The sequence below is a fragment of the Capsicum annuum genome, unplaced genomic scaffold, assembly GCF_002878395.1.
Source record: "Capsicum annuum cultivar UCD-10X-F1 unplaced genomic scaffold, UCD10Xv1.1 ctg4748, whole genome shotgun sequence".
NCBI classification, from domain to species: Eukaryota; Viridiplantae; Streptophyta; class Magnoliopsida; order Solanales; family Solanaceae; genus Capsicum; species Capsicum annuum.
The window spans coordinates 817368-889456 of NW_025855126.1; the positions used below are offsets into that span (position 1 = coordinate 817368).

Consider the following 72089-nt stretch of genomic DNA (forward strand, 5'->3'; position numbering starts at 1 on the left):
TCGAATAGTTCATTTGAGTTTTAGATTCAATTCCCTATTTTGAAGACTTTGGTAGTTCAAATTACCTACCAGGCAAAAACTTCAGTCAAATAACCTCGTATGCCAATTCTGACTCTTCAAACAACTCCAGAATGTCAATTTTAGTCTAGGATGACTCCTGGTTTGGGTCCGGGGCACCCGAGCTCATTTTGACCTATTGGTCGGAAAGTTAAAAAATGGCAAGTTGGGTGTGGGATCCACCATATGTCGCGATTGCGACAGCGACTCCCAAGCACCTGGGAAGGGTACAAATACCCCTTTTTAGCCCCTTTTTCCGTTCTTCATACATTTTAGAGAGTTAAACCCTATATATTGGGAAAACTTCAAATTAGACCTGGTGGGAGATTTGGGGAGCTTGAATAACGATTATTATGTAATTTTCCTTTGAATATGTGGTAGGATTCCTTTGATTCTATGGTTGATTTTCCCTTTTCTTCCCTAAAATCTCTAAATCTTGGTGACTTGATTTTAGCACCAATATATCTTGGATTTCACCCATTTTTTAGGGTAATTACTCCTTGAGCATGAAGGAATGTTGGGTTGGCTTCAAAAATGCGATTTCCATAAATGAGACCCACATGAAATTTTTGAGTATTTTTGGATCCAAAGAACAATGATGCAATGGAGGTATTGTTGTTCTTGTGTTGATGAGTAGATTGTGATTTTGATAACTTGACATCTTGCAGAAGCTTCTCCAAAGGGAAAATCTATGATTTAGCGAATTCTTCGAGCGTTCTTCGGCGTACAGGTAGGCTAGGTTTTACTCTCTCTTTAGATTGATTTAATTCATAGTATGTTTATGATTATGTTAGATTTGGGATGGTTTTTAGGTGTTGATGTGATGAATTACAACACTTAGGTTAGTGGACCATTTAAGCTATCTAGAAATCGTAGTTATAACGACCTACAAATTTGATGAAATATGTAAGTTTTACCTCTCCCAGTAGTCGCATTATTTTATCTCTGGGTATGGGAATGATTGGCATGGTTCCTAATGCATTTTGATGCCTTGTGTGCGATGTTATAGTTTTTGATGACTTCGAGAGCCTTATTATAGACTTATATTGTTATCTTGTGATTCGTGTGACGGATGACTGAACGGACTGTGCTAACATATTAGGAACATTGATTTTAGGGTTGTAACATATTTAGTCTGGTTTTACGGCTTTTAAATCTCATTTTGACCTCGATTTGGAATTTATGATTTTGGGTAACAACTTTGTGAAAACAATGTCTTTTTGGAAATTTGACTTTGCCAACTCGTCCAGAACACTGGATTTAGTGGGGTTACATAGTTTATTTGTGTAACTCAGATTCTAAATGAATCCCGGGGCCTTAGCAGAAACTTAGAAAATTTTCCAAGTTTTAGCTAATATCAGGTGCCGGAGAGGATAGTGCAATCGCACAAGGGGTGATTACGATTGCAATATCTGCTCCTGAGGTCATATAGTGCGATTGTACACCTGGGAGTGCGATAACACTACCCGAATACCTGAAGGGTCTATAAATAAGCCCCTTAGGTCGCATTTTTGCCCATTTTTTACCTTGCCACTTGAGAGATAAACCCTAAAATAGTGTGAGAGCTTAAAAGTAAAGCTTGTGGGTGCTTGGAAAGCTAGATTAACATCTATTTCTTGATTCTTTTACGGATTTAAGGTGAGATTTCATCCTTTTCTTACTCTAATTCTTGATTTGTTGTTCAAAACCCCAAAAACCTTATTACTTGATTTATCCCTAAATTTCACTCCTTTTCACTTGAATAATATTTGAAATCCTACAATTACTAGATTTTTCTCAGTTTAACCTTTGAAACAACTTTGATTCTTGGATTTAAAACGGATTTTAAAGGTTTTACCCAGTAAAGGTTAAAATAGTTTTTCTTTGATTTAAACCTCATTTTTAACTTGATTTGACTGGGGTTTTAAACTATAGATTTCTAAAGGTATGGGAAACTCATTTTTGAAGTAAAGTTCCAATTTTACCCTTCCTTTCTGAAAACCCATTTTGGGGGTCCGTTTTGATCTTGAACCAAAAGTAGGCAATATGGGTATCATTGACTTTATTTTGATGTGTAGATTCTATATTTCTTGGTTTCTAACAATTTCAAGATCATTCGTGAGAAGTATAGCTTTATGGTTGAAGTGTTTCAAACCCTTTTTGGCTTTTGAGGTAGGTTATTACTTAACTCTTCAGAATGGGTTGGGTAGTTAATTTGTATACCAAAATGCATGTTAAGGGTAGGAACTAATCACGAAATATGTATATCTATATGTTGTGCCCGTTATGGGGACCTAAATATGATGTAATTGTTGAATCTGAGATATCATATGATATGTGTGACCATTCAGGGTCTTATGTGATGTTGATAGCTTGGAATACATATGAATAATTGTATTCTATTGATTATAAATGCATATTGTGTTGCCTTTGGCGTATTGTGATATATTCTTACTTTATGGGCATATGAATTATATGGAGAATTCATGGGTAGTGAAAGTAATGAGTAGATATTGACTCATGTGGTTGTGGAATTATAATATTATGCTTGGTTGTGGAAATATATCATATGGATTGGTTGTGGAAATAGTCACTTTGAATGGTTATGAACATTTCATCATTATTCTCATATCATCATTTATATTATTTATTTTTTTGTTTTATTGCTTTATACATATTTGTTGTCATGTATGTGCACTTGATTTGTGTCTTATGTTATGTATGTGCTTGGAAAACACTAGAAATACTGGAAACTCTGGATATTGGTATCGGATATTGGATATTATGGACCTTCTCTAAAGGATTATGTTAGAGAAGAGTCATGGATATTGGTGGTATATGGGTTGACGAATCCTACACGGGTCCCAGTTTAGAGGTTTGCCTCCATGGGTGTATACAGAGATTGTGTCTCAACATCCAGGTTATGTGCCAACCACGTACATCATTATCACTATCAACATCAGCATCTTATACATTGCATTTTCTTTATTGTGTTGAGGTTGTGATTGAATTTCCATATTGAATTGTTATATGTCTACTTGCTCTATATCCTGTTATTTATACTTGACCATCCTCTATATATTGTTCTTCTCTGTTTATACTTGCATATGATATAATGTATACGTTTGTTATACTTGTTATGTTGTTGTTGTATTTATGATATATTAGAACTGTTAGTGCAACCGGTGTGGGCTACCGTTGTGGGATATTTTTTTATTGCAGGTGAAGTGCCTTTAGTGTGTATTTGTGTACTTTATTTTCTACTTTGCTCGATCGACCTATGATGCCTACTGAGTACAAGTGGACCATACTCACTCCTAGTGTACCCTTTCAGTGCAGATTTAGATTCGGATGTGCCCCACGTGGCGATTGTTGGAGCATTCAAGGTAGTTGATAATTTTCAGGCGTCTGGATGTCTTCTACTACCTTTCCATATAGACTATGTCTTTACTTTCAGTTTAGAGACAAAGTTTCTCTTGTATTTGGATAACTTACGTATTTCTTTGGGATTCGAGTTGTTCTAGTCTATTTTTATACTATTAACACACAGTTTTAGGTGTTATAGCTGCATTGTTATGTTTCTTTTAGCATTTATTATAGTTGTATGGTTTGGCTTTGTTCTAGAAGCCTTAACTTGGGGTTATTATTGTCTTTTCCTCTTTTTGTATTGGTTAGGGTGATAGGCTTAATTATCAAGGTTCGTCATGTCAAGTATCATCATGACCCTTTGAATTTTAGGTCGTGATAGTAATTTAGGCATATTTGATCTAGTTGCCCATGTTTTTAGGTAAATTCCTAACTAAGGATTAATTAAGGCATTTTTAACATCTAAAAGTGGATTTAGATACCTTAGTCTAGTTCGGAGTAGAATATGCTTTATAATGAATTTCAGGGATTAGAAGTAGGCTTTGACCCACTTTAGGCCAAGACTTGAACTAGTTTTGGTAGACTCTTATACTCTCATCATATGTCTTGAAATGCTTATTATGAAGCTTGATGAAGCTAATTACTTAATGGTCATGATGGTTGGGTATTGGGAGTTAATGCTAAATACGAAAGGATTCAGTGGTTATGATGTTGATTACTATTATGATATTGACTATGAATTGATGATATATACACATATACCAGTTCAATTTCGGCTATTGATTATAATATGATGATATATGATTATCAGTTTGAGTCCGAATATTGAATGATGATATTGATAATACATATATCCAGTTTGAGTTTGGAAAATTATTATGATATTGATTATATAATTACCATTTTGAGTCTGGGAAATTGCATTAGCAGCAGGTGGGAGCCTCCACTTGGATAATCTTCAATCTTAAAAATGTTAGAAACTTCATTTTTAAGATTGAAAGTGGTGATTATAACATTAGCAGCAGGTGGAAACTTCCACCCATAAGCACTTATTAGATTAATGTGGATGGTTTTGTTAAAAATAACCATGGACCTGGTGGTATGAGAGGCATCATTTGAGATCGTACAGGCAAATAGATTATGGGATTCATAGAGAAAACCCCCCATATTAAGACTGGTTTGGCAGAGTTGCTTGCTCTGAGAAGAGGACTCTTTATTGCTAATGAACATAACCTAACTTCATTGTTATTAACACTGACTCACTAGATGTTATTCACTTGCTTAGAAATGATCATATGCTCTACACTAACATCATTACTGACTACATGTTCTTAATGCAGGAATTGAAAATCTCAACATTGACTCATGTGTTTAGGGAGCAAAAAAAATTGTTGATACCTTAGCAAATGAAGAAGCAGGGGTCCCCACTATTTTATTAGTTCCTCTAGCATTTGTGGAAAGACTGTTAGAGCAGATGCTAGGGGAACTTATTTTGTTAGAACATTGCTAGCTCAGACAATACTTTTTAGGGCCATAATATGGTCCAAACTATTTTTATTTTTTGTAATACTAGGCCACTATACATGGACAAAGATGTGAACAATAACTAGTTATCTAGTTAATATATCTGATTTACCAAAAAAAACTACAAGATTTTGTTGTGCATTTCATTGCGAATTTATTTTCATCTTTCCTAAAATAGAGAAGAAAAAGAAAAAAAAAAAAAAGGTCAAGTCCAAATCAATAATTTAATCATAAAAAATCTTCTTAACAAAAGAATACACAAAAGGAAAGATGTTTGACAATGACAGATTTAAAAAGAGACATTAATGACAAAACACATTGTAAAACAACCGTTCACAAGGTACACGCCTTGAAATTCTTTTAAGTTAACCATAATAATAGATTAATATTTTCTCTAAATATTTTATTCACATAATATTTAAGTCTTAACTTATTAATACTTATTTTATTATTGTCATATTAAAATAAATTATAAAATTAAATTCAAATAACAGTAATAGCACACTTCATGTATTTTTACAAAGTGTGGTCTGAAGAGGTTAGAGAGTACACAGTGTTGTCCCCTCTACCTTATAGAGAGGATATTTTTGAAAGATCCTCAGATCAAGATAAGAAATGGTGAAAAAGATGTAATAAAGGTATAAAAAATCAATTGATGGTAACAAACAATAAATAGGAACAGAAGAATACTCAATTTTAAAATAGATGTAAGAAAATAGACTAATAATTAATATTCGCGCTCAAACATCTTACTCATAACAAAGGCATTTTAAATCAGACTAAAGTGGAGTAATAATATGCTTTTGGACTAGAGAAACTCCCCCTTCTCTCTAGAAATTACCACATACTCCCAGTAACCAGTGGCTTCCATAGAGGTTAATCCATACTATCCTAAACCACCGGACAAGGATAACAATTCCATAACCAATGATTACCTAAGAAACACCCCCACCCATAACTACTAATCAACTATAACCAAACCAATCTTTATGAAGTTTAAGAACACACTAATAACTCCATTCCTGACTTCCACTACGCAGACTGAACAAAAGAAGCAGGATGTACGCATGGAAATGGATGAGCCTAGTGAGCAAAATAAGAACATTCATCCGAAATCCATAACAATATCTCAGGAGGATAGAATATAAATCTATAAACCATAGGCATGTTCAGTCATAATCAACTGATGGGGAAAAAAATGAGCCACCAATACCTAAAGAAACTTCTATCCCTTCTTTGGAAACCATCTGAGGAACTTATCCTAATAGAATTAGGCTTTGACTACTTTATAGTAAAAATTTTCAAAGAAGAGAACATAAAAAATGCCTTGCAAAATGGATCCTGGTTTATTAATGGATTTTTTTTCATAGTTAAGAAATGACAACCAAATTTTGCGGTATAACAGGCTAAAGAAACCTCCACAACAGATTTGATTATTAGAACTTCGAAGAAATACTACAACCATACTATTCTAGAAAAAGTGGGGGAAAAGCTAGGCAGACTACTAAAAACAGATATATGAACATCTACAATACTTAGGGGAAGATATGCTTGTATCTGTGTTGAGGTATCAATGGATATACCAGTTAAGAAATAGGTATTTATAGGCCATCGTTGTCAAATATAATTTATAAGGGAGCTAATATACTATGTATAAAGTGTGGACATTTAGGACATACCTCCTGGTACTGTAAAAATAAGTAGGACCCAAGATTATTAGACAGAAAAAACTTTCAATGCCCACATGAGGACCCACAATGGACATCCTCACCAACTCAACAAATAATCAACAATAGGAGTGGAAAAACATTCAATTTTTCATGAAGGACAAAACAAGGGAAGAAAAGAGTAGCAAAGAAGATAGACTCAAATCCCCACACTCAAGGTATAAGTGTTAATATTTTTAACGCAACGACAGATAAGAACCTAGACTCTAAAATACTCAATTACAAAGCAAAGAAAAACACTAAGCCACAAATTAATAACTCTTACAATTATAATTATTTGAATAAAGTAACCAACAACACTGAAAATAACCCAAAAGAAGGTAATCCGCACAACTCAACTGAGGATATCTGTAAGTTGCCTCATATCCAACATCAAATAATACGCAAGATTATTCAAAAATTGACAATTCAAAGGAAAAATTATAAGTTGTATCGATATGAAGGTTGCGCAAAACTTTCCCTAGGTTACATACAAAGGATCATTATCAATAGCCGGAGAAGTTATCATTCCACATAAAACAAGCATTATAGGTGATCAAAATGGTTGTTGCATCAGCATAAGATTACACGGTTGTAGGGACTGTTCTACATAACGTGTCGTTGGTATCCAAGAGGGCCACCCCACTTTGAAGACATATTCAATCAACAAAAGAGCTATTTTATTCAACAACCAAGAGGGTTGTTGTGTTTGTTATTACAAGTTATTGCCCTTTAAACAAGTACATGAAGGAACAACTTCACTTTTTGAATAACAACTTACGTGCAGATATGGTGCGGATGACTCCAAAATGGACGCAGCATAATGTGAAACTTTTTTCGTACAGGCATAACGGGACATAGGCTAGACAGGGACGTCAAACTCTTTGGACGCTAGCTAAAGGATCGTTGCCACCACCATCAAACCACACCTCTATTAGAAAACATATAGGTATTTTGGGATATTCTAATTTTTATTTTCACTTTTGGGATATTTCTAAACTCATACAGAGGGTCACTCATCCCCAGCAAAATATCGTCTAAAATAAAAGACTATCTTTTCTATCGATCGAGTCAAACTCAAGTAATCTGATTCTCTGAGTCTTGGGGATATGGAGGTTGGTCTCTATGTTAAAAACTCGACTGCATTCCAACCTCTCCCCAATCCGCTTGTTCTCCAACTTTTTGATTTCACCAAAATCTTAAAACTGGGATAGCTTGTGAATTCTCTTAAAGTCGTGTGTAAAATCAAGCTTTATGAACTACAAGTGACCTGAATTCTCATGTAACCTAATATATGTACGAAACCTGATACCCAGGTCCAGCTATAACTCCATGAAACTCATGTAAAAATTAATATTTTTTAAGAGAAAATTGTCTATTACCCCCCAACCTTTAGTCGAAATCCCAACTACACACTCAACATTTAAAAGTGACCTATTACCCTCCTAAACTTATTTTTACCGAATTTATTACCCCCTCCCCTCAGTTGCTGACCTATCACTGGACGTGACTACACTCGCCCATGGGTGCGTCAGTTGACTACATTTCACTTTAAATTCTTTATTTTCTGATTGCCACATCATTATTTTTAATAATATAATAAATATTTTAATTATTACTTTTTATTAATGAATTTTAATTGCCACATCATGTCTTCTTCTTCCCTTTTTCAAAACAAAAATTCAAGAACTTATTAATAGAGTTCCTCATCTTCGTCATTAATGGATTTTTTCGAAACCAAGAAATTCTTTTTGCTCCGAAACCAAGAAAAACTTGAACTAAGGAACCACTAAGATTTCTCCGATTAATGAATTCTTGAATGAAGAAGTTGGGGAACTTCAATTCAAAAAACTTGAAAAAATTCAACAACTTCGATTTCCTTTCTTTTTGCTCAAGATCGTCATTAATGGCGAGCTTAAAGCTTTGAATTTTCACAATGCCATATATAATTTTCAACATAACCCACGTATAATTTTCAACTCATTTTTTCAATTTTCTCTATTTTTGCTCAAGATCCACCATTAATGGCGAGCTCAAAGCTTTGAATTTTCGCAATGGGGAAGAATTGGCCATTAATGGCGATCTTGAGCAAAAAGAGATGAAATTGGGTTCAAGAACTTCATTAAAACGTCATTCAAGAACTTCATTAACCCGCCATTCAAGAACTTCATTAATCCGCTATTTTTTCCCAAGAATTCTATTTTGACCCAAGAATATGAAATTGGTTGAAGAAAAAAATGGAGCAAAATGGAAAATGGGGAAGAAAAAAGAAAATAATAAAGTTACATAATTAATTTTTTAGAGTAAAAAAATGGCGTGGCAATGACGTGGCATGACGTGGTAGCGTGTGCATCACACCACATTTCAAATGACTGGTTGTCAGTTTTCGAAGGGTAATAATTTCACTTTAAAATAGTTCAGGAGGATAATAATTCTACTTTAAAATAGTTCAGGGGGGTAATACATCACCTTTAAAGGTTGAGTGTGTAGTTGAGATTTGGGGTAAAGGTTGGGGGGCTTTTGACCATTTCTTCTTTTTTTAAAGCAAATTTGTAATCGGACAAAAATTTGGAATGTCAAGCTCCCTTTTCCCAGGGTTACTTGAATCCATCCTACCCAAAGAGAGGAAGAAGTTGCTGACAACTAATTTTTTCCCTCCACGACTAAGTTTAATTTCAAGTTTCTTCGATTTTAAATTAAATTATAAATTTATTTTATCTGGATAAAAGTTTTTCCAAGCATTTATCTAGGTAATTTTCTCATTTTAAGTCGCGATTATATATTTTCGTATACACATATATGAGATCTTATAATTTCTTTACTTAAATAATCTTTTTACAGAAAATCAGATTTTAATCGAGAGTTATCTTAAAAATTAATTCAAATAGATAAAATCTTGATTTGAATATAACTTGTTCTCAAAAATGATTAATTTGGAGAAATATTTATTTATTTTTTTATTAAATCAAAAAGTTCAAAATTAAATGAAGTATTAATTCATATCAAATTTTAATTTAATTTAGTCAATCTATTAAATTTATCCATAATTGAAATCATATTCGCCACAATTACAATGTAATTGGCTAAATGATTTTTCAGTCTGACCAAAAATTAAATGAATTTAGCTAACTCCCAATCTAATTGGGGTTATTTTTTAAATAACCCCTAAAGTAACCTAATCCACTCATTCCCTTCCCTTTTAACCTAATAACAATATTAAAACACCTAGGCCGAACTCCAATATACAACCAACCTGGCCCAATCACTTTCTTCCCCCTTAACCTAATTCTAGTGAAGTAAAACATGAGCAGTATGCGTAAAATAACAAACAACAGCTCCCACAAAACACCATCATATAACAACCCGATAAACAACAACGTTCAACAATAATTTCAACCAAACGACAACAACAATATGCAATACAGTACGACAAAACCCAAGTGCGTCTATCAACCCGACGTTGCTCTCAATCCATTTGAACTTTTCAAATTTAAAACTCAAATTCGTATGGAAAAGTATGATTCCAGTTCAGCCTGTCCTTAACTCTATCCTCTTTTCAAAAATCCCCAAAATTCCCTTAGGAGTTTCTATCCCATATCACTAAATTGTCCAAAACTCAATCCTGAACCCCTTCTATAAAAATCTCGCTATGGAGAAAATTTAAGCAAAGTCTTAGAGGTGAAAATCTTTAAGCAAAAAGTCTTGAAATATCTTTTCAAATTTTGTTGAGAAAAGTTTCTTTGGTCGAATAAAATTTTGATCAGAATTCTTATAAGACTCTTTCGAGCTTAGAATTCCCATTAGTAGTAAAATTTTTTGGTGGTGGTAGATTTCGACGAAGCTCGAGTCCCATTTTGCTTCCCCAAACAAGGTAAACACACCTTTCTTTTCTAGTTTGTTATCATTTTTCTTCTTTATCCCTTTCTTCATAGTTTTATAATCGTAATTTTAGTTGGTGGGATTATTTGTTGTAGATGGACTTGAAGGCCATAGGTTTATGTGATGAAGATTATGGCTTTTAATGTATTGACGTGCTGATGTGTTAGCTTTATTTTACTAGTTTCAGATTTTTTGCCGAAACTCACTGTTCTAATTTTTTTAGTGATAATCCATAGCTTTCTTTTAAGTTTGATTATTGTCGTTGAAAAGTCATTTCTAGATTAGTAATTCAATATGGTGTTTTGATTAATATGATGATCACAGTCTCTAGCCTACTCTTTAGTCTGAGTATGTATTTGTCGAGTTCAGTATTAGCTTGATTTCTTAAATGGGGACTGTCTCTTGAGTTTCTTTAGCCCTCAATGCTAAAAGAGATGATAGGAACCAGCCCCTGGCAAGATCACCAGTTCTATAACTCTTCAAAACCATTTCGATTCTTGTAAATCCATGCCGAGAGTGTCAAAGAGGACAAGGACTAAATGGCATGATCTTACACCTTCCTTCTCTAGGTGATTATATAATATATGAAAGATGTTTGAATTATGCTTATGTTTGCTTTATTTTTTTTCATTCAAATAGAAGTTGGAAATAGATGATAGGGTGTGTGCATGAGTTTGACTATTAATGTTCAAATGCTGTTGGGTATGAAGCATTGTGATTGAGATATAATCAAATCAAAATTGTCATTTTGATCTGTTGAAGTTTAGTTCATTTGGTTTTATGAACGTCTACGATTTTATGTGCATTGTCTTAAATGTGAAGAACTTGTGATATCTAGTGCATAGTTGTTAGTTGATTTTAATTGGATATGAACAAAATTTTGGAATTTTGAACTACTAATAAATATAGGATTTTTATTTCTCTTAAATAGTTCTCTTAAATTTTGAACGAGACTCGGGGTGGAGTTAATGATAAGTTGGAGATTTGGAGACAGACTCTTGAGTCGAAAGGATTTCAGTTAAGTAGAACCAAGATGGAGTACTTGGAGTGTAAGTTCAGTGATGTGTCACAGGAGGCTGGAGTGGTTGTGAAGCTAGACTCTCAAGCCATTTAAAAGAGAAAGAGTTTCAAGTAGTTGGGGTCTATGATTCAGGGCAATAGTGAGATTGACGAGGATGTCACACATCGTATTGGGCTTCAGGAGTTCTATGTGATAAGAAGGTGCCCCCGGAGCTTAAAGGTAAGTTCTATAGAGTGGTAGTCCGGCCGGCTATATTGTATGGAGTGAAGTGTTAACCAGTTAAGAACTCCCATATCCAAAAGTTGAAGGTGGCAAAGATGAGAATGTTGTGTTAGATATGTGGACATACCAGGAAATATAAGGTGAGGAATGAGATTATTCATGATAAGGTGGGAATTGCCTCTGTGGAGAATAAGATGCGAGAAGTGAAGTTACATTGGTTCAAGCACGTGATGAGGAGGGGCTCTGATGCTCTAGTGCGGAGTGTGAGACACTGTTTATGGATGGTTTTAGGAAAGGTAGAGGCAGACCGAAGAAATATTGGAGGGAGGTAATTAGGCGTGATATGAAGCAGTTACAGCTTACGGAGGATATGAACCTTAATAGAAAGGTATGGAGGATGCAAATTAGGGTAGAGAGTTAGGGGGTAAGAGTGTGTCGGTAATAGCCGGGGAGCGCTCCTCTGTGTCTGGAGTTTCTTGTTCATGGCTAGCGGTGGTAGATTTTTTTGCATACCGTACTAGTTTATATGCACTTATCTTTTGTGTTATTTATACTGTTATCGATCTTAAGTCGGGGGTCCATCGAAAACAGCCTCTCTACTTCTCCTGAGATAGTGGTATAGACTGTGTATACTCTACCCTCCCCAGACCCCACTAGGTGGGAATACACTGGGTATGTTGTTGTTGTTTCTGTTTTGCATTACAATCATCGCTCTTTCTCCTTCTAGATTCTTCCTCCCCAGCTTGTTGGAAATACTTATAAAACTATGAAATATTACAAATAAGCATTGTGAATAAATAAGGGACCATTTTGAGTGGTTACTTTCTGTTTAGGTAAAGTGTAAGATTATTGAAAATGTTGGATACTTGTTCTCCTTTGGTTGAATCTTGTTCTATGGATTTCCTTTCATCAGCTTGTCGATTATGTTTGGAAATTGTAGTTATTCTTATACCTTTCTTCTATGTAACGTTAAATCCAAGTCACCTTTGCATTTATATACTTATGGGTTTAGACGCTTGCTAGTGTTGTTCCCATGTCTTTAAAACTAAAGTTCCATGAAGTATGCTATTGAATATGAAGGTATATTTATACCTATTGGGCAAAAATGTGAAATGGTGCAAAAATATCCCTCGTCTATCTATTGAGCCTAAAATGCCCTTCATGTCTACCTAGTGGGCCTAAAATGCCCTTTCCATCTACCTATTAGGATTATTTTGCCCTCTTTTTAGGTTAATTACATGGAAAGACATTTTTATATATTATATCAAAATTTTATGTTTTTCATTTTTATTGCTTGCTTTCGCCTCCATAAAAATATATGGTATATTTATACAATAAAAATTTATGATAAATTTATATATTATAAAAACTATATTCATAGCATAAAATACATGGTATATTTATACCATACAAATTATATTTAAATCATATAAATTATATTTATAGCATAAACATACATGGTATATTTTAGATATAAAAAGTTTATGCCATGTAATACTAGAAATATATATTTATATTTAATAAATAAATTTTTAACAAGAAAAATACTTCCGGCATAATGAGATATATCATGAATATTTATCCCATAAATTATATCAAAAATATAATAATAATCTGACTTTGACATAAATTATATTTATACAACAAAAATACATGGGATATATGTACTTCCAACATAATGATTTTTATTCCATAAATATTTATCCATAAAAAATTAAGGTTAACCCATTACATTAAAATTAAAAATACACGATAATGAAATAATACTAGATGATTAACATACATGAAAACAAAACGCAACATACACGAGGAAATAATGGAATACTTAGTTTATTTTAAAATATTTGAATTTTGAATATAAGAGAGAAAGATTTGAAAGCAGGGATTATCTTTTCCACTTTTAATTTGAATATCTCTTAAATTGAGGTGAATTGATAATTAGTTATAGCATTAAATTAGGAATTATAATTATTTTTTTAATTTTTTTAAAGGGTTATATATAAAAAAAAAATTACTTTTGTAATATTGAAAAAGTACTATTATTTGTGTAATTAAGTTTTAAGGATGGTCTTTCCATGTAATTTGCCTAAATAAAAGGGCAAAATAAGCCTAATAGGTAGACGAGAAGGGTATTTTAGGTCCAATAAGTATGTGAGAAGGGCATTTTTGGCCCAATAAATAGACAGAAAGGGCATTTTAGGCCCAATAGGTAGAGGGGAGGCATTTGTGCACCATTTTATATAGTTGAAGGGCATTTTAGTCCCTTTTTCATATTATCTATTGTTAAGTAAGATGCATGATATTTTAGCATTCTTTTTGAATACTAACGTTAGGATATAAATTAATTTCCTTTACTTTTCTTTTTGCTTGTGGATATGTTCGAGTCCTATATAGACTTTTCTCTCTTTGCTTGTCCATTACGGGCCATTGAGGCCCATTTAGTCCTAAGTCGGTTCCAAAAGAAAATCCAAAAAATCAGTTACATGGCGTATGGGTGCAAGAAGATGGAAGAAAAAAAAATGGGTCGAAACCTCATTGTTGAAGCGGCTAAGAGACTTGAAAAGTCTTGATTTTTATTATTGGTTTATTTTTATTTATTCATTCATTCATTTAGGCCTCGAAGCCAAAGTTGTAATTTGATATAGGTGAAACAGATTTTGGGTCTCAATGATTCAAAAATTAGTTTAGGATAGGTTTTGGTCCTTAAAAGCCCAAATGATTAGTTTAGGACAGGTGCAGGTGGGTCAAAAGCCCAAATTAGTTTAGGACAGGGTTTATAGATTTGAACCTAATGGTTTAAGTTTTTTAGTTTCTCCTATCCCCTTTATATGCTAGTTGTTATTAATTTCCTTAGACTTAGTTAAAACTTCTGTTTCCTTAGACTTAGTTAAAATTTCTGCTAAGTCGTCAAAACTTGCTTTGCGCAAATCTTGAAACAACTCTTTTCCTTAGTCGATTTCTTTTCAAAAACCAATTTTCCTTTTTTAAGTTCGTCAAAAAGTTGTTTTCAAATAGTCCGGATAACTGAAAGTTAGCGGATACTCTTGGTTCCATAACAACCTTCCAAGAGTATTAATATGAACCACTTACTCAAAATTTTCAAACTTAAAGGATTTTTCTATTTTGAATCATTTAAGTGATTTTTAAAGGTTTTCTTGATTTTCCTAAATAAATTAAGTGGCGACTCTTTCAAAAAATAGAGTTTGAAAACTTTTTTGAAAGTATTTGAATTCGTAAAATTCGTAATAGGTATCTTTTCTTTACAAAACACCAATCTATCTAGCTCGGGTAGTCACGAAAATAGTGAGAGCAACAATAAAAAACTACTACAACTACCTATGGTTGTCCACCACCCTCCGGGCCCCAATGGGCTACGAAATGCCTCAACTATCCTTTTACTACCCAACGGGGTGGGAGATGCCACTAGTAAATCCATTTGGACCCCAACTTCCATTCCCTACATTCCCAATCACACCAATGCAGTTGGAGGTACTGATGAACTAGTGGAACCCACAGTACCAGCTGATGGTGCCATTACCTTTTCAGTCGACTGGGTGGTATTCTCAGTATGGAGAAAGCTCAAACAAACCAGCTCCTTTCAATTTTATGACTCCAAACCAAGTACAACCAATACTGAAAATGAATTCCCCTTCTCCAACAGTCCTAAATCCTCAAGAAAATCTAAATCTTCAAGAAGAAGAGGATCCCCTGGAGTTGATGAGAGAAAGAGAATGGAGATTCACGTCTTAAAAGAAATAAGATTGCTAGTGTTCAAGGAACGATACGTAAAGAAATTCATACTTATTTTTCCACCGTTTCTACAGAAAACTTCTTGGATATCAGGATTCCAGTGACCCCAGAGATAGGAAACTTTGTAGTAGTATTGAACCCAACTCTGATAGAGATGGAAACATCTCCGAAAGGGATGAGTTCCAGTATAATGCCACCAGCCACGAACAAATCAATGAATATTGTAATATGGAACTATAGGGGCTACAATAGCTCGGAGTTCAGAAGGAACTTCAGAGAATTAATGGATTGGCATACCCCCCCCCCCCCCCAGTGGCTCTCCTCGAAAAAAAATATAGAATCATCAAGAACTCTTAAACTCCTTTTCCTTGAACAAAATAATTGAAGTTCCTACTTTGGGTAACTCTGGTGACATTGTAGTCCTCTGGGATGATAACTTTCTGGAGCTGGATAACATTACTACCAATGAACAAAAAGTACATGCAATGGTCAAGGTATGCTCTAAATCTATATCATGGTTACTTTCTTGTATATATGTCAGTATTTATAGAAAATATCATAATATTTTATGGCAAAACCTAAAGACTGTTAAGGATTCTTACCATGGTAAATGGCTAGTAGGAGGAGACTTTAACGAAATTATGAGTACTGTGGACAAAAAAGGAGGTAGGCCCATAAGTTAACCTCATACCTCTGAATTTTGGGGAACTTTCAATTATTGTGAATTGGATGACCAAGGTTTTAGGGCTACCAAATACGCGTCTCAACAAATGCTTTAAAAATGAAAATAGTCTCATCCTTGAAAGATTGGACCATTTCTTCGCTAACCAAAAATAGATCGTGACATACACTAACTCCCAAGTAATTCATTAACCCATAACACACTTGGATCGCTACCCTTTACTCCTTAACCTAGACACTAAAATTAGGTCTACGAAAAATAAAATTTTAAGATTTGAAATCATGTGGACTTCTTATCCTGACTTAACAAAAATTATTGCTTCCACTTGACAGACTAATGCCACTCATGAAAACATAATTTCCTCCTTCGAAAAAACCATCACAAAGTGGAACAAGAAAACCTTTAGAAACATCTTTAAGATAAAAAGAACTCTACTCAATTGATTAAATGGTATCCAGCAGTCCCCAATTATCCCCACTCTAGTTTGTTCTACAATCTTGAAAAGAATCTATCTAAAGAATATAATGATATCCTAAAACAAAAGGAGGACTTCTAGGAACTCAAATCATGTAAAAACTGGTTAACTGAAGGAGACGCAAACACAAATTTTTTTCACACATCCACCCTGAATCGAAGAAGAAAGAATAGAATTTTATCCCTAAAGAATGATAAAGGGGAATAGATCTCGAACCATAACAATGGATGAAATTGTTAACTCTATAAAATCCTTTTCACCCTACAAATCTCTAGGACCGAATGGATTATATCCTTTCTTCTACCAAAAATATTGGGATACTGTTGAGGACTCTATTAGCAATTTTTAAATGCAAACTTTTGAATTGCCTCCTTGTCACAGGAGATAAACCGCACCTATATATGCCTAATACCAAAAATGAAAAAATACTTTTTCTCTGAATAACTTTAGACCCATAAGCCTTTGTGATTCAAACTACAAAATCCTTGAAAAAATAGTTGCCAATAGATTAAGACCTTACATTGATAGGCTAATTAGTCCTTTTCAAAGTAGCTTCTTAAAAAATAGGCTAGCTTTTAATAATGTAATTATCATCCAAGAAGCCATCTCTCACTTTCAGAAAATGAAAGGTAAGAATGCTAATATGTTAATTAAAATAAATCTTAAAAAAGCTTTCGATAAATTAGAATGGTCCTTCATATATAAAACCCTTAAACACTTTAATATACTTTCAAATTTATCTAGGATGATCATGAACTGTATCTCCACAAGTGAAACTGCCATACTGTTGAATGGTAATCGTACAGAGTTCTTCAAACCAAGTAGAGGTATAAGATAGGGAGATCCTTTGTTCCCTTATATTTTTATTCTCTATATGTAAATTCTCTCCCAAAATATAGAATGGAAAGTAAGATGCAGTAATTGGACCCCTATAAATACAGCATCAAAAGGTACCTAACCCTAATGTCCCAAGTCACTCAAAGCACTCGTGATACAATTTACAGAATATTAAACCAATTTTGTATTGAATCGGGTCAAACCATTAACACCACTAAACCAAAGATAATTTTCTCAAAGAATTGCCCTACTGACCAAATTAGCATGGCTATTAGGAACATTAAATATAAATAGAAGGAAGTACATTGGTAAATACCTGGGAGTACCTATTTTTTACCAAAAAAAACAACCAATAATGACTACTAGTTTATACTAGATAACCTTCAAACAAATCTAGCAGGGTGCAAGACGAATTTTCTTAACTTAGCGGGGAGAATTACCCTTACAAAAGCCACTCTCAGCAATATTCCAAGCCATGTAATGCAAACAATTCTCCTTCCAGAATTCATTACCCAAAAAATCAATAAAATTCAAAGACAATTTATTTGGGGATCGTTGACCATAAAAAAGAAGATTCACCTCTTGAACTGGTGAATTGTAACTTATAATAAAGACATCGAAGGGCTTAGCCTCCAAGACGCAAAATTCAAAAATAAAGCTTTGATTACTAAATTAGCTTGGAGATGTTATAGCAACCAACAAAAGATATGGGCCTCCATGCTTATTAACAAGTACACTAAGGATAAAACCTTCCCTAGTAGGAACCTTACTAAGTCATGTAGCATAAACTAGAAATACTTACTACAAGGATGGGAAATTTGCTCACAAAACCTGTTTTGGGATATAGGAAATTGAAAAAAAATTCATTATGGAACGACCACTGGATTCCATCAACATGACCTTTGAGGTCACTTCTACATAGACCCTTGCCAAAGGATGAGGAATGGAAAACTGTAAAGGATATATTACACTAACTTGACTAGAAATTAGATCAAATCCTTTTTAACCTCCCTTCTAAAATTACCAATACCATTAAAGGTGTCTATGTCTCCCACAACTCAAATGTTGTAGATAGACTTTCATGGAAACACACTAGTTCGGGTCTTTTCTCCACTAGATTGGCCTATTGGCTTATTAGAAATAACAAAACTCGCAATATGGAAATAGGGAAAACCTTTAAATGGATATGGAAAATCCATTGTCCAAACAAACTTAAATTCTTTTTATAGTTGTGCAACCATAATAGATTTCCTACAAATACCTTCCTATGCTCAATATGAATAAATATTAGCCCCAATTGTTAAAGTTGTAGAAAACCTGAAACTATGGAGCATATTTTCGTGTATTGTAGAAAACTTACTTCTTTTTGGAAAAAAATTGGTATGAGTAACCACATTGAACATATTAAATACACTAGTGAAAATTGGCTATAACAACTCAGGAAATTAGGTCCAAATCTGCAAGGAAACATCATAAAATGGGATAATCTTTTTCCTTTTTATCTTTGGAGCATATGGCTTACTCGAAATAAAAATATTCACCAACAACAAAACAAACCTATCCCTACGGATATACCTACTCTAAGAGCGCAACACTAGCAGGTAAAACCAAGTCAAACTTATCCCCCATAATCCAACATGTAAAATGGAACCCACCCAAATCAGGCTATAAACTAAACATGGATGGGTCCTCCCTTGGTAACCCAGGTCGCGGAGGAATGTGAGATCTAATAAGAGACCAATCTGGAAATTGGGTTATAGGATTTATGGGAAGCTTTCAACTCAAAACAACACACGAGCAGAATTATTAGCACTATTACATGGTCTGCATATTGCATGCAAGTACTCACTTACTCTTCTTACTATAAATTTGGACTCAGAGGAAACCATTTCCTCCATTAAAAATGGCCACCCAATGTATACTAATATAATTAATGATTGCAGGGAGTTAATGCCTAGGCTAGGAGATCCACCCATTCAACATAGTTATAGGAAAGCTAATCTAGCAACAAATGTCCCAGCTAAGGAAGGAGCGGTATCTACTGATTATAATCTTATTAAGGAATGGACAGTTTTGCCTTTGTTTATGGAACAAGTCTTAGACGTAGATAAAAAAGGAACTACTTTTGTTAGGCTAAAACGGCCAATCCATTTAGGCTCTAGTTTGAACCCCCCCTATTAACAATGTTTTGTCACTGGTGCTGATGTTACCAAATATGAATTTTGTGATGCTGCTACTTCTGGCTCTTCAAGCCTTACTACTGTTTCTAGTTCTAGTTTGCTCCTGGGCACTGCTGCTCTTTTGCCATGTAATGAATATTATATCTACTCCCTCCGTCCCAAATTACTCATCCCAAATTTCCTAATTTGATAGTGCTGCTCTTTTGCCATGTAATGAATATTATATCTACTCCCTCCGTCCCAAATTACTCATCCCAAATTTCCTAATTTGATTTCCTATTTTACTTATTTTTTTCATAAATCAAGACAAGACAAAAAATTTTTCCATGTTTTACCCTTTGCATTAATTACCTTTTCTTCAAATTAAAATATAAACATCATTTAATAGGGGTACGATGGTAAACTAAGCATGTTATTAATTATTTTTCTTAATCAATATGGCATCTCAATTTGGGATGGGTAATTTGGGATGGAGATAGTAATAAAATTTCTCTGTTTACCAAAAAATGCTTTTGGACATGAATTTAGGACTATTTGAAAATATAGTATTTGTAGCTGAGTTAATAAAGAATACTCTCTTCGCTTAATTTATTTCCTGGGTTTTGATTTGACATGAATTTTTAATTTTTTTTTTAAATATTGAATCTTATGATCTTAAATTAAAAATTATGTTGAATGTACCAATGTTATTTAATTTTATGATTTTAAACATGTTTAAAAATTAAAATTAAAAAATTGTCAGAAAAGAAATATTCTGTTTGAAATAGACTAAAAAAAGTATGACAAACAAATTAAAATAAAAAAAGTATTTAAAAATTGAAACAGTATTTGAATATATATTTCTCTTGAGAAAAATATTAAATTTTAGATACTTTTTTTAATTTATATTTGTAGAATGGTTAGAATAAGTTTTCCAACCTTGAAAAATCAAACCTCTGGTTATATTGGAAATTTAACTCTAATGTATTACTAAAAAATGAAACCCCCCTCCCCCTCCCCCCCAAAAAAAATATTTTGAAGTCCAAGCGGATTCTAAAATTCTTTTGATAAAATATTGGAAAGTATTTTTACTTCTAATATAATAATAAAATACTAAGATAATAATTAAGTGTTTGAAAATGTGATTTCATCTCGTGATCTGAAACCAGGAGATGAAATTAATATTTGGACATGCGGTTTTATCTCATGATTTTAAATCATGAGATGAAATTCTAAATTTTTCAAAACGTTTGCTTTGAGAATTTCATGTCATGGTTTTACTTTTTTCAAATATAAGAATTGACACACGAGTTTATATTTTATATATAAAAAGAAGACCTCATCATTTTAAATTTTGCACAAGGACTCATGCTTGACGTGAAGAGATTGTATGTATTATGTGAAATAATTATAGTAAAGAATAACTAGTTACTAGACTATTATTGTTGACTAGTGGATCTTTAAGAAATTATATATACTTAAAAGTTTGTAATTGCAAAAATTCATATATAAAAGGAAATAGAGATATACAATTTATTAATGCAATATCTTAGCATATTATGATATCCTATTTATGAACTTCAGATTGCTCATTTGATAATATTATTTAAGAATTAGAAAAAATTGAATAGTTTTTACAACTTGTGGAATTTTATGTTTTTTGAAAAGCATACAACTTTAAAAGTCCAAAATTACATGTCCAAATAAAATTGTAATTCATCTCAAATAATTTCATATTGCCATGTCAAATGGCCCTAAAAATGTTGGTTTTTTCTAACTGATGGAGCATAAAAAAAAGGTTGAAAATGTTCTCAATGAGTGAAAGTGCTTTTCAATATTCTTCTTAACCATAAGAGAATGTTAAATAGCCAATTTACAATGAAAAATTAGCATAATTTCAAATTCAAAGTACCTAAATATCTCAACTAAACAAACATCTAAAATTTAAAATTCAAATTCATCTTAGATCTAAACAATTTATTAACTAAAATATTTTTCAACATAGAGATATAATTAAAGAATTGAAGATATATTAATGTACAAATGAACTAAACTAACTTTCTATTTATATAAAGAAAAAATGAAAAAGCTGCACAAGAGTTACTTATTTTTTGAGCTACTCTTAAGCTACATGTTTGATATACTCGCAAGCTATTTGCTTGATTGCAAGTCTGAAAAAATTATTGGCAGGTTATTTGTTTACACTACCTACAAGTTGTATATGCATCTATATATACAATATATTTAGTAGGCGTTTGACCATAAAAATAAAAAAAGTTCATTTTATTAGGAACTAAAATACTTATCTGCGCTTCGTGAGGTTAAAAGTGCCAATTAAAAATAGTTGAATATCAACTTTAATAATAGAAAATTAAATTTAAAAATCAGACATCTTTCATAATTCTTTCATCTTTTTTATTAGTTTAATATCATATATAATTTCTTCAACGGGTAAAATGTGAGAGATGTATTTTGAATTAAACATAACAATCTATTCAAATTATGTGAAATTAAATACTGAAAAATAAAATAATGGCATTACAAAAATCTTGGGCATAAAAACTCGATACAATCACCCCCTTTCGTTATTTTATTTCTTAATATGAACTATTGACACTTATATATGATAACAAATATTCATATTCATAATGCCACATTTTTTTTACTAAGATAGGAAAAGTGAGATCTTGACCTCTTACATGAAAAAATCAAAATAAAAAAAATGTAAAATCTTAGTCCGAAATAAAACCAAACTATCCATCTAAATTAAAATTCAATTTGATTGAGTTTGGTTTTTCTGTTTAATCCGAATAATTCATACCCTTTTTTAAAATTTCTTATGTGTAAAAATAAAGATCTCATATATGTAAAGATCAAAATCTCTTGCAAAAAGAAGATAACACTTAAAAAAACAATGCAAAAAGCTAGAAAATTGTTTCTCTTGTTTGGAGAAACTACATCTACCTCTAAAATAGGATAAGATCTGAATATATTATCCCTCTCCAGAGCTTATTTCACTAGATTCCATTGAAACTAATGTTGCACTTGCAATTTTTCAAAAGAGATAGGAAACAGAAAGGAAGACAGAGAAATAGAAAAAAATCAATTAAATATATCATGTCATTGATAGGATCAAATTCCATACTTAGTTTTCTAAATAGGAAATAAAAGGATGGAAGTAAGGAGAAATGAAAATTTAACAAAGGTTAAAATTAAATTATCGTATGTGTTGTAATACCAAAGTCTTAATTGAAATATGGACCGCGATCAAGCTTCATTACAAATGGTTCAAGAGGTCACAATCTTTAACTTAATGGAATTTTGATCGATTAGCTGTCGTTTTAATTATTGAAAATCTATTAACGAATGTTTGTGTCATTTTGTGAAATTACATTGGATATGTTATTGTATGCCATTGATAAATATTACGCAATTACTATTTTTTTCATGATCAACTATGATTTCTTGATTTAAGCATGATAAAAAAAATGAAAGGAAATGAGATGAAAAAAATTGGTTAGTCAGTGTCTCCAAGAACATTAACAAAACAAATTGTAAAGCTAGATTGGTGCACTCTTTTTGAGGATGTACTTGTTCACACATCTTGTCGATAGAAGCATAATACATTTTCGTATAAATTAGAAGACAGAGACCTAATTGATTGATGGACATGATCTTGCTATAAGATGCAGTTTTGAGCTATAAAACCTTTTTTCATGCACAGCTCGTCCAGCCATAAGATATCAATACAAGGAAAAAATTATAGAAAAAGAAGAATAAAAAATCATGTATATTTTAATTAGGAAAATGAGGGATAACTCACTAAATATTTAAATAACATACCTCAATTTTTCAATCTCCTATTTTTCAAAGATTTTCATTTAGAAATTGGTGCATCTTACACACACAAACAAAAATATATCCTATAAATACGAAAAGAAATAAGATCAAACGATATAAAAGGGGAGAGATAAAAGTAAACAATATAATACAAAAATGTTCTCATAATTTTTTAGGAAATATTATCCATGAATGCTATAAATTGATCTTTAGAACAATTGTGTTTCATTCTTTCTCTCTTTCTTTGCTATTAACAAATAACCTTTTCTCCTTTATTTTTATTTTTTATTTTATAGTTTAATTTATTTACTTTCTTCATGCATACGTTTTCATTTATGTATAGTTTTGTGGTTTAAATATATATATATATATATATTGATTAGTTTAATCGAACTAAAAAATTTTTGATCTTTAGTATAACTAGCCAACAACACTAATAATAATCATTGTTATTTTGATAAGAGTGGTGGACACTGAATTTCTTAGTTCCATTGTATTTAACAAAATGAGGACTTTTGAGATTTATATAGAAGAAAACAAAATAGAATTAGACCATTGGGCTTCTATAGTTATTGCAAAATATAACGTGAGATATCAAAAAATTTTATCCTCTTAATTTACATGGAACATGTAACAACAGTTGAAGATAATTGAAATCTTTGATTTCTATACTAAATGAGTGTTTTTTGAGTTTTTGATACACAAAATACAAATGGAAAAAATGTCAAAAAAATGAAAAAAAGAAAAAATAGAAACAGAGGTTATAAAGAGGTGTCACATTACTTCTTTACATTCTCCTTTATTATTATATATTGACCGATTGATTTACAAAATGATTCAATCATACGAATTAGGTAAATATGTGAGCCGAAGAGACATGTAATTTAAGTAACGAATGCAAATATGTTGAGATTTTCTTGTAACTCATTATATATAATTATTGCAATAAATATGATATTTTTTTAATTAATAAATAAATAAATTAATAAAAAGAAATGAAAGGAGAACGTTCACAAAAAGGAGAAAAAACAGTGTGTATATATATATATATATATATATATATTGAATTTTATAGTTGAAAATAGAGTTGGAGTTGTGATTGGCCATAGGATTTTTCGGGAGTTAATATTGAGAATTCAAATGTATTTTTTTGAAAAAACAATAAAAAGAAAAAATAAATTTTAAAAAAATTAGAATTGTATTAAAATGAGTTATTTTATAAAAATAAAAAATTTATTTATTTTTAAATAAATTAAACAATACAAAAAGTGATACTCGCTCCGTTTAAAAAAGAATGACCTAATTTGACTTGACACAAAATTTAAAAAAATAAATAAGATTTTCAAATTTGTGGTCTTAAATTTAAAATATGTCAAATATACCAAAATATCCTTCAATCTTGTGGTCTTAAACATGTCATTAAGAAAGTTAAAATTTAAAAGTTGCTAAAAAGGGAAAAAGATCATTTTTTTTAAACGAATTAAAAATAAAAATAGATTTTTTTTTTTTTGAAATGGAAGAAATATAAAAAATAGTGAAAAGAATTCTTCAATATTTTTTAAATTTCGAAATAAAATGAAAAACATATTCCAAAATAGAGTGAATACTATATTTAGTCGAACGGGTCCTTAACATTGGATAGTTACAAGAAAATTTTGTACAAAGGATTTTTCCCTTTAACATTTACCTTAAATCCTTGATGAGGATAGGTTTGAATATACTCCAAGTAGTAATTACTTGCCCAACCTTGGACGAATGTGTTCACTGAATTTGACGTATTAAGAAAGCAACTATTTGGCATCGTTTAGTCGGGAATAAGTTATCCCTAAAATTAATTATTTTGAGATTAGTTATCTGAATGACAGAATTTATCGCATTACATATAAATAATTCTTTGACTAACTAATAATCCAATCAAATACTTTCTCCGTTTAAAAAAGAATGACCTACTTTAACTTGACACAAAATTTAAGAAAATAAAAATTATTTTTAAATTTTATAACCTTAAATTAAAATTATGTCAAATATATCAAAATATCATTCTTATGATCTTTCGTATAAAAAATTAAAATTAAGATATTACCAAAAAAAATATATATATAAAATAAAATAACCCTACACTTTTAACTCAAAAAAATTACTATAACTTATGCCTCACGCGAAACACACCTTTCAGTTGTCCAAGGTCCAATGACCACAATGACTACTAGACAATACTACTGTCACGGTAGTACTGAAAAAACACACGTTCCCCTCCTACATTTCCTATTAAAATTCTCCTCTTTATTTGTGTCGTTTTCAGTGTTGTGGTTAAGAGCACTGGTAGGATATCTAAAGACTCCCTTTCCATTAAGTTGCCTTTTTCATTGTGTTCTTTCAATATTGGCTGAAATTCTCATGCTTTCCTTCATGGAGGTTCGATGGGATATTTTGACAATTGTATTCGCTTCTTTGGTCCTTTGTTAAAGTCGGTTTTCGTTTGAAAGCACAAATTCTTTGTTATCCATAAAGAAATCTTGCATTTCTTTTTGCGACTTTGGGTACCAGGAGTTAATGCTTTTTGGTGATTTGGGTATCTTTCTTTTTCCTCATTGGTTGCTTGTGTTGTTAGAAATTTGCATATTCTGCTTACTGTCTGAACCAACATATTTTTTTGAGTGATTTTGGAGAAAGATTGAATCTTGGTTTTGTTTTTTTAACTTGGATAGTTGAGTGTAATTGCTGTAAGTATTGTGGATGCAAATTGTAGAGTAAGAGGAAACAATTTTTACTGCACCTTAGGGGATCTTGATTTGAAAAACATCAATTATAGAGCAAGTATTAGAGTTCTTGGACTGCTGAGATTTAGATAGTATATAGTGAATGGTTTAATTTTAGTTAGTTTTTGGTGGTTGCTTATTTCACACGGTGTTTGAAATTTGTAGCTGAGTTCTGCTTTGGACATAAAGCCAAAATCTTGAGTACTGTGAAACAAAATGCTTTTGAGTGATTTTGGAGAAAGGTCGGATCTTGTTATTGTTTTCAAAAGCTTTGGTTTTTAATTGTGATAGTGGAGTGTTATTGCTGTAAGTACTGTGGAAGTGAATTGTTGTGGATGCAAATTCTACTGCACCTTAGGGGATCTTGATTTGGAAAAATCATCATAGAGCAAGTAGTAGAGTTCTTGGATTGCTGAGACATCAATGGTGTATGTAGATTTTGATACTATATAGTGAATGGTGTAAAAATTTAGTTAGTTATTGGTGGTGGTGAGAATTGAGATGTCAATTATTTCACCCCCTCCAAGTTCTTCTACACAATTTGCAGCTCCACCAACTGCTTTGAATTCTCCAGCACCTATATCTCAACCCAATGAAAACTCATCTTCTATTGCATCTCCACAATCTGCTCCTCCTGTAGAATCACCACCGCTGCCACAATCCCTTCCTCCTACAGCCTCATCTCCTCAGCCACAACCACCAGTTTCTACTCCAACACCTCCTGCAGAATCTGCTCCTCCAATTAGCCCTCCTCCGACACCGTACGGTCCGCCTGCTAGCTTAATACCACCTCCATCTTCTAGTACTTTTGGTAGTTCACCAGCACCTCCATCATCAAGCATACCAAGCAGTCCACCACCACGGCCATCACCTCGACCAGAACCAACTCATCCTGCAAGTTCACTTCCACCACCATCGACACGTCCCCCTGCATTGTCACCTCCCCATTCATCAACTATTCCCCCTGCATTGTCACCTCCATCACCTGTGCGAAATCTGAAACCTCCTCCAGTACCACGATCACCAGGGAATGCGTCTCCTGAACCTCCTAAAAGGTCATCACCTTCACCACCATCATCCAAGCCACCAGCGAATGCACCTCCATCTAAGCCACCACGAAGTACTCCAGATTCGCCAGCCTTAGTCCCTCCGAAAAATTCAGCCCCTTCCCCAGCTGCAGTACCTCCTAGTAATTCAACATCTTCTAGTTCCCCGCCTACAGACTCATCATTACCAACACCTACTGCACAATCATCACCTCCTCAATCGCCCAATGGTGTACAACCTTCTATTTATCCTCCTTCACCATCATTTCCTTCAGGTGACTCTACTACGTCCAGTAACAGTTCAGCAGACAGATCAAAGGATGCAGGGGATGGAGGCATTGGTACTGGAGGGTCCATTGCAATTGGCATCATACTTGTGTTTCTTTTGCTTGGTATTATTGGAGCAGCAGGATGGTGCATATGGAAGCGAAAGAAAAAAGGCTCAGGCCGGAGTGGTGGTTATATCTTGCCAGCAACTCTGGTCTCCTCTCCAAAATCAGGTACTGTTTGGATAGCGTGAAATCATTGTTGTAGTGTGTTAATCCATGTTTTAGATGCCGCAAGCACCATTTACGTAATCTTTAAGCCATCCAGATCTTTTCAAATGCAATCTGAGTAGATGTGCAAATACAATTCAGGTTCTGTCTCATTAAAGGTTCAAGAATCAACACCTGAGATTGGAAATGGAGATGGCTCCAATATTGCGGATGTTCCAGGAAACAGTGGTGGATTAGGGCATTCAAAGCCATGGTTTACTTATCAAGAACTACTTGAAGCTACTAATGAATTTTCGGAGCATAATTTATTGGGCGAGGGTGGATTTGGTTCCGTGTACAAGGGAGGCCTAGCAGATGGGAGAGATGTAGCAGTAAAGAAGCTTAATATTGATGGGAGCCAGGGGGAGCGTGAGTTCAGAGCTGAAGTTGAAATCATTAGTCGGATACATCACAGACACTTGGTTTCACTTGTAGGTTATTGCATTTATGAGAACAGAAGGCTCCTTGTCTATGAGTATGTCCCTAACAACACCCTGTACTTCCATCTCCATGGTAAGTGTGGCACTTTTCAGATTTCAACATTCAATTGTGGCATTTGGTAACTAAAGTTTGCTGTTAACACTTGCAATTTACAAAATTACAGCACAGGGGAGGCCTGTTATGGATTGGGCAACACGTGTTAAGATTGCTGTTGGTGCAGCCCGTGGAATAGCATATCTGCATGAAGATTGTAATTACTGTTCTCTTCTCTCCATTTCATTTCTTCTCAGGATGACAAGATAAAATGCTTACCAAACAACTGAGACAATTTAGGCATCACCAATCTGTGTTTGGTTACTAAAATATCCTTAACAATGTTCAACAGCAATTATGCAAGCACGAACAATGAAATTTTTTCTCCTTATGACATAGTTAGATTGCCAGTCACTAATGAATTCTATCCTGTAAAAAACATATTGAACATACTTGGAAAGGTGACCATTATGGTGTGGTATCTGTTCAGTCACAAATGAATTCAATCTTATAAGAAATATAATATATTGAACAGACTTGGAAAAGTTACCATAATGGTGTGATATATGATTACATATTCTCTTTTTCTTGGTGTTTCCTATTGTTGGCCTTCAGCTGACTAAGTATTGCTGAAAGATGACATGAAATTTTCCCAAAATTCAGTCGTTGAAGAGAAATTATTCTTTTTATCACTCTTTTAAAGCATAGATTTCTAATATGACATTTAGTTCTTGCTTCTTTTGATTTATGCATTCTATTTGTGGTGATGGCAGGCTGTCCTCGCGTCATCCACAGAGATATTAAGTCGTCTAACATTCTTTTGGATAACAACTTTGATGCTCGGGTATGTCTGGTTCCTTAATCTCCTTTATTTTACATTATTTTTCTTGTAGACTGCGTTTTACAATTGATTCACTTTTGATAGGTTGCTGATTTTGGATTAGCTAAATTAGCTCAGGATGCAAAGAGTCATGTTACGACACGTGTTATGGGTACGTTTGGGTAGGTTTCTCTTCCAACATTGACATCAAATAGAGCATAAGAAAACTTACTGTCGTCTTTTTAGTTGCCTATGTGTACTATAATTTCTTGGTTTGTCTTTAGATACATGGCCCCTGAATATGCATCCAGTGGGAAGCTGACTGAAAAATCCGATGTATATTCCTTTGGAGTTGTGCTTCTGGAGCTAATTACTGGACGGAAGCCTGTGGATGCATCTCAGCCTTTGGGGGAGGAAAGTCTAGTTGAGTGGGTATGTTTGTAACCGACCTATCTCTCTTTTCCTCTCAAGTCCATAGTGATGAGAACTCTTTCATTAGCATTTCTGCACCTTCTATGAGAAATTGAATCAGAATTTTGTAGTTCCTCTAGACTTTTTCCTCACTTCATGAATTTGATAGCTGGTGTTTGGAAAAACCACATAATTACTCTACAGAGGCCTCTAGTTGCAGCTCTAAGAGAGTTGCATTTCTTGGTTTGACCACGGCAATGTCTTGAATATGAGATTGATGTGCTACAAGTTCTGAAAAATTGAGACCTATACATAAAGAATTTGTTTAATTGATTAACACAGACAAAATCAGGTATCGTGGAATGAGATAAATCAGGTGAATTGTAGTCTCTTAAGGTCAAAAGTTAAAGCAGGTACCAAATGCAAGTTCCCTTGTTGAGATAAAGGATAGCAAGGAAATGTGGAAGTTTGGTTGAAGTTTTTACGATCTGTTGCTGGAGCTTATTCCGGTGGAGCTACATGACTCAATGGGAGAGAGAACATTTGCTTAGTTGTTTGGGCACTAATAAAACTAGACTGAGAGGTGCTTTCATGTTTTAGAAAAAATTCCATAACTTTTAAGGATTCGTTAAACTCCAAATACATAATTGTTATTTTGCACACTTTGGAAATATGTTTTGAATGTCAAGCTTATCCTTGCATTTTGCACATTTTTATTGAATCTGTTTTTAATCCTTTTGATTTTGGTTTTAATTCTGAAATACTTTTAATTGATGTATTTCAGTCGTGTATGATCAACCTTCTAACTAAGCGTAAAGGTGTGAATGTTCAAGTCTTAGTTCAGGAGAATGTTAAATCCAAATATATTTATTTGTGACCTCAGCTTCATTAATTGTACTAACTTAGCTTTGTGTTGGTGCCTGCATCTGTAGATAAAGTAGATGTGACATAACTGCTGCTGAATAAATTCATTTAATTATTTTCCCAACCAACTATATGGTGAGGTTTAGGAACTGTGTAATTTGTGCATCTCCTGATATGATAAGTTTGATGACTGATCAAAATATTGTCTTAAAGTAGTGAGATAAATGGCAGGCATGCTGTGAATTAATCTCATAACTGGAATTCTCGAGTGATAACAATTGATTTTTTGCTATATTGAGGATTTGCCTATGGCCTATGACACCAAAATAGCATGTAATAAAAAAATTCTTTATAACTCTCTATCTACTAGAGCAATCAAATAGTATGTCCATTTTCTAATTATGTGTGGAGTAATTTTCAAGACTAAAGAATGGATGAGCTAGGCTCTGTGAGGTTCATCCAAACTTTAAATATTATGATCTTAACATGGACAGTTGTAGACCAAATCCTGTTATACACGAGCTACTAATGCTTCAAGCTTTATTTCTCTGTTCATTACAAGGGAAAGACCCATTTACCTTTTCTTCTATAGCCTTTCAGCTATTCTTTCATGTTCGGAGTGAGTAATGCTGCTTTCTTTTGTCTCATGGAATTGAGACTAAATATATTTGAAGGATAACTCTCTTCTCTTATGCCTTGAGTCTCTATATTAAACATCTCGGTTGCACTTAGCAGCATAGCTGAATCTGTCAGAAAAACAGAAGTTAACTGAACCTGATATTGTTAGTGCTGAGGGCATCAAATCAATTTGTTATTTAAATATTTCCATTGCACTGGATGTCCTTCTCACTGAGATCTGATAAGGCAGTCATTTTACTTTAATTTCTCCGATGGAGGATTCCATCTTCATTTCTTATACTCTATTTTGTGATTTGGTCGTACAATGTTCTTATTTGGTTTCAGATAGTACTGAGAATTATGTAGTCAGTCCTGTAATATTGATCTTTTAGTGCCTGAAACATTAAGGTCTGGTTGCTTTTTCGCAACAACCAAAGCAACACCACAAAAGTTGTCTGCTTAAATTTCGTTTCAACTTTCTCATGTTACCAAAACAATAGATCATAAGACAGTCCTAAATTTGAAACTCAACAACCATATAATTGATCAGTTCAGAACCAAAAACCAATAACAATAGCAGCAAAGATCTTATATCACTTCTCACTTTATCTAGCAGGAGACTTCCACTAACTGCGAGTTAATTTGATTGCTTCCAGGCTCGACCTTTGCTTGGCCATGCACTCGAAAAAGAGGAATTTGATCAGTTGGCAGATCCTCGCCTTGAAAAGAACTACGATGACAGTGAGATGTTTCGAATGATTGAGGTTTCTGCAGCTTGTGTGCGTCACTCAGCTGCAAAGAGACCAGGAATGGGACAGGTATATTCTTTAACTTGATACTACTTCAAGGACAATGACCTCTCTTTTCTAATAGAAGAGAAATTACATTCACATCATGCTTATGCTTTCGCAGATCATGAGAGCTTTTGATAGCATGCTTATGTCTGATTTGACAAACGGTATGAAGGTTGGTGATAGCGCAATATATAACTCTGCTGAGCAATCTGCACAAATAAGATTGTTTCGGAAGATGGCATTTCCTAGTCAAGATCTTAATTCAGATATTTCCAGTACTCAAGACACCAATTATAGTAGAGAGTTGGCTGAACATTTTTAGATGATATACCATGGAGCAAGATGTCTAGCTGGAACAAGTGTATGAATCTGTTAATATAATCAAAGGCTGCTTAGCTGAGAGGTATCTTTATTAAGTTTTGCAAGTAGGTCCTTTGGCTGTAGTCCACAAATCTTGAGCAATTTTTTCTGTAAGTAACTGGAAACTTTTATTGTCATCTCCAGCTAAACTGTTTGTTCTTTCAAGAGTTCATTCATTTCCTTTCACATTCAAAAAGGTCACAATGCAAGTCTTGATGAAATGTACAGGCCCTCCAGTTCGTTCGGGGACATTTGATAAAATTAGAATGATGTAGAGAGATTAGTTTGGATATCGGACAAAATTGAAACGATATAAGGGGCTAATTTTGTAATTCAAAATCTTGATAATGAATCAGTAGGAAGAAGAAGATGTAGAGAATCAAGAGATTAGAATAACCTAATTTCATTTAAGAATCTAAAAATGATTAGTTGTGTTGGTACACAGTACATTACTCATGTATCGATAGTAGTACTCCTAATCATAATGAATTAGAAGGCTAACTAACTACTTGACACAGTATTAACTAACTTCGAAGAGAACTGTTAGTTACCGTCTTTAATTAACTCAGCTAACTTAACAGTTTTTCCCTAATTGTGTTAACTAATTACACTTGGTGGGGGTTTATTCCTGTTAGGAGTCCGTGTCCCATGTTTTATTATGAATCTGTGTGCTTTCCTCTGTTTTATATTACTTATGGGTGCCGTATTTATGTTATGTAATCTTGTAACCTTGTGCTGTGCTTTACTATGTGTTTGTGTGGTACCACGTGTCTTGAGCCGGGGGTCTATCGGAAACAGCCTTTCTACTTCTTCAGAGGTAGAGGTATGGACTGCGTACATCCTACCCCCCCAGACCCCACCAGGTGGGAATACACTGGGTTTGTTGTTGTTGTTGTTAATTACACTGTGAAGTCTTATACTTTAACACTCCCCCTCAAGCCAGGTGGGGTGAAAGATGTTTAATACACCTAGCTTGGACTTTAAATAATGTTGAACTTTGGCAAGTCCTTTAGTAAAGATGTTTGCTGGCTGGTCTGAGGTTACGATGTAGTGAGTAATTGCCAATCCTTGTTGGATCTTCGTCCTTGAAATGACAATCAATCTCTATATGTTTGATTCTTTTATGATAAATTGAATTTGGAGCTATCTGCAGTGCTGATTTACTGCTGGTTGTGTAACTTCTGCTCCTATCTCTTTTATCAAGCCTAGTAATCAGGTCAGTTCTGCAATAGTGGAAGCCATGCTTCTATACTCTGATTCTGCAGAGCTTCTTGATACCACAACCTGTTTCTTTGCTTTCCAGGATAAAAGTGAATCTCCAAACTTAATCATGACGCCAATCTGCATAACAGAATGCAGTGACTCATTCTTATAGTTGTCTGATAGTTATAGACCTTGTCGAGGCTGCTTCTTAATAAAACTTATAATTCTTAGAGTAGCCTCCATATGGGACACCTTAGGTGATTGCAAAACCGACTTAGTGTTTGTACATTAAAGGATATGTCAGGTTTAGTTACTATTAGATACAACAATTTTCCCATTAGCCTTTGATAGGCAATTTGATCAACTGGTGATCTCTTTCTAGATTGTACTTGTCTTTAGTAACTTCAACATATTGCCTTGAAGTCAATTTGTTGTTTGTATCCACCGGTGTAGCTTTTGGCTTTGCACCTGCTACTCTTCTTTCTGAGATCAATTCCAAAACATATTTCTCTAGTGCATTGTAATTCCTAGGCTTGATCTTGCCAACTCAATTCCCAGAAAGTACTTGAGTTCCCTAAGTCTTTCATGTTGAAAGCATTCTATAGTGCAGTCTTGGTTTCTTGAATTAATTCTAGGCTATCTTCAGTGATAAGCATGTCATCTACACTAGAATTAGGATGATTCTTTAATCTGATTTCTTGACAAACAGAGAGTGATCATACCGACTTTGAACAAATTCAAAAATAGAAAAAGCTTCAGTCAACTTAGCGTTCCATTTTCTTGGTGCCTGCTTCAAGCCATACAAGGATTTCATTAGCCTACCTACCATGTTCTCCCCTTGGCTATTGAAACCTTGTGGTAGTTGCAAGTATATCTCATCATTTAGATCATCTTGTAGGAAGACACTATACACATCTATTTGGTGTAAATGCCACTTTTTTGCTGCAGATAAGGACAAAACTGTTTTAACAGTTACCATTTTACCACTGGTGAAAAAGTCTCTTGGACATCAATTCCTTCCTTTTGACTGTATCCTTTGGCGACAAACATAGCTTTGAATCTTTCCATTTCACCACTTGGTTTGTACATTACTTTGTACACCCATTTACATTACATGGTAGACTTTCCTACAGTAGTGGAATAATCTCTCATGTATCGTTGTTTTCTAGTGCTGTGATCTCTTCTTTTAGTGGCTTCATGGTAAGTAGTAGGCTCTGTAACAAAAGAGAATGCAGTAATGTAATATTGGTAGTTATTAGAAAGACATGCATAAGAGATATACTTTCAAGCCCATATAAAGAATCTTTGAGTATGTTAAGACATATAAAATCCTTCAACCAAATAGATGGTTGTTTTTCCTATATGACTTCCTAAATTGTGTTACAGTAGTTGGTAGTGGCACTTCAACAGCTGGCTGCTGCACTATAGGATTGGTTGTTGCACTATTGGTATTACAGGTGCTTATTGATCTATTGGCACTGGAATATCTTAAGATATTAGTTGTCTGAGACCCCATTGAAGTACTAGGATCCCAGTAAGGGATTATGCTTGCTGCGATCTTGATAGAAGGGAATGAGTAATTGATTTGACCAATCTTCTGAACAGTTAGTATCCCTTATGAAAACAGGATTGTTAGTAGATGTGTGTATAATATATCTTCTTTGAATATCACACCCCTGTTAAGAAAGAAAGAATTAGTATTCAGATCTATAGAATACACCCTTTTTGAACCTGTTGAGTCTCTTATATGTTCAATAATCTTGGATCTAGACATTAGCTTGTCAGACCGAGTCATGTCTTAGCAAAGTATAGACATCCTATTATCATTTATCCTTACATGACTAATAGTAGGTTTCTTATTAAAGAATACTTCATAAGGAGACTTATTATTCAACGCAACACGTAGTCTATTGATCAAATACCCTGCAGCCAGAATGTGTTCCTAAAACCTAATGGGAACATGAGCCTGCATTCCGATTTCCCTGGTGATATCTAGACACTGTCTATGCTTACTCTCATCAACACCATTTTGCTGAGGGGTGTAAGCACAAGTTCTTTGATGGAACACGGCTAATTGCTTGAATAGATTCTGACATATGGTATTTGTAAATTCTGTCCCATTACTTGACCCTATTATCTTTACTACTTTACTGAATTGATTCTTTATGTATGCAAAAGAATTGTTGTAAGATAATATATACATCAGATTTTTGTTTAAGAATAAATAACCAAGGCGGTCTTGAGAAGTCATCAACCAAAGTAAGGAAATATCTATTGTCATCAAAAGTAGGGGTTTGTAAGGCCCCGGAAGATCTGCATGTATCATATCCAATGTAACCTGAGTTTTAATACTTCTAGAAGGAAATGAAATCCCAATCTGTTTAGCACAAGGGCATACAGTGCAGTTATGAATTAACTCATTTATTACTTGTAGCCGATTAGGAAACAGTTTTTTGTAGGACTAAGATGAGCTATGTCCAAACCTTCTACACCAGAGTAAAATCCATGTTGACAATTTCTGAGTTTGGAGAAGCAAAGCTACTGATTTGTCCATTTCATAAGCATATACAATCCATCATCTAACTTACCAATCTCTTTCACCTTTCCGGTGAAGAGATTTTGAAAAATACAAAAATTAGGAAAGAAGGAAGTAACGCACTCTAGTTCTTTGGTTAGTTTTGAGACAGACAACAAATTATATTTAAATTGAGCACACAGAACGCATTTGATATTGTACTTCTAGCAGTTATAGAATTATCTCCAAAGTGTGTGACAAGTGAAATATCACCATTAGGCAAATGCACCTTTTTAGGTTTTTCAATTTCTTTGACAGTAATGTTTTTATTTAATAGATCAAGATCAGAAGTCATATGATTTCTGACTCCTGTTCTATGATCCATTTAAGTGCATTTGGTGCTAGTGGTGATATAATCTTTTCTATTAGCATTACCATCATTTCCAAACACTCAGGATGTAGAGCGAATGTTGTTCTGGTTAAGCATGTGTGCTTTCTATTCATACTGACTTTTTGCAAAAAGAATAGAATAACCCTCATTCTGAATAAGTTGTTGTCCATTGTAGTGATCCTGTCCAGTCACCTCATTGATGACTTGATCTTGAACTTGATGCCTTATACCACCGGTATTCTGATCATAGACACAGTTTGAGTGACTTCCAAGCTGGTTGTATCCCTCATTGTTTAACTCCGTAGATGCATTTATGCAGACAACAATTAGCTACTGCAACTTTCTTTTTGGACTTTAAATCATTCGATACCTTACCAATTTGTAGCCCACCTCTCTGGTATGTCCCTTGTACTTGCAATAGTCACGGACAAGATTAAAGTTCTTCTATTTCTGATAACTAGTAATAGCAGTGTTATTGACATTACCACCATCCTCATGAAAGTTAGACTCCACTACTACTACCATGATTGTAAGATCTAAGTCCTCCCAAGGTTTTGGGATGTAAATCTATGTCAAAGTTGGTACTATCAGGACTTGGTCCTAAATCTCCAGCTATAGCTGCCCTCATTTTTTGACTTTTATCACCAAGAATCATAGCATAAGCTTTGTTCACTTTGGGTAATGGACACATCATAAGAATTTGACTCCTAGCATGTCCAAAATTATCATTTAGCCCCATCAAAAACTAAAACTTCTGTTTTTGTGAGTGCAGCACAAAGTCCTTGGACTTACTACAATCACAGCCTGGTGCAGGCACTCAAACTCTTCTCAAAGATCATTCAATCTTGAAAAGTGCAGAGACTCAGACAGGGATCCCTGCACCAATGTAGCAGTTTCTTTAAGGATATTGTAGATTCTTGATCCATCCAATTTGGTAAACTTTTCAAGGTCTTGTCAAATAGCCCGAGCAATGGATGCATACATAATACCGTTAAGAAGATTCTTTGAAACAACCCAAGATAAAACTATTGCATTAACCCTTTCCGGGTGATTCCACATGATCTCATGAAACTTTTCTTTAACACAAGAACCATCAATCAATCCCAATTAATGTCTACCTAAGAGAGCAATTCACATAAATCTAGCCCAAATTAAATAATTCTCTATGCCAGTGAGTTGAAATGATATGATTTGTATTCCACTAACATCAGAAGAATGTAAAAATAAAGAGTGATTTTAATGTTGGAACTCCAGTGTAGTTTTGCACCCCATCCATATTCACAGTTGAAGAAAACTAGGTTGGCACTGAACCATTTGTATGCTCCATGTCTCTTCGATTCGATGTTTTTGCTTGACAAAGTAGTGAAAGCAAGAACAGAGAAAAACATGAAAAGAACCACTGCTTACTATCAAGCATTTTTCAGAATTTTTGAATTCCAAAAACGAATTCCTAATAAGAGATCTAGGGCTCTAATACCATGTGTAATTCAAAATATTTTTAATGAATCAGTAGGAAGAAGAAGAAGGAAGAAGATGTAGAGTAGCGGTGGCAAAGGACAGGTCGAGTCGGATATGAGGAATCAAAAATGGGTAAGGCGAAAGCAGAATAAAATATTCGACCTAATCCATATTTGTTACGGATAAAAATGGGTAAACCTAATGGATACTCATATTACTCAGCTTCTTATTATGTAAAGGATAAAGTAGTTTGAGATTACAAATATTTTTTCTTCTTCTTCTCCTTTTAGGATGTGTTTGATATGAAAGAAAATATTTTCGTATTTTTCTAGAAATATTTTTCTGGGAAATAAGTGGTCCTGAGTTGGGATCAGGAGTCGAATCTCGAATCGAGGTCAAAATTTGAATCTCTGGTCGAGTCAAAAGTCTGATTTGATTCTGGGTCGAGATTTAGATCTCGAGTCTCAGGTTAATATCGAGATTTGGGTCTCAAATCGACTTTGGTAATTAGGTCTCGTGAAGGGTTTGGTAGTTTGGTCTCAGATCAAGAGTCAGGATTCTGCGTTTAGGTTATAATCGTGTCTCAGGTTGGGGTCATAGTCAAGAGTCGGGTCTTTGGTTGGATTTATATTTGGCTCTTGGGTTGGGATTGGATATTGCGTTCTTGCTCTCGAGTTGGAAGTCGAGTCCCTGATCAAGATTCGTTTTTGGGTCTCGAAATGAAAATCAAAAATTAAAATATCAAAAAATTTTAAAAATTAAAAATGGAAAAAAGAATTCAAAATAATTTTCAAGTTTTTGTACTTGTTTTCAAAAATATTTTCTTTTTCATCCCAAATGTACCCTTAATAAGTATACTCTAGAGGTTATAACTTCACATACTTTAAGGATAGTGTAATTGATGAATACTCTTGAGTTAATCCATATTTTATGATGTATAATATAGGTTGATTCATATTTGACCCACTAACTCATTTTAAATGGGTTGGATCGGCCGGATAACCACATACGTTATCCATTTGGTCACTCACCCTAACACAAAGGAATCAAGGGAGTAAAATAAGGGAAAAAACTATCACATGATCATTTTAAAAATAAATAGCCCAAGTTTGATATTTTATCAAGAAATAGCTGGTCGACTATTTTATTTTCACATTATAACCATTTTCTAATTTGGGTCATTTTGGTCCATGTAGTTCAGATACAGTTTATATGTCATATTAATACAATCCATATACAATATTGATACAGTTTCCAACTTGGGCCATTCAACCCTTTTCTAAAAATATTTCATATTTTTTTTGCTATAAATTTTTTAACTGAAAAATATTCTGCTTTTTATTTGGTTGTTTAAAAATAATAATTAAATAGAATTGTATAAAAACGGTATACTTGTTATATAGAATATGTATCTATATAAGATATATGTATAGAAATTGTATAGTTCTATCAAATATGTATATGTATAAAATATAGATATATAAAATGTATATAAAGTGTATAAAAATTATATAATTGTTGTATAAAATGTGTAAAAAGAAATGTACAATTATTGTATAAATTGTGTATCGAAACTTTATAATTTTCGTATAGAATGTTTATATGTATAAGATATGTATAGAAACTGTGTAGAATATGTATAAAAATAGTATAAAACAAGCTAACAAATTGAAATGGTTAGAAAATGAAATTTGAATTTCATGATCATTTTTGTGGAATTAATTTCGATCGAATGGCCATATGTGTCCTCTTCCCGTAAAATAATCTGATTTCACTCTATGAATCTAAAAATGATTAATCATATTGGTGCACAATACACTAATGCATTTAGGGGTCGTTTGGTAGAGTGTATTGGAGAATTAATGCATGCATTAGTTTAATGTGTATTAGTAGTAGCATATTTGGTATATCTTTTTATCAATATTAGTTATATACTCTATTATGTATTGAGGTGTGTATATTTAGCATGCATTAACATGCTTAAAGACACTATTATCCCTCAAAATAATTTCCGCATCCTCTCTAACATATATATTGAGGGTATTATGTAAAAAAATAAATTAGAAATTATGTAATCCATGGTATTTTTAATACATCAAACCAAACACTGCACAAGAAAAATACGAGCATAATTAATGCAAGTATAGCTAACACAAGCATTGCTAATACAAGCATTACTACTATACCATATTTTACATTATTCTTATATACTCTACCAAACGACCCCTTATAGACCTGTAAGTTCTAATCATAACAGATTAGAAGGCTAACTAACTAGCTACACAGTACTAACTTCTAAGAAATCTGTTAGTTACAATCTGCTTAGCGAATTTAACAACTTTTTCTCTATTAGTGTGTCACGATCCAAAAAGGGTTATGATGACACTTGTCGCGACTTAGCCTTGATAGGTAAGTTAATTATTCAAACTGATAAAGAAAAATCAAAAACAACAACAGTATAATCCAAGGCGAAAATTCTAAAACGAAGTCAGATCCATACAAGTTGATAATAGCGGAAGTCTGAAAGAAATAACATAAATCACCCACAACTTGCTCTCATAGTGTATGAGCAGTCCAGTATAATATTCCAAAAATTAAAAATACATGTCTCTGAAAACTAAAATAAAGATAAATAGGAATAGATGAGGTCCGAATTAGCCCCGAATGCTGGAGTGAATAGTACTGCAAAGTCTGGAATCTCCACATAAATTCAACCGTTATGTGAGGTGCTCGTACTGGGATCTACACCAAAAAAGCACAGTAGGGTGAGTATAGTTCACTTGTACTCAATAGGTATCATAAGTCGACTGAGCAAAACAGAAAATAAGATTAGTAAAATATACTATAAGCACGTCACCTGCAAACAGAAAAGTCCCAAACGGTAGCTCACACCATCTCGACTAACAGTTCTCTCTTTCTCTCTCTCTCTATATGAAATCAGAAACAACATAGATATACACGAAAATACACTGAAACTAGCACAAATCACGAAAACTAAAGAAAACATGAAAAATGTAGGTGCAAGTGCAATGCAATGCAATGTGGATGAGATGAATGGTGAAAGTCATCGCATGACTTTCTGCATACATCCACCAAGATCGCAACTCCCAGGTAAGACTCACGGAGTGTAACAACCTGAAAATTTAATGAAATATGTGAAATTTATGATTTTGTGTGATTTGACTATTTTATCCCTCCCCGTAGTTGCATTATGGTATTTCTAGGGTGTGGGAGTGGTTGACATGATTTTTGATGCATTTTGGTACCATTTATGCAATATTGTGATTTTTTATGGCTTCGAGAGCCTTATTTTGGACTAATGTGGATATATTTTGATTCATGAGATAGATGGTCGAACGGACTGCGCCAGCAACTCCGGAATATCAATTTTAGGCTAGGTAGACCTTTGGTTCGGGTCTCGGTGCACTCGAGCTCATTTTGACCTATTGGTCGGAAGTTGGAAAATTGGAAATCTGGGTGTGGGACCCACATGTGATCAAAACGACCTCTGATGGAAAATTCGACTTCGCCAGCAGATATGAAATATCGATTTTAGGGTGTCAGCATGTTTGGTATGATTTTACAACTTTTAAATCTCATTTCGACCCTCGATTTGGAAAATTGTAATTTCGAGTTTCGGGAGTCAATTTTGTGAAAACGATGTTTTTTGAAAATACGATATCGCCATCGCTTTCGGAACATCGAATTTAGTATGATTTCATAGTTCTTTTGTGTATTTCAGACTCCGAACGAATTTCGGGCACCTCGTCGAAATCCGTTCGACTTAAGAAAAAAACCAGCAGTTATATTGCAGATTTTCTGCAATATAACAGTTTTTTCACCCTTTTTAGCCTATTTTGTTCATTTTTCATCTTGCCTCTTGAAAGTTAAACCTTAAATAGTTCGAGAGCTTAAAAGTAAAGCTTGTGGGAGTTTGAGAAGCTAGATTAACATCTATTTCTTGATTTTATTAGGATTTAAGGTAAAAATTCACTCCTTTTCTTAATAATTTCTTGATAAATTTCTCAAAACTCCAAAAATTTTAGGGCATGATTTTAAACTCAAATTTCACCCTTTTCACTTAAATAATTACTAGTTTTTCATCAATTTAATCTTCAAAACCACTCCGATTCTGGATTTTAACCTAGATTTCAAAAATTTTACCCAGTAAAGCTCAAAAATGGTTTTTCTTCATTTTGAACCCTGTTTTTAACTCGATTTAACTTGAGTTTTCAGATGTAGGTTCCTAAAAATATGGAGAACATGTTTTTGAAGTAAAGTTTTGATTTTGCCCTTCTTTTTTGGAAACCCATTTTGGGTGTCCGTTTTGATCCCGAACCAAAAGTAGTCAATATGGGCGTCGTTTGTTTTATTTTGATGCGTAGATTTCATATTTGATATTTTTAGTTGAGTTTGGAATTGTTCGTGTAAAGTAAGGTCGCGGGTTCAAGTGTAGCGGACCGATTTCGGCTTTCGAGATAGGTTATGGCTTAACTCTTCAGACTAGACTGGGTGGTAAATGATGGTACAAAATGCATGTTAAGGGTGGGAACTAATCATGAAAAATGACTATCTATATGTTGTGCCCGTATGGGGTCTTATATGTGATGTAATTATTGAAATTGAGATATTATGTGATATGTGTGACCATGTGGGGTCCTATGTGATATTGGTAGCCTTGAATACATATGAATAATTGTATTGTGTTGTTAAAATGCTAATGTGGTACCATTGGTGTATTGTGATTATATTCATACTTTATTGGCAAATGAGACATGTAAAAATTCATGGATGATACGAAAATAATGAGCGGATATTGGCGTATGTGGTTGTGGAAATATATCATGTGGTTGTTTGTGAAAATATACTCATTGTGATTGGTTATGAGCATTACATTTTCATATCATACTCATTCATGAAACATTGGTACCATTATGGCAACATCTGAGGAACACTGGCAACACTTTTTTAAAAGATATTGTAACACCTTATAAAATCCTTCCGAGGGATGTACCGGAAAGGAGATATGAGATATATGGATTGTATATGGTTTGACGACCCCCCCATGGGTCCTACGTCGGGAAGGTTTAGCTCCGTAGGTGTATACGGGGATTGTGCGATGATCCCGGAGGTTGTGCGACGACCTTGTGCATCATCATCATCATCATATACATTGCACTTACTTTATTGTGTTTATGTTGTGTTGTATTACTTTATTGACTTGTCATCTATGTATTTGTCTTATCTTCCTTTACTTTTATTTGATGATCTTGTATCTATATGTTCTCTCTTGTTCTATTTATATGTGACATAATGTATACTTGTGTTCTATATCTTGGTGTATTGTTGTAATCTATGTGAGATATATTAGAACTGTTAGTGCAAGCGGTATGGGCTACCGTTGTAGGATATTTTCTAATTGCAGGTGACATGCCCTTAGTGTATATTATGTATGCTTTATTTACGACTTTGCCTGGTCGGCATATGATACCTACTGAGTGCAAGTAGACCGTACTCATACCTACTACGCCTTTTTGGTGCAGGTCCTAGCTCGAGTGTGCCTCAACTTGCTTGACTCGGGCGATTGTTGGAGCTTCCAAGGTAGCGGTTGAACATTCATGCGTCCGAAGTTCACCTCTATCTTTCTACAGTAGATATGTCTTTATTAGTATTCAGAGACAGATATTATTTATTTATGGTTATTTTTTTGATGCATTTGGCTCTTGGATTGTATTAGTACTTCTTACACTATTGGCACCTAGTTTTGGGCATGATTGGTATTTTGGGTGTCGTTGATTTTATTTTGACGCGTAGATTTCATATTTGATGTTTTTAGTGGAGTTTGGAATTTTTTGTAAGAAGTAAGGTCGCGGGTTCAAGTGTAGCGGACCGATTTCGGCTTTCGAGGTAGGTTATGGCTTAACTCTTCAGAGTGGGCTGTGTGGTAAATGATCATACAAAATGCATATTAAGGGTGAAAACTAATCATGAAAAATGGCTACGTATGTGTTGTGCCAGTGTGGGGGCTTATATGTGATGTAATTGTCGAAATTGAGATATTATGTGATATGTGTGACCGTGTGGGGTCCTATGTGATATTGATAGCCTTGAATACGTATGAATAATTATATTGTATTGTTAAACGGCGAATATGGTACCATTGGTGTATTGTGATTATATTCATACTTTATTGACAAATGAAACATGTAAAAATTCATGGATGATACAAAAATAATGAATGGATATTGGCTTATGTGGTTGTAGAAATGTATCATTGTGGTTGGTTGTGGAAAGATATCATGTGGTTATTTGTACTCATTATGATTGGTTGTGAGCATTACATCTTCATATCATACTCATTGATGAAACATTGGTACCACTGTGGCAACATCTGGGAAACACTAGCAACACCTGTTTAAAAGATATTGTAACACCTTATAAAACTTTTTCGAGGGATGTACCGGAAAGGAGATATGAGATATGTCAATTGTATATGGATTGAAAAACCCCCATGGTCCTATGTCGGGAAGCTTAGCTCCGTAGGTGTATACGGGGATTGTACGATGATCCCGGAGGTTGTGCGACGACCTCATGCATCATCATCATCATCATATACATTGTACTTACTTTATTGTGTTTATGTTGTGTTGTATTGTCTTATTGACTTGTTATCTATGTATTTGTCTTACCCTCTTTTACTTTTATTTGATGATCTTGTATCTACATGTTCTTTTTTGTACTATTTATATTTGACATAATGTATACTTGTGTTCTATATCTTGGTGTGTTGTTGTAATATATGTGAGATATATTAGAACTGTTAGTGCAAGCGGTGTGGGCTACCGTTGTGGGACATTTTCTGATTGCAGGTGGCGTGCCCTTAGTGTATATTTTGTATGCTTTATTTACTACTTTGCTTGGTCGGTCTATGATACCTACTGAGTACAAATGGATCGTACTCATGCCTACTACACCCTTTCGGTGCAGGTCCTAGCTCGAGGGGGCATCAACTTGCTTGACTCGGGCGATTGTTGGAGCTTCCAAGGTAGCGGTTGGACATTCATGCGTCCGAAGTTCACCTCTATCTTTCTACAGTAGTTATGTCTTTATTAGTATTTGGAGACATAGATTATTCATTTGTGGTTATTTTTTCGATGCACTTGACTCTTGGATTGTATTAGTAGTTTTTACACTATTGACACCTGGTTTTGGGCAGATTGGTATTTTGGATAAGTTCTTTCCGCATTGTTATGATTACTTATATGGTTCAGCTTCATTCTAGAAGCCTTACCGTGGGATATTTTTGTCTTTTCTTCTTTTCGTATCAGTTTGGGTGATAGACTTACCTGTCAAGGTACTTCGCGACAAGTGCCATCATGACCCTGATTTTTGGGTTGTGACATGGAGGATTCACAACCCATATACTATTTCTCATATCTCAATTTCAACTCACCTCTCTGACTCATGTTCACGGAGAGGATTTTTATAGAAGTGTCTTATTTTCTTTCAAAAACAGTGTTTTTCAATGGCACCAATATCTCATGAATGTATATGTATGGAATAATGATGTAATGCTCACAATCAACTCAATATAATGATATCTATCCAACTCGTATATATATAAATGAACCCAAAAGTCAACTCAATATGTCCACCATTCATGATTATCAACTCTAATTAGGCACCATCAGAATAAATATGCATGTAGGATATTAATTATATCATATCAGCCCTAACTCGGGTATTTATATCATAAAAGGGCAATAAATGATCAAATGAGGACTATGTTAGCAAAATGAGCCACCACACGGACATTATATCTAGAATGAAGGCATTTAAATGAACATGTTAGACTAATGATGTCAAATAAAGCACCCACACGGACAACACACAATATCAGATATCACAAGTCAATGGCAATAGAGTATAAGCCCCCACACGAGGACACAATAATAATAATATTCTCAAAATGTAAACTCCATAGTTATTTTTTCCCAACCCATAACATACTTTACTTATATATTAAGTATCCAACTCAATCTGAAAGAAGATAAGCCATAATCTACCTCGAAATGATGAAATTCCAGCCTAAATGCCTTAACATGGAGCCTTTCCCTTAAGAACAACCTTAGAGTCAACTACAATATTCAAATCTAACATCAACACATTAAAAGAAAGTCAATGATATCCATATTGCTCATATTTGAGCCAGATTCAAAATGTGTTTGAAATATGAGTTCAAAAATAAAAGGGGTAAAATTGAAATTTGTTTTTAAGACACATTTTCTAAGGCTATAGGAGCTACCAGATAAAACCCATGCGAAAATAGGTTTAAAATGAGGTTCGAATCGAAGAAAAATCCTTTTTAAGCTTTACCGATAAAAACCTCAAATTTTCATTTTTGAAATCAAGATTAAAATGTGTTTTTAATAATATAATCAATGAAAAATAATAGGAATAAGGTTTTAGAGCTTACCCAAGCTCAAATGATGAAAAAATACCTCAAGAATCGCCCAAATTCAAAGCTCAAAGATCCAAAAATAGAGGAAAAACATGAAAATGGGCTATATATACAACCCAACGCTGGCCACTTAAGCGATGGGTGATCGCTAAAGCAGTCTTGCCTATGTAGCTAGGCCCGCTAAAGTGACATCCACTAAAGCGATCAAGTGGCCGCTTTAGTAGTAGACAACTGGTCAGGTTGTCAGCTAAAGCGGCTACAGCTAAAGCGGTATTTTAGCTAATAAAGCGGTTGCACCAGCAACTTAGCTAAGCTACAAAGTTGTCGCTCGATCCCTCAAAATAGGTTCAAAATCTTTTGAATGCAAACAAACTATGCTCCTATGCAAATTTTGATGTTTTAGACTCAATGATGACGTCAGATTTTTGAAAAAAGATTATTTTCACTAAATTGACCTCCGGGATCCTTTTTCACTGTTTTCCAAATGAAGGGTCAAAATGAGATATAAAGGTTTCGAAATCAAATCAACCCCACTAATAACCCAAAATCGACATTCTGGATCTTTTGACACAGTCCAAGTTGTCATCCAATACTCAGAACAACGAATGTTGTTTGAAGTCATCTGGTTTTCTCAAGTCTCTACAAACCACAAACTCACATAGATCATTCTTCGCATTGTAAATCATGCCAACCATTTTCAAATTCGAAAATCCACATGTAGCAACTACGGGAAAGGACAAAATAGTCAAAAACACCTAAAAATGAAAATTGACAAATTTAGGTCATTACAACATCTACCACTAAAATTTTAATTCGTCCTCGTATTAATAGGCAAGGAAATACCTAAATCAATAAAATACTGACCGTAACTATTACGCATGTTGGACTTGACCTCCCAAAGTAGCCTCCTCAATAGGACGGAATCTCCTCAATAGGACGGGGTCTCCACTGAACCTTAACCACAGGAATAACGCAACCGCCTATCATCTCTGACTAAAATGGACATTGGCTCCTCTACAAAGGTCAACCTCTCATCTAACTGAACCAAATCCCAACAAAGCACGTGAGACTCATATGGAATATAGTAAAGAAACATAGATACATGAAAAACTAACTGAACGATAAAAAAGTCTGGAGGTAAGGACAACTCATAAGCAACCTCCCCGAGTGTCTGAAGAATCTCAAATGGTCTAATGTACCTCGGGCTAAACTTGCCCCTCTTCCCAAACCTTATTACGCTCTTCATAGGTAACACAAATAAAAACTCGATCATCAATCCAAAACTTCAAAGAATGAAGCCTACAATCAACATAAATCTTTTGCCTCCTCTGGGCTATTCAAAGCCTATCCTGAGTTACCTGAACCTTGTCCAAAGACTCATGAAGCAAGTCGGTGCCACGGGGTCTAATCTCTGAAAGCTCAAACCAACCAATAGGAGATCGACAATGCCAACCATACAATGCCTCAAAAGGTGCCATCTCAATACTTGAATGATAGCTATGATTATAAGAAAAATTTGCTAAGGCTAAGTCCTGCTCCCACTGACCTTCAAAGTCCATAATACATTCGCGAAGTATATTATTCAAAATATGAATAGTTCGCTCCGACTGATCGTTGATCTGTAGGCAAAAAGACATGCTAAGATCAACTTGAGTATCCAACTCCTTCTAAAATATCCCCAAAAGCTAGAAGTGAACACTAAGCCTCTGTTTGAAATAATATACATGGGTACCCCATGAAGATGAACTATCTCACGAACATAGATAGGGGCTAACCTCTCAGCACTGAAGAAAATATGAATAGGGATGAAATGAGCTGATTTGATCTACTGATCCAATCTATTAATCCACGATGACTCAAATACTAATAGAACCACAAGAATTATGAGGCAACCCACTCACGAAGTCCATAGTGATCCACTCCCACTACCACTCAGGAATGAATAATCTTTGAAGCAAACTACCCAGTCTTTGATGCTCGGTGTTTACCTGCTGACAACACAAGCAATAAGCTACAAAGTCTGCCACATCCTTCTTCACGCCACCCAACTAGTAAGATTGCTTCAAATCATGATAATCTTAGTCAGCTCTGGATGGATAAAATACCTGGAACAATGTGCCTCCTCCAAAATCAATATCACTCATCCATCAATCTCGGCACACAAACTCAACCCCTAATCTCACCCATCCATCAACTCTCGGCGCACAAACTCAACCCCCAATTCTTAAAACATAGTTAACATCAAGAGATGTTTCCCTAGCCTTACCACTCACCACTTTATCTTGAATCACCCTCAAACCATCATTATCAAACTGGTCTACCATCAACAAAGGCTAAAACATGCTTGGATATTGAAATATCAAGCCTAACTATCTGGTTAGTTAAAGACTGAACCTCTACAGCTAAGGGTCACTTCTGGGTCAATAGATAAGCTAAACTCCCCATACTAGTCAACTTCTGGCTCAAGACATCCGTAACCATATTAGCCTTACCTGGATGATACAGAATAGTGAAGTCATAATCCTCAGGAAACTCAAGCCAACGCCACTACCTCATATTAAGAACTTGCAAATTTAAGAAGTACTGTAGGCTATGATGGTTTGAGAAAATCTTATAAGGAACCCATACAAGTAATGATGTCTTAACTTCAACACGAACACCACGAATGCCAACTCCAATCACGAGTAGGGTAGTTTTTATCATGAAAATTCAAATGAATAGAAGCATAAGCAACCACCTTACCCTCTTGCATCAATACCACACCTAAACCAATAACAGAAGCATCACAAAACATGGTGCAATCGATACCTTTTTTGTGTAAAGTCGAAATAGGAGCCGAAGTCAACAACTTTTTAAGCTTTTGAAAGCTTTTCTCACACGCATCCGACCATTGAAAAACCACCTTTTTTAGTCAACTTGGTCAAAGAAGCAGTAATAGACAAGAAATCCTCTATAAAATATCAATAATAACCTACCAACCTAACACAACTCTAAATCTCAATTGGAGAAGTAGATCTATCCCAATCACGAATTGCTGCTATCTTGGATAAATCAACCATAATACTATCCTTGGTCACCATATGAACCAAGAAGGAGATAAAATCTAACCAAAACACACACAGAGAACATGACCTACAACTTCTCAACGTGCAACCTCTGAAGTAGAATCCTCAAATGCTTCACAGGTCAGTGTCACTCTTAGAATGAACCAAGATGTTATCTATAAATACAATCACAAAAAAGTTGAGATAAAACACCAAGTTCATCAATTCCATGAATGGTGCAGGGGTAATGGTCAATCCAAAAGTCATGATCAAGAACTCCTAATGACTATATCGAGTCTAAAAAGCCATCTTCGGAACATCTGAAGCTCTAATCTTCAACTAGTGATACCTGAATTTCAAATCAATCTTAGAAAACACCAAAGTACCTTGACGCTGGTAAAAAAGATCATCAATGCGATGAAAAGGATACTTTTTCTTAGTTTTCACTTTGTTCAAATTCCTATAATCAATACACATACGCATAGAACCATCTTTTTTCTTCACGAACAAGACCAAAATACCCCAATGAGATACATTTGGTCTAATAGATCCCTTGATAAATCTTGCAAATGCTTCTTTAATTCCTTCAACTCATCCGAGGCCACCCTATAGGGATGAATAAAAATGGGCTTAGTACCTCGTTCCACTTCAATAGAAAAATCAATATCACGATCCGAAGGCATACCATACAAATTCATAGAAAACATATCCATAATCTCTTGAACAATCCAAATAGAATCCATATGAGGTAGTGAGGCAACTAGTATTACAAACATGAGACAAATAAGATAAACACCCCCTCTTAATCATGCGACAAACACATAAAGATATAACACCCTTCATCCGAAATTAAGCATACCCTTCTAAGCTAACCTTGGCACACTCGATGTAGCTAAGGTTATGATCTTGGTATATCAGTCTAACATAGCATGATAAGGAGTTGACTAATTCATACCCAAAATAACATCAAAATCAACCATATCTAGGATAATTAAAGCTATCCAAGTACCACGACCCACAAAGGTAACCACACAAGATCGATACTCCCGATCCACCACTAAAGAATCTTTTATGGGGTAAAAACATGAAGAGGCATAACAAGGGGCTCACGTGCAACATCAAATCCTGAAGCAAAATAGGTAGACACAAGGGAGAATATAAATCCAGGGTCAAATACGAAAGCAAATCTATAGAAAATTAAGATGGTACTTGTAATAACTACATCTGTAGCCTCTATCTCAAGTCTTCCTGTAGAAATCCTTGGGGTTGCAACTCACAGTAAGGACCAGGTCCCCCAAAATCAATCACATGCAAAATATACAAAAATAACTAGGAAGTAGGAAATAGTGTAGGAAGAGTAAAGATACAAAACTTTTTACGTTGAAACCCAGGAAGGGAAAAACAATGGCTTGACCTTACAATCACCTCTAAATCTACTATAATTAAACTTTTGATTGCAGCCTTCACCAAACCTAAGTCTAGGTTCCTTTTGTTAGTGGTAACTCTACTAAAAGCTTATCTTGGTAACTCTACCAAGGAACCTTTATACTGATTAGTTCTAATAAGTGTCAAACTTAGGTGACTCTACCAAAGCAACTCTCTCAACAAGAAGACACTACTCTTGTAGCATGAGTAGTTCATTCACAAATCAACACACAAGACACTCACTCATTCTTTAAGCATATCGCAAAGATACGAACATGAGAAATGCTTGAACAATCTTGAAATATAGTTTTTGCTGGCTTTCTTCTCTCTTTAGAATTTGAAAAAACCTATTTGATGAAGAGACATCTCTTCTATTTTATAGCTGAGTGATGATTAGGGCTTAAATATTATTGGAACAGCTATCCATGTCAGTACAAAATAGCATCTTCAAGTTTCCTACACAGGAGGACAAAATTATGCCGTTGATGCGTGCCAGCTGTACTGTACCTTGCACGTCCAGGGACCGAGTTCCTTGCATTTTAGCTGCTCATCATCAAAACTACATATAGCAATTTTTCCTCTTTTTGGTGATGACAAACCAAACCATACAATTTGAGTATCAGTGCACATTCATCAATTTTGATCAGTATGATGACCACCTGAAGATGAATATTCCCCCTATTATCACACTTTATCCTTCACTATGCAACATAGTGACCTGGTCCGTTGTTGTCATTTACAGCAAAAACTCATCTTCCCCCTATCACTGTGCTTTATCATTCTCTTAGCACATCACTTACTTCTCCCTATTAGCATGCACCTTCATTTTATGCATTTGCACACTTTTCCCTAGTCATCTGCATCAGTTGCACCTCATACTTAGTTCTTACTACATAAACTCAGTAATGTATTCCTCTTTTTGGCATTATTGAAAATGATTAACAGTAAACCAAAAGTAAAATAAGTACAAATTAGTTAACTCATGGTCACTGGGGCAACACTAACATGTTCAACATATGATGAGAATATCCCACCAGAGGAATCTATAGCACAGATCACAAAAGGTAAAGTTAAACACAAAGAGAATACTTTAAAATATGTTGATTTATTAATACCTAAAGTTCTCGTGCATGAGAATATTAGGATTACTCCTAAGTTGGTGGTAATGATACATGGGGAACCAAGTATAACATGGAAAGCTTCAGAAGTACAAAATATAATAATTCAGGAGAATTTACAATATATAATTGTGGGTAAATTCTCATATGGGAAACCAGACGTGATTGAATTAAGAAAGGTGATTCCCAATCAGTGTAGAATCAAGGGTGATTGCACAATTGGAGTACTTGATGCAAGGCATATATTGATAAGGTTGAATCAGCTGGAAGATTATGTTAAGTTGTTATAAAAAATAACATACTACATCAAGGCTAAGGGCAGGTTATGGAAGATGAGAACACTTAAGTGGGATCCATGGTTGTAGCCTGATATTGAAACCATGATTGGGGTCGCACGGATCTTATTACCTGATTTACCTCCTAATTTCTTTGTAAAGGAGGCTATTTTCTCAATTGCCTCAGCAGTAGGTAAACCCTTATCACTTGATATGGCTACCAAAAATCATACAAGACCAAGTTGTGCACGAGTTAAGATCGAAGTGGATTTGGTAGCTAAATTACAACATAGGGTCAAGATTAATGAGGAGAATGATATCACAGGGGAAGTAAAGTCAAAGTGGATACATATGCAGTATGACCATAAGTCAAAATATTATAAGGAGTGCTGTCTACATGGACATGAGGAGGAGTTTTATTGGAATATTCACCCAAAATTATTTTAGCAAGAACAAAAGTAGAGGGCAGACAAAATGAATGAGGAGAAGGATAATAGGGTCAATGCAGAAGGGAAGAAAGAAGGAGCAAAAGAAGGAGAGGAGAAAAATATTCATCAGTGGATGTTAAGAAAGAATAAATATAAAAATGATAAGTTTGGGCACATAGTAGAAGAGGTTGACAAGCAGGATGAAATTAAGACTTCAAATGCTTTTGATGTCTTGGAACAAGGTGAAGTAGAAGGGCAACAAACATAAGCAAAGGAAAGTACAAAGGATTGGGTCACTAAAAGTTTTGGAGAAAAAGTAATAGAGGAAACAACAGAACATATTATCAATATGGAGGATACCACTGATCAAAACCAGAAAGATAATAGTTGCAAAGAAGATGAGTAGCAGGTAAAAGAAGCAAGTAAAGACAACAAAGAATAAGAGGAGGACCAGACTCAGTAGACTATTCAGGATTTAGCAAAGCAGCAAAATAAGATAAAGGATTTTATGGTATTGGGGGAAGAGGGAGAAGGAAAGAATCAAGTAAATTTGGAAGATATTGTGCCACTAGCAATTGAAGCAGGGAACATGATGGATAATGTATATAAAAAATAGGAAGATATGCATGATGAAGATTTAGGGGATAATATTAATAATGCAAAAATTACAGGAGATTTATCTCCAAAGTAGGTGGAGTCTATTAAAACTAAACAGGGACAAAACAAAAAGAAAGAAAGGAATATAAATGCTACAAATGCTACAACAGTGGCAAATTCAATAAGGACAAAGATCAATGCCACTAAATCTATTTCCAAATGAGTGCTCTAATTTGGAACATTAGATGTGTGAATACATAGAAAGTATTTACAAGATTAATAACAATGCACAGGAGATATCATTTTGGTTTCATTGGTTTTATGGGGCCTTTTCGGGAAAGTCATATCATAGAGGATTATAGAAGAAGACTTGGGATGCAGCATGCAATAACAAACACTTTAGGAAAAATTTGGGCCTTCATAGACTCAAATATGACTTGTAGTGTAATTACTGATGAAGAACAACAACTTACTATCAAGGTGGAGAATCAGCAAGCTGGAGTATCAGTGATAGTGACCTTAGTGTATGCAAAATATAGTTAGAATAAGAGGTTAAGATTGTGGGAAGCTTTGGAAGAAATAACAGTTAACATGCAAGAGCCATGGTTGGTGGGTGGTGATTTTAATTTCATAAGAAGTGATAAGGAGAAATTAGGAGGCCTATCAATTGCTTTACAAGAACAGATGACTTCAATTAGTGCATAAACATTTGTAATTTAGAAAAAGCAGTGTTCAAGGGTAGCAAATTCACTTGGTGGAGTGAAAGAATTGATGGTGAATGCATCTTTAAAAGGATGGATAGAGTTCTTGCCAATGACAAATGGCAAGGATTATTTTAGTTAGTGAGGTAGAGAATTTGGTTAGAAATGGCTTGGATCATGCACCTCTATTGGTGCAATGCAACACAATTCATGAGAACTTGGTAAAGTCATTTAGGTTTCTCAACTTATGACTGAAAGAGAAATCTTGTATGGAGGTTATCAACCAAAATAGGAATGTTCATATAGAAGGGAACCCTTTAAGCATTTTTCATCAGAAGTTGAAAAAACTAAAGCAGCATTGACTCAGTGGAGTAAGCAAACTTTTGGAAATATTTTTCAAGAGATTGCTACACTTGAAGAAGTTATAAAGGTGAGGGACAAGAAATTTGAGGAGGATCCTACAGGGGTGAACAGATCTAATTTTTCTAAAGTACAAGATGAACCAGCTGTGCAATTAAAAAGGGAAGAAGATTTTTGAAGGCAGAAGGTAGGCTTTGACTGGTTCAAGAATGGTGAAAGAAACACTAAGTTCTTTCATACTGTGTTAAGAGGAAGAAGATCATGGATCAAGATTCAAAGGATTCAAAATGATGAAGGAGACTAGCTTGATAATCAAGATGACATTGCTGAGGCTTCAACCAACTTTTATCAGAATCAGTTTTAAAAACAAGAAGATGCAGATGATTTCACAATGCTAGATGGGTTGCCAAGGGTAGTAACAAAAGATCACAATGTGAAGTTGAAAAGCATTCCAACCATTGAGGAAGTGAAAATTACAGCCATGAGTCTGAATAGAGATAGTGCAGCTGGTCCTGATGGTATGATAGGTGCTTCCTTTCAAGATTCTTTGAATATATTTTCAAATGATAATAGGTTTTTCCTGTGGGTATGAACTACCTAGATTTATCACACATACTAATTTAGTGCTTTTACCAAAAAAGTAAGTGGTAAATACATTCTCTGACTTAAGACCTATATCTCTTAGAAATTTTGTGAATAAGATTTTTTCAAGGATCATTCATGAAAGACTAAAGAGTTTGTTACCAGATATTGTATCTAAGTAATAGGTAGGCTTTGTTCAGTGGAGGAGCATAGCTGAGAATATATTAGTGGTTCAAGAGATAGTTTTCGAAATCAGGATAAGAGGTAAAATTCCTAATCTGGTAATAAAGTTGGATATGATGAAGGCATATGATAGAGTTGAGTTGTTATTTTTGACTAAAGTGTTAAGAAATATTGGTTTTTGTGAAGAATTTATTGACATAATTTACATATCATTGTCTAATAATTGGTATTCCATTCTAATGAATGGACAACCTAAGGGTTTCTTTAAGTCCTCAAGGGGTCTTCAATAAGGAGATCCATTGTCACCAACTTTATTTATTATTGCAGCTGAAGTTTTATCTAGAAGTTTAAAGGAGTTGATAGAAAGAAAGGACTTTAAGTTATTTGGTATGCCTAGACGAAGTCCAAAAATCAATCTTCTTGCATTTACAGATGATATGATTATTATGTGTAAAGCTGATTTGAACATATTGGAGTTAGTGACATCAATATTGGACAAGTATGATAAGGTTTCAGGTCAAAAGATCAACAAAGAAAAAAGTGCTTTGTATATGCATGATAGGGTGTCTAATGGAGTAGTGGTTATGGCTAAAGTTTCTATAGGAATACTGAGGTAGAATTTTCCATTTAACTACTTAGGATTTCCTATTTTCTACATGAGGAAGAAGGTTTATTATCAAGAGTTAATGAGCAGAATAAGTAACAAAATGGAAACTTGGAAAGGTAAACTTTTGTCTTTTGGGGGATGAGCTATTTTAATTAATCATGTTTTGCAGAGTATTCCTATTCATTGTTTATCAGTGATGAATCCACCAAAGAATTTACTATCTGCAATTCAGAAGAGCTTTGTAAAATTTTTTTGGAGTAGTACTGTGGGAGGTAAGGGTAGACATTGGGTTTCTTGGCTTAAACTATGTTTGCCTGTAGAGAAAGGGGTTCTGGGTTTTAAACTATTGGAAGATGTCTCCCAGCATTGTTTTGCAAATTATGGTGGAATTTTAGGACCAGGAAAACTGTTGAGTGAGTATATGATGAATAAATACTGCAGGAAATATCATCTAAAGGAAATTATGTGGAAAATAGAAGGGGGTTCCCAAGTTTAGAAGAAAATGTTAGAAATGAGAGACCTCACATATCATCTCATAATTTGGAGGCTCAAAGAAGGGGATGCTCATATATGATATGATAATTGGAGGGGCATAGGGGATTTATATTCAATAATGTAGGACAGCAAAGAATGGGATGACAACTACAAACAAGTCAAAGATTTAGTAGTGAATGGACAATGGAATGATGTTGTACTAGCAGAGTTATTTACACATGATATTGTGGAGCATATAAAACAAAAGGTGAAACCACCTTATCAGTTAGGTCAAGGTGACAAAGAAGTATGGAGCATAGATACAAAATGAAAACTTAGTGTGAAATCAGCTTGGTAGTTTGTGAGGCACAGAGAAAACAATATTGAATTCTACAAGCAGCTTTGGATAAAAGGGTTTCCATTCAAAATATGTTTTTTTTCATGTGGAGAGGTCAAATTATAATAGATGCAACTATCAAAAGATGGGGAGTGGAGGGACCTTCCAGATATTGGTGTTGCCAAATCCCAATACAAGAGACTATGTCTTATGTGTTGTTGAGGTCTCATATAGCTAACAAGACGTGGTTCTACTTTTCTTATTTTGCAGGTATAAATATTAAAGGGATGATCCTAAGGAATATTATTTATGCGTGGTGGGAAGCATCGGTCAAGGCAAGGGAGAAAGTATACTATAGAGAAATTCTAGGACTCATAATGTGGGAGTTGTGGAGGAGAAGAAATTCTCTAAAACATGATAGTAAAGGAATAGCACTGCAAAGGTTGTATTTAATGTGACTAGGAATCTCAGAATTTTGCTTAAAGTTAGAAAGCCAACGTTGGAGTTTCTATATGAATGGCCTAACATTTTAAAGCAGTTCAATCAATTGAAGCCTAAAATATCAACTATTCCAGTTCTATGGGAGGCACAATCACATGATTGGGTCAAGTATAATACTAATGGGGTATCTAAAGGGACCCAGGAAAAAGTTCATGGGCATTTTGTTTAAGGGATATAAATAAAGATCTATTACATGCAGAAGAGCCAGCTATAGAAGACACTAATTCCATGGAGGCAGAGGTAATTACATTGCAATAACACAGAGCAGAAGAAGGTAATCATTCAAATAGATTCATTGCTCATGCAAAAGCTTTTAACAAAGGAATGGGAAATGCCATAGCAAATAGTAGATAGGATCAATCATATATGGCATCTTCTAGCAACAAAAGTAGTTCAGATACAACTATTTACAGAGAGAGTAGCCAATTTGCAAATTTTCTAGCTAATTTTGCACTGGAGTAGCAATTCACATTCACTAGTTTCAGTCAACTACCAACTGTAGGTCGAAGAATTCTAAACAGTGATAAATAACAGTGTCCATATTTTAGGATAGTAGTAGTTAAAAAGACCGGTACGGGTAATGAAAAAGGGTGTACATACTACTAATTTACACGTAGAACACCTACACAAAAAGAAGAAAAACATATTTAGCCTATCTACACCAGCCAACAAAAAATTTTTCTCAGTAGATTTGGGGGTCAGTTGGTTAGATCTTCAATGCATGCGACAGAAGAAATTGGTTACACCTAATTATCCACGGGTCCGAGCATCTCTCAATCCCCATCCATTTCATAACTGCAAATCCTTAAGTACACAGTTAGGGGTACAATCAAGTCAAGAAGTTGAACACAGTGGAAGAAACAGGGTACCTGGATGCAAAATCAACTCTCAGTGGACGAGACCCAGATATTTAGCACCAAAAATCATTGTGTACTTCCTTAATTTGAGGAACTCAACTGAAATGGAATAAAAAAACTCAAATGCAAGTAATGGAGTAAGATCTAAAGGTAACTCCGATAAGAATGAGGGAGGACTGAACTTACTCTTGCAAGCTGGATAAGAATCTGAGCTAATCCAATCACGGTATGGTGTTTATCACCCATAGGAGAAGTATTTTGAAGTGAAGATTCCCAAAATCAAACATGATGGAGGCGATGGAAGCTTGCTGAGAGTGGAGCTACTCTTAGCTCAATTTAGAAACCCTAACCCCTTTTTATTAATTTCTTTACTAGACTGGGTCAATTTATTTGAGCGGTTCATCTGATATGTGTATGTACTTATTTGAATGGGTTGGACCATTTTTTGTGGGTTGAGTAAATTTATTTATAAATTAAAAAATTTAACCAAAAAAAATATGTCAGGCACATAAATCAAAATTCATCCATTTTAAGCAGTTGAGTACCAATACCATATACCAAAAAAATCAACAAATAGCTATCTTTTAAAGGTCACAAGAGAGACAGCTATAGAAGACAGACACACTAGGATTCAGGTAGAAGGAGGTCTAGTGGAGAGTGATTTTAGCAACATGTCCATTCTAGCAACCTTCGCATTATGAGCTTTCAGTAATTGTTTGGTGAGATTTTTAACTTCAGCATTTAACCCCTGAACCTCACTAGATAATTCTGCTACTTTGCCCTTTAATTTTTAGCTTTGTATTTTCTACTGCTAGTTCCTTAGTGGCACCAGGTCTTTCTGAGGACTACTTTTGATTTTGTAGTTTTAGATGCACTATTTCAGTGTCTTTTGCTGCTAGCAACATCCTTAATTCCTCCATTTCTTTGGTTAAGCTTTTTTTAGCATCCATTAGTTCAGACATTTCTTGACTCTTCTTTCTCATTAGTTTTCTCTTCTTAGGACCAGGTCCGTCAGATACTTTTTTTATTTTCACATCTATGTGCTTCTTCTTGCTTATACTAGGACTACCAGATTTTGAATCATAGGACCTGTTCCTTTCATCATCATGAACTTCTAGTCTTTTCTTCTTAGATACGATAGCAATATCAGAATCATTTTCCCCATTTGAAAGTAATACAATTTCCCTATTCCTTTTCAACTCACCCTTTACTCCTGATATTTGCTCTTTCCATATGCAAAACTTTCCTTTGAATTATGTCTAATTAAAAATAAATTTTCAGCTACCCAACTTATGCTGTGGAGTAGATCAGACCTTATTACAAGAATTTCTTCATCAACCAACAGGGAAAATATGGGGTTTGACTTAGAGAGGATAGGAGAACTAGGTTCTTGTAAATTCTAAAAAATTTTAGTACCTTTTGATTTCTCAGAAGGAGCATGGATTTAAGGAGCATTAGATGATTCAGTTTTTATGAGGAAGGGGGAATTTTTTGATTGAGAAGGTTTATGTTCAATTTGTGTGTCAAATTCTTAATTTAAGCCACTATCCAAAACTAAGTCAGCAAGATTTTTATTATAGTCTAGAGGTTTAACTGGAATGGTTTCACTAAGGATCTTAGGAATTTCAAAAGAAATACTGATGGATAAGGCATGTTGATTCCTCACATTTGGTGTAGACTAACATCTTTTATTCATATAAGAGAGAAAATGTGACCTTTTCTAAACAAATATTTTATGAATTTTTAAGGCATATTATTTTGGTACTAACTTGAGAGATAGGACCAGGTCCCTCTCTTTCTTGAGTGAATTCTTAACTTGTGATTACTTTAATTGTTTTCTCCTAAAGTTGTCCCCATGGGTGTAGATATGCAACAGTGTGATACTGAAATAGATAGGCTTTCAACCCTTAGAAGAATTTTCTTGATTGAGTCTCTGGGTAGGGTACAACTCATGGGTACTGGTCGTACCCTAAAATACAACCTAAGCTCCTCTCTCTCATATGTTGATCTGTGTTTGTTGGGTATATTCTATCCAAGATATGATTTAACCTCTCCCTAGTCGTATGTTAGGGTACAGGTCATATACTACCTAGTCGTATGAATTGTTGGTCTTGATTTAATGAATAATGACTCGGGTACAAGTTGTATGGTACCACTTGTACCTTTGGGTACGGGTCATGTATGTACGGTCATATGTTGGGCAGATTAGGGGTCCATGGTAAGGCCTAAGAGACAAGTTAGGGTACCACTCGTACCCTAGGGTACAATTTGTTATGGGACTCGTACCCTCCTACGAGTTGATTTTCAGCTATTAAGTCTCCTCACTATATAACATGTTTTCACCTCTCATAACATATTTTGGTAGATCAAAACTCACCAAAAAAGTCTCCTAAATCCTCTCTCAACTTCTCTAACAAGATTGAGGCTAGGGTTTATCAAAGAGGGCATGTAGAGACTTGAGGATCAAGAATTTCTCTATGAATCATCTTATATATGGAATGTGAATCTTTTGTTATTATTATTTCTCAAATATCATGTTATTTAAGTATTGTTTATGAATCTTTAACCGTGTTTCTTGAAACAAATGTTTAGGGTTTTGATGTGTAGTGATGTCTAATGTTTACTCTTGTTGAAACTTATGTCTATGCATGTTTTTGGTTATGATTGGAACATGTGGGTGCTTATTGATTGTGGTTTAGTAATTGGATCAAGATTAGCCCTAATATTGGTGGTTTTCACTTGGGTTTTGGTCATGGTAAGAGTATGCCCTCAAGGTGTTTGTGAAAATGTATACTAGAAATAACTAGTCATATGTTGATGGTGATTTGAAATAAGCAATGGGTTAATGAGAAAGAATGATTGGTAAATGATCTTATAAAGACCTTAATGGTCATATAATGAGTTAAATGGTGCCCTTGGTGGTTTGATTGGTTAAAAGGAGGTTAGATCCCCAATATGAAATCAAATTATGTTTGAACACCTGATCCTTACCCTTGAGTAACATGCTATCGCTCCAACCGCTAATCATCTCCAGATGTTGTGTCCCCACATGACACAGGGGACGGAGCATCTTCTTCTCTTTTTGCATAGTGATCAGGTGTTCGGGCAGTTTGAATATTGGCATCGAAGTAGTGAGCTTCCATCATTCAGAAGACACACATTTTATGGTCTTCTTAGCCTATGTCGTAGACATGTATTAGATTTGGTTTGGCTATTATTTGTGGCTTGTCTCGACATATTATTGACTTCAAATTTATAGATGTTTGTGGATGACTGTGGACTTAGGTGGATTGGTTATTGAATATTGATATTAATGAATGGCTAGACTTTCCTAAGTTATGATTATTAGTCTTATTTTTGCTATCTTATTATATGTTCAAAGTTTATTCGATGCTTATGGATTGATGTGATGGTTAGATTGGGTTAACGGGGCAATATTCGATCCTTGATGGGCTTGAGATGCCCGTATGACAAGGTTCAATTTTGGGTCATGTCAAGTTAGTATCAGAGCCTAGGTTTATCATCAGTTGGTTTTCCACAAAGTCGTGTCAAGTAAAGTCTCTTTTATGGGTGTGTAGCGCACCACATTTCTAAGGGATAGGCTACAATATATTTAGGAATTTTCACTTTCTTGTTGTCTTATTTCAAGTTATAGAGTTTAATATCTTGGATCCTCCTGATTTTTGTTTGCTCGTCTTTTTGATCATGCCTCCAAGAAGATCTGAAGTTCTTGCAAACTCTTTCATCCCAACTGGGGATGATGTTGATAGGACTTGCTCTAGTTATAGAGTCCATACTCGGTCTAGAAGTCCAGCACCTGATGGTTCAGGAGTTCCACCAGTTCCCTCTAGTCTCCTGGTTCCTCAGGCTGATGTGTCAAATGTTGAGTTTCGTCAGTTGATTCATATGATTGCTCAGTTGGTAGTTTCTTAGGTTGAGCGTGGTACATCTTCTACTCTTTCTTCTAAGGCAACAAGGGTTGTCTAGTTTATGAGTTGAATCCTCTGATATTTACCGGTGTTATGGTGGAGAAAGATTCTCTGGGTTTTTTGGATGAGATGGAAAAGATTTTCAGAGTCATACATGCCACTAATATGGAGGGGGTGGATTTTGCGTATTATCAATTGAAGGACATGACGTATCAATGGTACGAGGAGTGGAAATAAATGAGGTGTGATTTTGATGAGTCATTATTATGGGAGGATTCACTAATGTTTTTCTGGACCGCTTCTATCCTCTAGAGTTAAGGGAGTCAAATGCGAAGGATTTTGTTAATCTAAAGTAAATAAAAATATCTGTCAAGGAGTATGCCATGAAGTTTCACCAATTGTCTAGGTATTCTCCGAGGATGGTGTCGGATATAAGGACTCAGATGAGAAAGTTTACCTTGGGATTGTCTCGTGAGTTGGTCCTTGAGAGTAAGACGGCTTTGTTGATCAAAGATATGGGTATCTCTTGATTGGTTGTGTACATACAAGACATGGAGAAAGAAAAAACAAGTTGAGTTTAATAAAAGACAAGGGAAGAGATTTGGGCCCTCTAAGAAAAATGAGAGAGATAGTAGTAGGTGGCCAAGAAATAAGTGGGGGAGTTTTGGTTCTTTTTCCTTGGCTACTGCTCTTTACCCGAAGTCATTGGATGATCGCTAGTCTTAGTTTGCTGGTGGGTTCCGGGCATAGGGTGCCCAATCTCAAACAAGTTGGGCTCAGTTAGTTCCATCCTACCCTCCTTGTAGGTTCTGTGGTCAGCATATTCGTGGCCAATGTGAGAAGGGGAGGAAACAAATGTTTTAGGTATGGTTTGATGGGCCACATATAGTGAGAGTGCCCCTTTCTAGTGGCTTTTTGGGACAACAAAGCCAGTATTACAACTTTATCTGCTCATGCATCGAAGGGCAATGCCTTTGCTTCTACTTCTATTTTTGGTACCGCTATTGGCTGGAATCATTTGTATGCACTTGCTACTCGCAAGGATTCTGAGGTCTCTCCAGATGTTGTTATGGGTATGTTGAGACTTTTCTCTCGTAATGTATATTGTTTGATTGATTGGGGGTTTACTCTCTCTTATGTGACCTTATTTATGGCTGTGTATTTTGGTTTTGATCCTGAGTGTCGGTTAGTTCCTTTATCTATTTCTACCCCTATAGGAGACTCTATGGTTGTTAAAAGAGTCTATAGGGGATGTGTGGTAGATTTTGGTAGTAAAGAAAGACTGGTAGACTTGATAGAGTTAGACATGGTTGATTTTGATTTTATTTTAGGGATGGATTGGTTGTATTCATGCTATGCTTCCTTAGATTATCGGACCCATAGGGTCACATTTAAATTCCCTAATGAGCCAGTCATTGTATTGGAAGGGGGTTCTTTAGTGCCTAAGGGGAGGTTTATCTCATATCTTAGAGCCCAAAAGTTGATTTCTAAGGGGTGTTTGTATCATGTGGTCTCAAAAGGTCCTTCTCTAGAATCGGTTCCCGTGGTTTATGAGTTTTTTGAGGTCTTTCTCGATGACCTTCCTGGTATTTCTCCCAATAGAGAAATTGATTTTAGGGTTGATCATGTTTCAAACACTCATCCTATCTCTATCTTTTCTTATAGAATGGCTCCGGTGGAGTTGAAGGAGCTTAAGCAACAACTGAGAGATTTCTTAGATAAAGGTTTTATCCGTCCTAATGTGTCTCCTTGGGGTGCTCCCATGTTATTTGTGCATAAGAAGGATGATTCCCTTCGAATGTGCATTAATTATCGTTAGTTGAACAAGGTAACCATAAAGATTATGTATCCTCTTCATAGGATCGATTATTTATTTGATTAGCTTCAAGGTGCAAAGTATTTCTCTAAGATTGATCTTAGGTTGGGTTATAATCAACTTAAGATTAGGGAAGTGGATATCTCTAAGACTGCCTTTAGGACCCAGTATGGTCACTATGAGTTCCTAGTTTTGTCATTTTGGTTGACCAATGCCCTGGTGACATAAATGGATTTGATAAATAGGGTCTTCCATCCATTTTTGGATTTGTTTTCCATTGTCTTCGTTGATGACATCTTGATCTATTCTACGAATGAGGCGGATCATGTCGATCACCTTCGTACTGTGTTACAAACCTGGAAGGATCATCATTTATATGCCAAGTTCTCAAATTGTGAGATTTGGTTGAAGGCTGTGACTTTCATTAGTCATGTGATCTCTAGTGAAGGGATCATGGTGGATCCACAAAAGGTTGTGGCAGTTGAGAAGTGGCCTAGGCCTGCGATTCCAATCGATATTCAGAGCTTCTTGGGTCTAGCTGGTTATTATAGGAGATTTATGGAGTGTTTTTCAATGATAGCTGCCCCATTGACTAAGTTGACCCAGAAGAACGTCAAGTTCTTATGTCGGATGAGTGTTAAGGTAGTTTTGAGAAGTTGAAAGATAAATTGACTTCATCTCTAGTTTTGACTTTGCTTGAGGGTAATGATGGTTTTGTAGTGTATTGTGATGCTTCTCGTATTGGTCTTCATTGTGTGTTGATACTACATGGTAGGGTGGTGGCCTATGCTTCTAGGTAATTGAAAGTTCACGAGAAGAATTACGCTACTTAACATTTGGAGTTATTGGTCATGGTTTTTGAATTGAAGATTTGGCGTCATTATCTCTATGGGGTTCGTGTTGACATATTTTGTTATCACAAAAGCCTACAGTATGTGTTTACTCAGAAGGAGTTAAATCTCAAGCAAATAAGATGGCTTGAGTTATTGAAGGACTACAATATGAGTCTTCACTACCATCTAGGTAAAGCCAACATTGTTGCTGACTCATAGCAGGTTATCCTTGGGGATTTTGGCTCATATTGATGTGGATAAATGGGATTTGGTGAAGGACCTTCACCGATTGACTAGTCTTTAAGTTTATCTCACGGACTCAGAGAATGGTGGTGTGTTTGTACATCCAGTGTCACAGTCGTCTCTTGTAGTTGAGGTAAAGGAAAAGCAAATATTGGATCCAGATTTGATGAAGATTAAGAGTAATGTGGGTCAACAGAAGGTTGTTGACTTTGTGATTGGAGGTGATGGTATCTTGAGGTACCAAGGTAGGCTATGTGTTCTCGATGTCGATGGATTGAGGGAAAGGATTATGGCTGAGGCTCATGGGTTTCACTTTGCTATTAATCCCAGTTCTACAAAGATGTGTCATGATCTTATGGAGTTTTATTGGTGGAATAATATGAAATGAGATGTGGCTAGCTCTGTGGGTAAGTGTAAGGTGTGTCAACTAGTGAAAGTTAAGCACTTGAGACCCAGCAGTTTGTATCAAGAGATAAAGTTGCTCGAATGAAAGTGAGAAGTGATTAATGTGGATTTCGTCACCAGTCTTCTCCGATCTCGAAAATGTGATTCTATTTGAGTTATTGTGGATAAAATAACCAAGTCCGCTCATTTCTTGCCGGTAAGGACTAGTTATTCAATGGAGAATTATGCTAAATTATATCTTGTGGAGATTGTGAAGTTGCATAGTGCTCCGATTTCTATCATCTCGGATTGTGGTACTTCATTTTCATCTCATTTTTGGAAGTCATTTCTGAAAGGTTTGGGAACTAAGGCGTGCCTTAGTACAGCTTTCCTCCCACAAACGGATGGACAAGCGAAGAGGACTATCCAAACATTGGAAGATATGTTTTATGTTTGTGTGATTGATTATGGTGGTAGTTTGTATGACCATTTGCCTTTGATTAAGTTTGGTTATAACAATAGTTACTACTCTAGCATTGGTATGGCTTCTTTTGAGGCATTGTATGGTAGGAGATGTCGATCTCCTATAAGGTGGTATGAGGTTGATGAGGGTAAGTTTTTTAGCCCCAATTTGATTCACCAAGCCTTGGAAAAGGTGAAGGTGATTCGTGATAGTTTGCAAGCCGCTCACAGTCACCAAAAGTCCTATACAGATGTAAGGCGTAGGAATTTAGAATTTAATGTTGGTGATTGGGTATTCTTAAAGGTATCTCCTATGAAGGGAGTGATGCGGTTTGTCAAAAAGGGAAAGTTGAGTCCCCGATATGTTGGTCCATATTTGATTTTGAAGAGGATTGCTAATATTGACTACGAACCCTCTAGTTTGAGCTACATTCATCCGGTTTTCCATGTGTCCATATTATGAAAATGTACAGGTGATCCTTTATTGGTTGTTCCCTTGGAGGATATTGGTATGCCATACTCTTTGTCCTATGAGGAGATCCCGATGAGGATCTTAGATTGACAAGTTCACCAGTTACGAACGAAAGAGGTGGCTTTGGTGAAGGTTCTAGGAGGAACCAAAAGTTCGAGAAAGCTACTTGAGAGGCGAAAGAGGACATGAAGTCTATGTACCCACATTTTTTTTCCATTCTAAAAACTCATGCTTGAGGTGTGTGTTAATATTCTTAACTTGATTTATACTTTGATAGGCCATGGGTTCAAGTCCCTAAATTGTGAATTGAGCAAGTGTTTTGATAGACAATGGGTTTGAGTCCCAAAGTTAATTGAATGAATGGTTGATTGATAATGATCATGGCATGTGTCTTATCCTTGTCGTATGTCTTTTGTTCTAACTTGGTTAAAGTTTAGTTTTGATGTGTAATAATGTGTTAACTCATTCTTGTGCTTGCCTTACCTGTCATTCGAGGACAATGATCCAAGTGGGGGAGAATTGAAACACCTAGGTTTTGGACCCTTAGAAGAATTTCCTTGGTTGTGGTATCTAGGAAGGGTACGAATCATGGGTACTGGTCGTACCCTAGGATACGACCTAAGGTACTCTCTCTCGTATGTTAATCAATGTCTGTTGAGTGATAGAATTGTTAGGTACATTCAGTCAAAGATAAGGTTTAGCCTCTCCCTTGTCGTATGTTAGGGTACGAGTCTTAAACTACCTAGTTGTATGAAATATTGGTCTCGATCTAATGGACACTGACAAACGTACGGGTTACATGGTACCACTCGTACCTTTGGGTATGATTCCTGCATGTATGGCCGTATGTTGGGCAGATTAGGGGTCCATGGTGAGGCCTAAGGTACGAGTTAGGGTACCACTCGTACTCCAGGGTATGGTTTGGTGTAGGAGTCATACCCTCCTACGGGTTAATTTTCAGCTTTTAAGTTGAGGACTTTATGGACATTTCCCAACCCAAAACCCTTAAGTCCCATCACTATATAACATGTTGTAGCCTTTTATAATACATTTTGAAAGACCAGAACTCACCAAAAACACTCCTAAATCCTCTCTCAACTTCTCTAACAAGATTGGGGCTAGGATTTATCTAAGAGACCATATAGAGGCTTGAGGATCAAGAATTTCTCTGTGAATCATCTTGTATAAGGCATGGGACTCTTTCCTTATGATTATTTCTCAAATATCAAGTTATTTAAACATTGTTTATGAATCTTTAATGGTGGTTTTTGAAACAAATATTGAGGGTTTTGATGTGTAGTGATGGGTAATGTTTACTCTTGTTGAAACTTGTCTCTATACATGTTTTTGGTGGTGATTGGAACACGTGGGTGCTTATTGATTGTGGTTTAACAAATGGATCAAGAGTAACCCTAATATTCGTAGTTTCACTTGGGTTTTGGTAACGGTAAGAGTATGCCCTCAAGGTGTTTGTGAAAATGTCTACTAGAAATAACTAGTCACATTTTGATGGTGATTTGAACTAAGGCAATGGCTTAATGAGTAAGAATGATTGGTAAATGATCTTGTAAAGACCGTGTTGGTCATGTAATGACTTAAATGGTGCCCTTGGTGGTTTGATTGATTAAAAAGGGGTTAGGGCCCCTAACATGAAATCGAATTGTATTTGAACTAAAGCTTGGTGTAAGAGTGATAATGAGTGATTTGATAAATATCATTATGACCGTAATTTAACTTGAATTATACTTGAACTAATACACTGGCTTGTTAAAGTGATTGATTGATATATGGCTTATGAAGACCTTATAGTCTTGTATGATGTCGAATTGGGGCCTTGATGTCTTGAAATGGTTAAATAGGTTAGAATCCCTAAATGTGAATGGTGTAATGTGAATGCATGAACAAAGTGTTAGAGTCCTAATATCGACTAGTAATGGATGTGATGGATTGTGGTTAGAGTCCACTTGCGTAATGAAAAGGCTTATGGTTAGAGTCCACTTACGTAATGAAAAGGCTTGTGGTTAGAGTCCACATTCGTAGTAAAATGGCTTATGGTTAGAGTCCATTTGTCTAATAAAATGGCTTATGGTTAGAGTCCACTTGATTAACAAAAAGGCTTGTTGTTAGAGTCGACTTGCTTAATAAGATATCTTAAGGTTAGACTCCTCTTGCTCGATATAACCTACGCAGTAAAAGGTTAGAGTCCTCCACTTCATGGCTCATGTTTGAGTTCTTTGAAATGCATGCTAAGGCCTTGTTATCTTTTGACACTTGACGAATCTATATGTATTTACATATCTATGTGTATAAATGTGGTGGATTATGATTGTTTGATTTGGTATTGAATAATGATGTTATTTTATCCTTTACCTTGAGTTACATGCTAACGCTCCAACTGCTAACCATCTTCGAATGTTGTGTCCCCACACGATGTTGGGGTCGAAGCATCTTTTTCTCTTCCTGCACAGTGATCAGGTGTTTGGGTGGTTCGAGTTTAGACATCGAAATGGTGAGCTTCCTTCCTTCAGAAGGCGCACATTTTATGGTCTTCTTTGCTTATGTCGTAGACTTGTCTTAGATTTGGTTTGGCTATTGTCGAAGGCTTGTCCCAACATATTATTGACTTCGAATTTATAGAGGCTTGTGGATAACTGTGAACTTGGGTAGATTGGTTGTTGAATGTTGATATTAATGAATGGCTAGACTTTTCTAAGTTATGATTATTAGTCTTGTGTCACGACCCGAGGCTACCCCCTAGTCGCGGTAATGGTACTTATGGTCACAAGTGACCACAATCTGACCCATGAGCTGGTACCTGCTGTGAGCACTGAGTAAACTGATAATAAACAACATATGTGGAACAACAATTGATAATGCCAGAAGGTTTTAAATCCTGAAACATGACTAAATCATAAATCTGAACGTCAGATGTTATACTGAATAGACTAACAAAATATCTGATAAACTAACTAACTGTCTGAATGTATGAAAAGCCTCTACTGATTGACCGTGGAGTTGATGGGACTAACCCCCAACTAACTCCGACTAAATAGAAATACTGAACTACTTAGATTAACTCAAATAACTAAATCATGTCCTCGATAGAAGAGGAATCACCACAACTACTGCCGCTGATAAGATGAACTCTCTAGGCGCGGTTGGGAAACTGAGGGTCTGATCTTATGATATAAGATATCATAGAGCAAAGAAAAATATGCGGCCAGTACTTTGAATGTACTAGTATATGAGATTGGGTCAGGCTGAAATGTGTGGGTTAACTGTACATAAAGTAATAACTAGCTGAATAACATGAGATAATTGAGTGTGCATGCATGAAAACTGAAATACTGAGGATGCAAGACCAAGCATATAATATTTTCTAAAATAATCTGTAAAGCTGAAAAACTAAAATCTGATAATTGAATAATTGGAAGTCTGTATGCTATGGTCAAGCAAAACTAAACTGAATTTTGCACTGAATACTGAACTGAAACTGTAAGAGGTATCATCTAACTGACATACCACAATATCAGCAAATTGGGGTCCAACCTGTAAGCTAGTTGGAAGGATGTTAGTACCATGCCACAGGTACTAACAATGCCTGTGAGTCACCATCATTTAGCAGGTGCTCTAATGAGATATGTGTTACCCTCAACTGACAGGTAAACGCTTTATCAACCCTCTACTGGCATGTTGATATCTCTAACCTACGCTGGTTATGTAGTTCTAGAATCAAGGGACTGCTACTAAAGGTCACACCCTCTACTGGCAGGTGAGCCCTCATCCCTGGGTTCTCTCAGTGCTATTTCCTACTCCCAACTGAATTGACACTGATTACTAGACTGAACTAATCTTAACTGAACAAACAACTGATCATTCTAACTGACTGATTGATAATGCTCATGGTTTATCTAAAACCATTCTACAAATCCTTAAAATATGTAAGCAGCTAAGTTTCGGGTATTCATAACCCCTAATACTGAATGGAAATAATAATAAGGACATGTAAAATCTTTGAGACCATGGTAGACAATCATTGTTCAAATCCAATCATTTAGACATTTCATAAAACACATGAAATTTATAATATTAAGCATGAGAATGGGTAAAGCATGTGAAAATAACATATTTACAATACCAAAACCATGAATTAGAGATTCAAAATAAAAATATCATCATTCAAACGTGTAAGGGCTATTTTCAATGAAAAATACTTGTAAACCTCATGTATAATCAAAATTCATAAAAGCTTCATGGAGATAACTCATTAGAAACATGTAAATTCGTGATTTAAAACATAAAAATAGGTGTTCGACTTCATGGGTGAAAAGGGCCCATGGATGAACATCACACATACTTTAACGACTTATTTCATGAAGGATTCTTTGATTGGAAACGTGAATTCCTTGATTTCTTGTGAAAAGGGCTTGAATCTTGTTCTTGGGAATGAAGGAGGGTTTTTGACTTGTTTACTAATTGCTTAGGTTTAAGAGAGAGGAGTTAATGTATTTAATTCTTCATCAAAATGATTTGATGTGACTAGGGATGATTTAGGGGTGTGAAATGAATTCAACACCTTGATTTAAGTCAAAACGGAGTGTTTTTGCACTGGGCAATGACCTAGACGACGCCCAGCAAATCGCCCAAGCCAAGGTGGGTGATGCCTTTCCAATCGCCTAACCCTTGGCTGGGCAACACCTAGCTAATCGTACACCCATTCTAGTAGCGTTAGGCGATTGTTGGTGGCGCACACCCCTTTGCATGGCCATAACTTTTCGCTCGATTCTTGGATTAAGGTAAAATTGGTATCGTTGGAAAGCTAATTTGATTATTTATAATTTGCTGGGTCTTAAGCTGAAAAATTCCACATACATCAAAAGTTATACACATTCAAAGTTGACCCTTGTAGAATTGAATATCAAACTTTTGATAAATCAAATGCTCTTAGCTCAACTTTGTTCTAAGTGATTCTTATGAACATCTTTCACATCTAAAGAACTTAACACACTAGGATAAAGATCATGACACATGTATTAAAATAAAAATCATGGGATTAAAGTTTACACACATAGGAATGATGGTTCGATTTCTAGCTCAAAAATACGGGGTGTTACATTATCTCTCCTTTGGAATCATTCGTCTTTGAATGATACTGGTTAGGCTGAGAATACTAAACTAAGGATACTAGGATCATATATTGAACATCCATGACTGGGGGCATGATTACATGACTGAACTGATTTCTTGAATACATGTAATGACATGAGAATGGTTATAAGGCTGAGATAGAAATGAGAGAGTCAACTTATGAGTAACCATTACCTCCGGCTGGATCTGGTTTTGTAAAGAAAGGATAAGAGGTTTAGGATGTGAAAACTCAGGGTATTACCATATCTCCCCTTGGGATACTTCATCCCCCTAATGATACTAACTTGGCTAAAATACTAAGGAAAGACTGAGATGATGCACAGAACACTTAAGAACTGTATCATGAACGAATATCTGAATCTGAAATAGGATGCATAGGCTGAAATGGATTTAAAATTTACATGGATGTGAACAAAATATCTCTTGGAATGGCCGTATTTATGAAACTTCAGATAGTAAGACTAGATCGGAAGATGGAAAACCATAGGAACTTGTCTGTCTGACTACTAATTGAACTGCTGGCTAAACAGACTGAATTATACTGAAAGCTTATACTCAACTATACATTCCACTTCAAAACTACACTTCACTTGAGTCTATATAAAATATTCTCATGGACACTGATAACTCTATCTGCTGAAGTCTGAGAAGAACTAAATTCTCTCACTATGTTCAAGCCTACTCGAATCTATAAAGTGCACACATAACACTGTAATACTAGTCTAAGTCATGACTTCAACACACCCTATATTTTTATAACTCCTCATCTCATGAATAGTTCTTATTACCAATTTAATAATTATATTCAATCCTCTTACTAGGAATTCACTAATGCGTGATGCATTCATCCACTTATACACCTACATAACATTTAAGCCTATCTTCATAACCACATATGAACGTCTAAACAAACATCCATAAGAGTATCTTTCTCATATTCTCTAATACCTCTATCAATAACAACTTTCATGCACTATCCCTAAGAAAACACACACAAAGTTTCAACTAACCATGACATATATCAAAAGCTTGGCCCAGATATTCCTTCAAACTTATAGCCTTAGATAAAACAAACATATTACAATATTTCCTTAACATTAACATTT

At 34.9% G+C, this 72089-nt stretch overlaps 1 protein-coding gene across 3 annotated transcripts; it reads left to right on the forward strand.

Annotated features, from left to right (window-relative positions):
- Nucleotides 1-25731: 25731 nt before the first annotated feature.
- Nucleotides 25732-38024, forward strand: LOC107876611 (proline-rich receptor-like protein kinase PERK9). Of its 3 annotated transcripts, none has more exons than XR_007050248.1 (9): nt 25732-27802; nt 27941-28351; nt 28443-28529; nt 29086-29156; nt 29238-29314; nt 29417-29564; nt 31682-31843; nt 31938-32222; nt 37802-38024. XR_007050248.1 is itself a non-coding variant. In XM_016723500.2 (8 exons), the coding sequence occupies exons 1-8, from the start codon at nt 26758-26760 to the stop codon at nt 32139-32141; spliced, it is 2205 nt and encodes a 734-aa protein (XP_016578986.2). In that variant the 5' UTR covers nt 25732-26757; the 3' UTR covers nt 32142-32365. The 3 variants fall into 3 exon arrangements, 1 of the variants encoding a protein (XP_016578986.2); XR_007050249.1 differs by lacking the exon at nt 37802-38024 and adding an exon at nt 37061-37536; XM_016723500.2 differs by lacking the exon at nt 37802-38024 and having other exon boundaries at nt 31938-32365.
- Nucleotides 38025-72089: the final 34065 nt, after the last annotated feature.

What these genes read in the sequence shown, in the direction of transcription:
- LOC107876611 (XM_016723500.2), top strand. Translation starts at nt 26,758, where the DNA reads ATGTCAATTATTTCACCCCCTCCAAGTTCTTCTACACAATTTGCAGCT. An exon ending in GGTCTCCTCTCCAAAATCAG is followed by an intron (nt 27,803 to 27,940) that starts GTACTGTTTGGA and finishes AATACAATTCAG; the next exon opens with GTTCTGTCTCATTAAAGGTT. An exon ending in AGCATATCTGCATGAAGATT is followed by an intron (nt 28,530 to 29,085) that starts GTAATTACTGTT and finishes TGGTGATGGCAG; the next exon opens with GCTGTCCTCGCGTCATCCAC.